The 71,679-nt window shown below is 42.3% G+C and overlaps 5 protein-coding genes across 8 annotated transcripts in view; 2 read left to right on the top strand and 3 right to left on the bottom strand.

Annotated features, from left to right (window-relative positions):
• Positions 1-35,264: 35,264 nt before the first annotated feature.
• On the top strand, positions 35,265-50,409 carry rspo3 (R-spondin 3). Its single transcript, XM_053431990.1, has 6 exons — positions 35,265-36,092; positions 40,726-40,920; positions 41,510-41,653; positions 41,821-41,967; positions 42,114-42,299; positions 49,413-50,409. The coding sequence occupies exons 1-6, from the start codon at positions 35,993-35,995 to the stop codon at positions 49,634-49,636; spliced, it is 996 nt and encodes a 331-aa protein (XP_053287965.1). The 5' UTR covers positions 35,265-35,992; the 3' UTR covers positions 49,637-50,409.
• Positions 50,410-51,966: 1,557 nt separating this feature from the next.
• On the bottom strand, positions 51,967-53,535 carry mdh2 (malate dehydrogenase 2, NAD (mitochondrial)). Its single transcript, XM_053431989.1, has one exon. It carries the CDS (start codon positions 53,394-53,396, stop codon positions 52,383-52,385), a length of 1,014 nt encoding a protein of 337 aa, XP_053287964.1. The 5' UTR covers positions 53,397-53,535; the 3' UTR covers positions 51,967-52,382.
• A 19-nt stretch (positions 53,536-53,554) lies between these two features.
• On the top strand, positions 53,555-57,764 carry LOC128449029 (E3 ubiquitin-protein ligase rnf146). The gene is made up of 3 exons (XM_053431988.1): positions 53,555-53,730; positions 54,350-54,412; positions 55,033-57,764. The coding sequence occupies exon 3, from the start codon at positions 55,045-55,047 to the stop codon at positions 56,197-56,199; it is 1,155 nt and encodes a 384-aa protein (XP_053287963.1). The 5' UTR covers positions 53,555-53,730; positions 54,350-54,412; positions 55,033-55,044; the 3' UTR covers positions 56,200-57,764.
• A 2,060-nt stretch (positions 57,765-59,824) lies between these two features.
• echdc1 (enoyl CoA hydratase domain containing 1) lies at positions 59,825-63,674 on the bottom strand. Of its 3 annotated transcripts, none has more exons than XM_053432493.1 (8): positions 63,600-63,674; positions 63,294-63,476; positions 62,787-62,858; positions 61,817-61,992; positions 61,589-61,731; positions 60,798-60,850; positions 60,566-60,646; positions 59,825-60,454 (listed from the first exon to the last, which is right to left on the bottom strand). In XM_053432493.1, the coding sequence occupies exons 3-8, from the start codon at positions 62,849-62,851 to the stop codon at positions 60,037-60,039; spliced, it is 936 nt and encodes a 311-aa protein (XP_053288468.1). In that variant the 5' UTR covers positions 62,852-62,858; positions 63,294-63,476; positions 63,600-63,674; the 3' UTR covers positions 59,825-60,036. The 3 variants fall into 3 exon arrangements, with proteins under 3 accessions (XP_053288468.1, XP_053288470.1, XP_053288469.1); XM_053432495.1 differs by having other exon boundaries at positions 63,357-63,476; XM_053432494.1 differs by having other exon boundaries at positions 63,294-63,405; positions 63,600-63,648.
• Positions 63,675-68,513: 4,839 nt separating this feature from the next.
• The window catches only part of soga3a (SOGA family member 3a), a 13,116-nt gene continuing 9,950 nt past the window's right edge, over positions 68,514-71,679 (bottom strand). Inside the window, exons 6-7 of one of the 2 annotated variants that reach the window (XM_053433532.1) lie at positions 70,889-71,679; positions 68,514-69,914 (exon numbers count right to left, since the gene is read on the bottom strand). The exon at positions 70,889-71,679 is cut by the window's right edge and continues 1,049 nt beyond it. In XM_053433532.1, coding sequence (XP_053289507.1) covers positions 69,699-69,914; positions 70,889-71,679 — 1,007 coding nt within the window. In that variant the 3' untranslated portion in view covers positions 68,514-69,698. Of the gene's footprint in view, positions 69,915-69,996; positions 70,033-70,888 lie in introns of those variants that run through there. The other variant, XM_053433533.1, reaches the window with a different exon arrangement.

Here is a 71,679-nt window from a genome sequence, read left to right as displayed (position 1 = left end):
TTTATCCCTCTGATTGATAATGTTCATGTGTTGAACTCTGCTCTGCCGTCTCTGCACATGGTGTTTTACAGTCAATGCTTATCAGCTTATTAGGACATTATTTTACAATTAAAGATGTCTTGACTGGAACTGTGTGTAGTAGTCTGTATTTATACTACATCATTCAACATTAAAGCAACATTTATCCAGCTTGAGGTCACGGTGGCAGCAGACTCAGCATATCTCACTAAGCTGCAGTACGTCCTCAAGCTTTTCTCCAAAGACTCGGTAGCACCCCCCAGCCCAGCTGAAGCACACAATCCCTCTTCTATGTTCTGATTTGTCCAGGGATCTCCTCCCACTCAGACTGGCTCTGGATACCTCCACAGCGAGGCTTATAGGAGACATCCTAATCAGAAATAACCCCGAAACACATTACACAATAAAACGTCTCTATTCAACATGAAAGAGTAATGACTCCACTGAGCCCCTTCTCATATCTCCTGGCTTTGGCCTTGAGGCTGAGGTAACTCATTTCAGTGTCTGTTGTCTTATCAAAAAAAGAGAAAAACTTCCAATCAAAAACTTGGCCATGAAACTTAGTTTAACTGATAAATCATTTGCTTTGACATCTGGCCCTGCTTCTTTTTTACCACAGCCATCTGGTAAAATGCCAAAGGAGCTGCAGTTGAGGTGCAGATTCACCTGTTGAGCTCTGATTAACTTTATCTTTCCTTTTTTTTTATGTAACTTTAAGTTTTGCATTTGTACAGTTACAGTACATGCATTTTGATTAATCGATTTTCAGAGTTTTTATAGTTGATCCCTTTTTCCGTCAGAAACAGAGCATCCCGTACATTTCACTGCCTGTTTTATGTTTAAAAAATTTAGTCCTTGGGAGGTGCAGTTTTTTACACTTTGAAGCATTTCAAACTTGTGCCACTGGTCAGGGGGATATAGGGGATATAATAAGACCACTTCAGATCCACAGCACACAAAAAAAGAAAAAAACTCCCTTGACCGTAACCATATGAGTTCAAGGTTAAAGCCCTTCCTCTCCCTTCTGAGTACAAACCTCATAAAGCTGAGCAATAATTTTAATAATTTCCTCTGGCACTAATCACTGGCTTCTGCTTTAATCTCAAAGTTATAATTTTTAAAGAAAATACTGTTTAGCTCTGTGTTTGCACAGCCGTGCTGGTGGAAAAACTAACCAAACCTACACTACGCAGCACGTCCCAGGGTCGTAAAGTTGTTTGACTGCAACCAAAGGAATACGGGGACACAAGGTTATGAAAACCTCTTGCTTCTCGTTCTGTCCAAACTTATGGCTTGTGGGCAGCTAACAGGATTAGGCCCTCAACCTTTGTTGGTCCAGATCCGAAGGTTATGAAAACATCTGGAGTTTCTACGTGATTCAAATGCATGGCATTAGTAGTTCAAACCTTCAGTTTCCACAGGTTTTCGTACATTGCAACATCCTGGGTACATTGCTGAGTCTGGACAAACTGAGGATTGAATTGGCAGAAGATTAATTTGTGTACAACACAATATTGTACTTTTTATAACATAACCCATAACTATTTGAGACCGAAATATAAATACAACTATGGAGACAGTAAAAAAATCAGACAAATTACAGGGTACTGAGATTCGCTTTTACAAACCAAACTATGTCAGACAGTTCAGTGTGGTTGCTCTGTGTAAAAATACGGCTGATTTTTATTACCTGACAATGAAAGATTTGCATGGTACTCATAACATCAAATTCACTGCTTAAAACTATCTCAAAACAACAACACATTGTTTAGGTTTCTTTTGCAGTGCAAATAAAATCAATTAAAAAGGGTTTATCTACTACAAGGGACAAACATGTGTAAACCACATCTGTGCAGCTCATGTATCGTCATTTTAGTATTAATCCAGACCGAAGTGTTTCGTATTGTAGACAATCTGCTGTGTTCAGCTGATCAACTCTGTTTCATCTAAGGCCTAAATGTTCATTATTTGGAAGTGATACCAGGCAAACAAAAAAAAGTCACTGGCAACACACAATGACACTATAGGACTCAACCCAAGAGAAAAACGCCAGGCCAAGGATTTTTCTGAATGTTTTGGCCGACCTTCCCGGCCAAGGAGCTGTTTATCTTAAATGTTAAGAAACAAAACCGTTTGTGTTTGCTTAAATCATCTTTGATTGGAGCCAGATACACCAAATTAAATGCTTGAAAAGGGTTTCTCGTTCAAGGTGAAGCAACATATTAGTTAAAGCTCCATTTTTTTGTTGCTGTGTGACTGTTTATTAATACGAATCTCTAAGAGACGTTCTGTATTTTGCTTTCCTCTCAAAGCAAACAAACTATGAAACACATCAACATCATTCACAATCACTTTGTTTGGCCAAGCCAATGGGGAAAAATATGTATTATTGGTCTAAAAATCCAAATCCAAAATGTTGGATGAACGACATGAAAGCTCCCCAGGAGTTAAATCAAAGCGTCCAGAACCACCTGGTGGCAAGCTCCAGTAAATATCATAAGTCCTGCCTCCTCCATGTTAATGGTTAAGTTATGGACCAAACTAAAAGTAGAACACATCAAAAGGTTTTTCGCAAAGTTGTGTCTATTTAGTTAGTCTCACAGGACCTTGATATCGCGGCTCCATCCCCTTAACACTACCGCACAGACTCTGACTCAAAGTGCACAAGATTGAAATGTCCATAAGAGGGAATTGGAGACTCCACTTCCATCTCTATATACAGTCTATGACCTCATAATGTAAGGTTGGAAATATATGTATTGAGCAGATATGGTGATGTAAAAAGATAATTCGTTTGATTTCTTTAAAATTATGCTGAGCAGGCTCTTATTGTTGGGACATGGGTGTCAAGAGCTTCAGTCACAAAGATGATGAGCTGGCCGATGTTTCAAGATCTGTTGAAAAGACGTCAGAACATAGGGTTAGAAATTGATGACCAGGATGCTCGTGCAATAGTACAATATGTGAGGAAGAGTGACTCTTCCTCATTTGTCTGAGGATGTCAAGCAGGATGTGATTAGACTGTGCCAGCAAGATTCGTCCAATCTGAGAGGGGTTTAATAGCTGCTGTGTATAAAAAAGGTGAAGAAGCAGCATGTGTGGTGTACACCAAAGCTGCTTTCAGACCAGCTATGAACTCCACATTGTCCCCTGACATTTTCCAGATGGGCTGTATGGAAGAACGGAAACGTCTGAGTAAGTAAATCAGTCAGATATTCTCTGGAGTTTCTCCTGCCAGCCCCCATGAAGGATTCATCTCAAGCAACTGGCCGCGTTGATGAAGTTGCTAACACTGGACAGGTTCAAAATAAATAAAAATAAAAAAAATAACAAAAGAGACAAAAAAAATGTCTCTGAATGAAGGATTTGAGAGCTTTTGGTGATGTGGGTCAGCGCCAATGTCGATGTGCTGTGAAATAAGTGATCTGACGTAAATCTTATACATTTTGTGCCTCCAGATTTCTGAGTTGTTGTGAACGTGTCTGAGTGGAGGATCTCCTGCTGCGCTCGTTTCCCATCTGATGTGCACGATGGATCACTGAATGGTTTGATGAGGATGAAAATGATGTGAATCTATCTCTGGGAGATTTTGGTGCGGTGTGTTGGACACTTCTCTCCACCCAAGAGTGAATATCCCATAAAAGAATGGTGTTTATTGTCTGCAGTAGATTCAAGCAGCACTGAAGCTGTTCTGGTGGATCTAGGTTGCCCTTCACCTTACAAAGTCACTGTATTTTAGCTTGGTCTTTAATTTGTCACTCATCTATAGTACATAAAGAGTATAAAATAATGATACAGATAAAAAGCGCACAATCATATTTGGAGATTTTACACAAACCCAAAGTTCTGTCAGCTTTCCTGGAGTCATGAAAGGCAAGGAAAGCCCCTGGATTTTCCCCCAACAAAGTTAAACAAAGACGGGGATGTATGGGGTTCTGTGAAATTATCTGTAATCCCCAACCATAAACATTTTTCGATTTAACATCAATTACACGGTAACAGAAACCACTTCTTACATTCCTATCTCTTCATACCAGAGCTTAATGAGTCTGTAAATTCATGAATGTGTTATTAGGTCTGTGAGATGGTTCGTGCCTCGCAGGGAGAGTGATGTCTGTCTAAACATTGTGCTAATGATCAACATCACACTTCCACATCATGGCAGAAATAACGATGATGGCCCATGCAATTTTCTTTGATTGATTGAATCAGTTTGACATTATGTATTTATCATGTGGAGTAATACAAACCATTTGAACTGTGCTATGCAAACCACCATTTTAAATAATATAATAGTTCAGAGCTGCTTTGCCTCAGCGTGTTCACTTTGTAGGTGGGAAGCAGACTGTAACTTCTTCCAGCTGGTTGAAGCAATTGACAAATATAAGTACATGTATTTTTATATCTTCCTTTTGATTATTTTATATATATGAGGCAGAAAAGTAGGAAGAAAGAAAACTGTTTTATATTCTGAAAACAACAGAATAAAATGAAGTCCTCTTCATTGAATCATGACCTCGTGCGACGCAGTCATCAGAGACACATAATAATTGTAATGTGGAAATGTAGTGTGACTCAGCTTTATTTTATTGTGAGGAGAAACTTGCTGCATTTTAATTGTCTCTCTCAGTCTGTGGTTCCACTGAATACAAATCTGATGTGATTTTTACACTTTAAAATGGAAAATGTTTCTGCTGCAGTGAATGAAAGCAACCTGATGTTCATCCTTTTATGAGACAATGGTTGCTTGTTTATTTACTTGTGGTTGTTCTCATGCGTCCTGGCGGTTTGGGTCTTTGTCTAGTTGGGTTACACCCCTTTGTCCTTTGTTGGAACCCGTTCTTTTCTGTGGGAGGGTAACTTTCTGGTACCATCTTGTGAAACGTTGTGAGAAAAGAGACACGTAGCATGAGTGGAGCAGCCTGAATCGAGTGACCGAGCAGCTGAGGCCTGCAAGATGTGTGCAAAAATGTCGAAAGAGAAAACGCCACATTCTCCATTTCCTTAACAAGTATATTGTATATAAACCTCCGGGGTTAGCTGTACAGTGAGCCGGGATTGCTCTGTCAAACAAACGCAAACTGATATCATGTCTGACAGGAGAAGTTTACCTTTTGAGGAAGTGATGCAGTCTGAGTAAAATATGTCCCACACAGCGAGGGCCCGCACACTGCCGCTGTTCACCGGTTCAATCTTACCACTCCAGTACTGCACCATTAGATGATTAGAAACCCAAATCGTCTGCCGCTTTCTTTAACAGTCATCGGTGAACCGGTGCTGCCTGGAGATCGTCACATCTTATCAGAGGCAAAGCGAAGTTTAGCAAATGGTTTTTAGGAAGAAACAGATGACTGACTAAGAGCATCTACAGTAAAATGTTCCAGATCATCAGGGTTGCAAAAACTTCAGCGACATGCAATGCCGAGTTTACCTATCCGGGCCGACTGCAGCTGAGGGGCATAATTCTGAAAGAGGAAGTGGTTTTCAGGCCTACGCACTGAGCGTAATGCCTTTAAATCTCTACATGTGTCAGTGATTGCGGTTTGAAAAGGAGACAGCCAATTTGGCTCTAAAGAAGGACTCAACGGTGCTGCCATGCCTAACCTCATATTTGACATGACACAGAGATGCTTAACATGCCAGGGAGGAGGAACCGACACTGCATGGGTGGCTGTGAGCATTAGTAAAATACAGAAAAAGTTGTGTGTAGGGTGACACCATTACTTTCAGTCCTTCTCCACAGTACATCTAGGAAGGCAACAATCCGGGCCCTCCTTTTTCCAGCCTGTACATCTGTCCATCCACCTATCTATCCAACACGTGATACCTGGGATAACCTCTTGACTCTCACGCCACCAGGACAGAGATTTACATCCTGTTTTTGTAGCGGCGATGAGGTGAATTATTCATCCATGTCCAACGGGTAAAAGGCAACACATGCAGCCTCTCACATACTCCTCTGTCACTGTGAGGACTTTATGGGAGATGATTTTATGGAACATGTGCTTCAGACAGTCAGTTCAGAAGTCAGGAAGCCAGTATGTGTGTGTGTCCGTGCTACCAGCCCACTCTCACCACAGCTTGTGGAATAGGTACAATATGAAATGCACTGATTCGTGTACATAGACTACAGGTTTCCATTGTGTTCAACTTGAATGAATCGTTACGTTCATTAAAGGTTCAGTGTGTAGAATTTAGTGACATCTAGTGGTGAAGTGTCTTGTTGCAGCTGAATACGCCACACTTGGCCATCTACTTCCAAACATGAAAGAGAACCTGTTGAATCCTTCGGTTGTCATACAAACTCAAAAGGTATTAAGTTTGTCCAGTCTGGGCTACTCTAGAAAAACATGGCGGCCTCCTTAGAGTAACCAGCCTCCAATTTAAATACAGTATTTAAATATAAATGGGTCATTCTAGGGTAAACAAAATTACAATTCCTACAATTAAGATGAAACAAACTAGTGAAAACATCACTAAAGTTATTTTATATTCAATTTATGCCAATAGATCCCTGTAACCTAAATCTTAAACACTGGACCTTTAATAGCAGTATAGTCATAAGGAGGTGGTTGTGGTGGATGGAGGTAGGCCAAGCTTGCAGATTGGTATCCAGAGTCCCTTCTGCAGTTAAGTTTGTGTAACAAAAACACTGGTTAAATTTAAATAAACAGATCTGAGGTCACTGTGAACCTTTTCTGTATTAAACTAGACCACAAGCGCTCACTAACCTTAACCAACTGCTGTGAGGGGATCAACATTCTCATAAATAAGTGTAAACACATAGCTATTGCTGTAGTCACTGCAAGTTTGTACTTTTAAATATAATAAGTTTGATATGATATGCGATGTGGTTTAATAAGGAATAATCCTTACTTTTGAGACTAAGTCGAAGATTAACAGTTTACTAAATTATCATTAATAGTTGGTCTAGTCAGGGCTGGATATACCAGGGTGATAGCTGCCAAAAATGCCTTGCAGCTCCAGCTGTCACCCCAGCTTTGGACAATCGATTTCAAAAATTAAAAACACTCAGTAGAGCGCATACCTCCATAAGGGTTACAAAGCTGCACCACATTTCACAAACTGATATATATCAGTCCCCTACACATGCCTGATTTTCAACAAGATCCATGAATGCAGGAGATGAGACCCCCTGGAGACTTTTAGTTCCTACGTTACCAGGAGCTGTTTGTGACTATACGAGTACATTAAATAGCAGTCAGCAGACTGTTGGGACATGTGGAGTATGCAGAGGCTCAAAAACAGGCTTCATCCTCACAATATGAGAAGCAACAGACAGACATGCCACAGTGCGATGCCAGAGGCGGCGATAGAGGAGGTTACAGAGCGGTTTCAGCCAGGACCGAGCCGTCTCTGCAGCTGGTCTCCCCTTCGCCCCAGCAGCTTTCTGCGCTGCCCGCTCCCAACCGCACACAATGACTGCTGGTGGCTGTTTTTCCAGCTAAATGTGCGAGCGAGGCTGCCAACTTCCACAAGTAAGAATTACAGTACGACCGCAGAGGGACAGCGGGGTGGTTGTGCTGAATAATGTATTGCTAGAGTAACTTGTGAGTGTGAGGGATGGATTGAACCTGACTGAAGCCAAGTTGCCTGCAGCCACCAACATCTCTGAAAGTGCTCATTCTGCAGTCAAACGTCCAGATTTCAGATCAGTCATGCAACAAAAGTGCTCAGTTTGAAAAAAGAGGAATTAATCACATGCTCCCGGCTCCAAACAAAGAGCCACATAAGTAAGCAAAGCAGTGACAGTGATTACTACATATCAGTTCCTGAGTTTGCACTTTCACCACAAATTCAAAATTTGACCTCAGAGAGCAGTATCAGCATCACTGGATAAACACTGGATGTCTTGGATCACTGGAAACACTGAATGTGCAGCTTCAAGAAGTGACACACTTAATAAACATTGATTTCAAATGGAGTTCACTTCCTGCCACTGTACTAAATTGTGGTAAGTTTAATTAATGAGATACTAAATATTAGCAAAACTATGACAAAATAGTTTGACTATACACTGATGGAATACACTAATACTTCTTCAATATCATATTTCTTCCCAAATTTATAAAAAATCTGCATTTCATTAGTTGATTAACAGTTCAAATTGTCTTGGACCTTTTGTGGATGATGCTGACAAATGTTTAGGACGCTTATACGTCATGACATTTATATATAAACGTTAACAGTATCTAATCAAATGTTAGTGGGATTTTTACAAGACTAGGGAAATGTTGTTTACGGCGGTCTGGTCTTATTCCAGTAGCACAGCATGACATTTGGTACCTTCCCACAACACACGTTCTCCAAGGGAGACTATAGTTTCCACACATACACCTGAGTAAAGGACATTATTGGTAGGAATGGCAGTGTGTCATTCTGGATTTATTAGAAACTTTGTGTAATGGTAGTGACGGTTTAGAATGTATTGCTTACATTGTCACAGCTACAAGAGCTAACATCTCCAAATTTCCTGCACATACAATTCTAGATCCGCCCCTGCTAAAAAGAAGAGACAAGAAAAGCACTTCAACTGTGTCAGACTTACTACCAGACTAATTGCTGCAAAAAAAAACACAAGTTGACCCATGAAAAACATGAGACCAGCGACAAAGGGAAACACTTTCAGTCAGCAGGAACAGTGTCTAACACATGGCAGTCGTCGTCGGAAAAAAGCAAAGAAATATGTGTTTCTTTATGCGTTTCACATTTTTTAGAGAAGTGGTTGAAAAGCAGTTATTCCTGTTGGCAGCGTTTGGAAGAGAGCTGTCCCTCTGGATTTCCTCGCGGGACAGTGGAGGCTGTAGATATGGTTACCCCGCAGAAAGCTGAGGGGACTACAGTCCAATTAGACTGAGCTGCTGCTGGCCTTGATAGCTCGCAACAGGAGAGACAGATGGAACTGATATGTGTGTGTGTGTGCGTTTGTGTAAGGGGGTTGGGGGGGGGCAGCATTCAACTCACCTCTCTTCCTGGACATTGCTACAGTTTTTCCACAATGCTAAAAGCATACATCCGTAGAAATCTAATAAAAAACATAAATTGTTCTGGAGGAATGCTGCGGTGCGATGTATGGTGAGCAGGCCACAGGAAGCAAATGAAAACCACCCACTAAACAGCCCAAGTGCGTGTGGGTGTGTGTGCGTATGTGTGTGTGTGTGTGCGTGTGTGTGTGTGTGTGTGTGTTTGTGTGTGTGTGTGTGTACACGGATAATGCCAAAGTAAAGAAGCTAAGTTTGTAGTTGAAAGCAAAACACAATAACCATCATTATCATAAACATGTTTAAATCATTTGTACTTTCAAAATGGGTTGAGTATTTTTAATAATAATGAGGAGAATTGAATGATGATTTGACACAATGACTGCATGCTTCAAGTTTGAGTAATCATTTCAAACATCAGTGCCAGTGTGAATAACCAGCACCTGGTACTGGTTGTTATGATGACCTCAGACCGTCAATAATTTCAAATAAATATCAAAATTGCAGTGAAAACTTGATCCAGTAAATAGGAAGTAAAATATGAAATGAAAGACAGTGTAAGAAGAAAGACATTGTTATTATTGTGATCATTTTTAAGATAAAATAAAACCTGTATCAAGTGCAGCTGCCTGGAATACGCTCAGTACCTGACATAAATTATATGAATGTGTAGCTTCTCGGTAGATGAGATGTTCAAGATGACTTTTATTTCCAGTTAGGGAATATTGTTCTAAAAGCACTTCCCACACACTTGAAACTTTTATGAGATAAGTGATCATTTATAATATATGCTTCATTGCGAATATATGCCACTCTATGTACAGTATATATAAATATAAAACAGGAACACACACAGACATGGTATAAAGATTGATTTGAACTAGATAGGAGGCCGTTAAAACCCCTTATCGTTCCTATAGTTGCATAATTCACTACAGATTTGAGGTTTTAGAACAATGATGTCAGTTGTTTGATTTAAACAAATTAATCTGTTACAAATACATAAAAGTGTCAAAAACTTGTTGTTTCAGATGCAGAGGAACAAATATTGTTTCAGGCTTCTAAATTTCCCATAATGCATTCTAACACAGTTACTTTTTCCCCTGTAACACTCCAGAGGACACTACCCTTCTAAACTGTTCTGGGATAAAGAGTCATCCTTCTGATGATTGTTGTTTCCTTTTCCTTTTCTGTTAAAGTGTATATATGAAAATATCTTTCAGCAGTCAGCAATTAAGAATTTACAGTATGTACTTAACATCTGAAACAAAAATTCAGCATCACATTAAAAGCTAATTCACAGTCTCAAAGGTCCAGGTGGAAAACTTTAGAAGGATGAATTAACAGAAAGGAAATTAGCTCGACGGAGGGGAACATTATTTCTCCTGTAGCCTCAGTCTGCTCAGCGATTCATCAGGAGTTTGCGCCACACAGCCCAACTCAACATCAGTTTTTCAAGCAGGGATGAGATTTGGGGCTGGATGCTGAGACTCACAAACATCCTGATGGCCTCTCCGACAAAACGTATACAGCATCAGTCAGAACTGCATCTAATGGAGGTGATGAGTGAGAAGCCCGTACCTCTTAAATGTTATTTAATCACTTGAGGCAGCAGCGGTAACCATGTGATCCAGCACTTAGACTCCCCTTCACTGTTTATCTCATCTTAATAATTGAGAAGAAGGTTGATGGATGTGTTTAATAGCTGGAGAGAACAAGACCACTTACACGGCCCATCAATCTCAGCCTTCTAGGGGGCGAAAAAAGACAAGAGACTTCTCTCTATCCCATGGATTTGGCTGCACCTTTTAGGTTGACTTTCTCTGATGCATTAAGACAAATGGAGTGTTTGTTTTTTTTGGGGGGGAGGGGGGGGGTGGTTAACATCTTGTCGCAAAGGACAAAGAGTGAGAATGAGAGGCAGGGAGAAGAAATGGTGGGAAGGGTGGCTCGAGGAATGAGATAGCGGTGTGGTGAGAAGACGAAGACCAAAAGATGTGGAATCAAGAAGGTGAGCGTTTCTCCAGAGGAGTGGATTTAAAAATAAGCATTGCATTCATACTCTGTCCTTAATGTGCTACTTTGACCTCGCTGGTATGGTCCCTGGGAGAAAGGGAAATCGGGGACAGACACAAAAGAGACAAGAGCAAAAAGGGTGATGGAGGAAGAGAGAAGACAGATTTTTCAATACTAACCACCAGGGTTACTATTTTCAGTGTTATCTCATGTCCAATCTGAAACAAGTGGTGGAACATTGCAGAGGCAAAAACCAGAGAGAACACAGAGTCCCGGCACCTGCTGTCTTTTATTTACGGCACAACGAAAACACTGTGTTTTTTTTAACAGCGCTGCATGAAAGAGGAGATGTTTTTCTTCTGTCATGGTTCAACACTCACGCGAGTCCAATCCACAGATTTTGTAGCGTGATGGAATATTTTACGGGAAAATTTGGACAACAGGTTACTCAACTGTGGAATATTAATAATTTAAACATGTATTCCAAGTTTGATTGACTTACACAGGTAGAGTGATGCAGATAATAATGCATTTTGAGAAGTGCATGAGAAAACTCAAGTAGAAACACAGCAGCAGCTTGGTGCAGCCCGGTGGATGCACTTGGTTTCATTTTGGAGCGTCACGCAAATAAGTGTTTTCAGGTTACACTTGAGCATAAACAAATGTTTTGGTTATTCACAGCATGTTGTTTAGAAATACAAGATGCTAAATTAAAACACACCGTTTTTTTTCTATTAAGGCCCGCAGGTTGTGTTGCTACTAAATTAATTCCAGGTTGTTACATCAAACGCGAAACAAATTTTTCACCATTTGAGATGACATGCAAAATGGAAGCCAAGTCGCCTGGCCTGAGTGAAATACTTGAGCTCTGTGCACCTCCGGGTGATCTCGTGGAAACGCACAAGACGGCGCTGGCTTCTCAACAGGTACAACACAGCCTTTGTATTCAACTCAGCCAGTCGTCTCTCTTTCCTCTTTTCCAGTGGAAAACCAGTGAATATTCTCTTTGCATTGGCATATTTGTTGCTGTGACCTTGGGTCGATTGCGCAAATACCTCAAATAAATCCAATGATCCTGCTACCAAACTCCTGAGAGTAACCTGACGCACAAATTAGCTTCACGTTGGGTTTGAACGCAGCATTAAGCAAAGGATGACACTCATCTAAAACTAAATGTAAATTAAAAAAAAAAAATGTCCATGAGGAAATACATATGAAAATATACTCATTAGGTCTTCACTTGTTATCCCCTCATGATGAAGGGATATTTTCCAAGCAAGTTATCTTCAGAAGAAGAAAAAAGCAGCATAAATAACCTATACACTTCTGCACTCAGAGCCCCCCCTCCCCCCCCCCACACACACACACACACATACACACACACACACTTTGCTTAGCTAAGAAATAATAGTGTGATGATTTAAATGTGACTATTGCATGTAAGTGGTGAGGTATTGACATAAATCCTAATCTAATTTCCTGCCTGTACATGCTCAGGTCAACATCCTAATGATACCTTTGGTTCTGAAGATTAGTCTAAACCAGGGAGGTTCTAGTACATTGTGAACTAATGTTACTCTTTACACGCATGAGGTGGGGGGCCTGGGGAGGGAGGTTATGGGGGTAGCAGGAGGAGAGAAAAGCCAGGACGAACACCTGCTTGCAATTTTACTGAAGAGAGAGAGAAGAAAATTCTTCATTCTGGGCTCGGATGGCTGCCTGGCATAGGAGCACGGCATCGTTTTTCAGATCAATCCGATATTAAGCCTACATAAACGCCAGCTTCTCTGGAGTGCGGGCCAAGTGTTGACATATTTGTCACATGGCCAGAGGCCCTTGTAGGTAAGTCTGCTCTTAAGGAAAGAAATGTGATAAATGTCTTTTACAACTTTCACACTTCTAGAGATCCAGCTAACTGTGTCCTATATTTTCCAGGCAAAGCATGGTGTCATGACATTTCAAAAGAAGACAAGTTGTGTGTGCCACAGTTCAGCTGCTGAGGTGTGTGATGGGGTTCATAATGGGCGAGGTGGCTTGGCTTGTTTTGGTGGCGCCCCAGAGTGTTTTAATAATCCCACTGGAACAATACATAAAGTCAAATATCTACCAGACAGGAAGCCATAGAAGATTCTCTACAGATTCTTTCTGCCCAAACACATCCAAGATGCACCAGTCAGTCCCTGTTCAAAACACAGAGTAACAAATCGTCTGCTTTTAATCTGTAACTACCAGTTTATAATGAATTTAATCATAACGTGTCACTCACTACTTCTGAATAAAGATTCATGTTGAGTTTCCCATTATTTATTGAATTGTTTCCTATCTCCATTATTCATAATCATCAAGCGCCTGATAAGTATTATCATTAGTAGTATTACACACATACACACCTTTGGTTAGAGTTTCCAGCTAACCTAACCTCAATCTCCATGTCTTTGGACTGTGGGAGGAAGCTGCAGTAACCAGAGGATGCCAACGTAGACAATTATATTATGATTATTATCATTATTATTATTATTAGAGCTCATGGTCTCATGGTGTGAATCACGTAGATAAATTCTGACAATGGCAGTTTTATGTTTTGGATCAGTCCAGATCTTTACAAGATGATTTAGAATGAGGTGAATGAATCATAGTTGACACATCCAAAGAAGAGTCACACTGAGTATTTAACCGCTGAAACTGTGAAGGCAGCCATGACATTCTCACATTCAATTACAATCTTTCCCTCTAAGTAAAACCTGAAAAACGGTTCTTCAATAATGTCCGAAGCTGCCTCCACTTGTGTGTCCGCATGAGTCTGTTTATGTGTGGATTTATTGTCATGCTCTTTGATGCAGTACTGTCCTGTGTGTGTGCATGCATCAGTTTTTTTAGAGCCTGGTGTGGATTGGAAGATTTGCGCATCCCTTACCGCAGTGATGTGTCCTCTTCAAGAGAAACAATATCAAAGAACAGCCATCTGGTTCTCTTAACTCTTCCTCCCTTGTACTTTTCTGCTCTTCATGTCTCTGCAATACAAGTCTAGGATTCTCTTAACAGATTTGTGGAAAGCAATGTTGTTTTGATGTGTGAAGGACCAAAATATGTAATTGCCTCCCAGGCAGAAATATGAATTTCCGAAAATCGATGGAATCCACTATGAGTGTGAGATAGTGAACATAATGTATAACTTCATAGTGGACATTTACAGATCGTTGAGATAGTCAAACTAAATACTAAATGCTCCCAATGTTAAGCTTCACTGGAAAAGATGAATGAGTGTGAATACACTGACGAAGGCATTGCACTCAATGACGCAGATGCTGACACCTTAGCGTCTTAATCCAAACCTCATGACCCCACAGCCCTCCCCTTTGTCCCACACCACTGGCACACAAACATTTAAATGCACATTTGCATGCGCACAAACACACCAGTATTGCTGTCAGACACAAATACACACAGAGATCTCATCTCCACCTGGAAGCGGATCCTCCATCAGCAACGTGGTGAACTATCTGCAAAGCTTTCATGGTGACTACACTTAGTGTACATTTCTGTGGAGCCGGAGCGTGACCTGCAGCAGGGCCGCTGCCTGCCAAAGCTCTGCAGTTTAGCCCATCTCCACCTGATAAGAAGAAGCTTCTAAAACAATGAATCCAATTGTGTACGCAATGGTCTGAGGGGTGACTGAGGAGCCGCACGGATATGCACAGATCCAGTCTTAAGGAACAATGAAAACAACAATTTGTCTTTCTTTGGTTTATCTAGGCCATCATTATTGAACAGTTGAAGTGTCTCTCTGAGTGGAACCAGTGTTTCAAAACCAGCGAAAGGTGTGTTTTATCACACACTCTTCTAGGATGTTATTTAAGAAGTAAAGCATATGTCAGCAATATGTCTAATTTTCTTTAACATCAGGTACATACAGTGTAAACATAATTCAGCACCCTGGACAGCGAATAGGTAATTACACTAAAAGTTAATTTATTCATATATATGTTATATATATAATACAGGCAAAGTCATTCATGTCAACACAAACAGTGGATTCGCTCTGTGAATAAAAGACATAAGCAGTGGAAGGAAAAATCCATAGATTGATGAAGGCAGCAATTTCCCAGATAAAATTATAAATGCATGTGCATGAAAACTTTTTTTATACACGTCATGAATGTTTTTTCATTTATATTTATTTATAAATCATACATTGAGCCCTTGAATAGTAAATCCTGTCATTATCATACAAGTATGTGCTTAGTTTGAAATGCACTTGTGTCCATCATTAAATTTGTTTAAATCACAGGGGCAACGGCCGAATTTCATGTTGAGTCCGACTTGCTGCACCTCGTGAAGCTTCTGCTACAATCTCTGACCTGAGTCGCTGAACACGGGTCCCCACACACCTCGCCGCAGACAGAGATCTCTGAAGGCGTTATCAGTGCGGCCACTTAACCAACACTTGAGACCACGAAAACTCTGTCTCCACCATAGTTTTCTGTGAACCCCTGCAAGGTGAAACTCCGCTGAAGTTTTCCCTCATGCGACGACAGATACCTGTATACGATCGGAGATGAAAGGATGTTTCTCTCAACATTGAACGGAAGCAAACAGGCTGAAGTGCCCGAGCATACCTCCTGCTACCCCCCTCTTTTCGCCATCCTCTTTCCACTTCTCCCTCTTCTCCTCTCCTCTCCTACGTGATCTCGTTTTCCATCAGTCATAGAGGAGTCCTCCAGATCATCAGTGAAGCGTGCACAGGCTCGATGCAGTGATGTTAGCAGTTACTCGAAAGCGGCCCGGAGCGTTGTTTCAATCATCTCAAGTTACCGGGATGCACAAGATTTCCTGAATTAGCTGAGCACCGAGTTCCCATTAAGCTCATCTTTTTTTGATCATGCTGCTCATGTGGCTTTTGAGAAAATACAATCTTTTTTTAAAGGAAAACTGCTATTCTCATCACCTGTAAGCAAAGACTCAAAATACCCGCTTGGACACCTCAGCCCCACCTAATGCAGGAGCCCCACCCAAACAGTAGGATTCACAAGAGTCTTAATCCATTGCGAAGCCATGATCCAACACTGGCTTCCCCCCAATAGAGTTTTCACATCTGATAGATTGCACATGGTGGAGGAAAGTGTTTCGCTTGTGTCGCTGTTGATCCCATCTTTGCTGTTGCTGGGTAATGAGGAACCACACCATTACAGGAGATTGTAACTGACACGAATGCACAGAATCTGAGTTTTGATTGGAATGGCTTTTTATTGCCTGTTAATTTCCCCCTAAAACTCCCAGCTGCAACAGTAAAAAGACACACTATCAGAAAAAGTCAACAACAAGTATATTGTGGGTGCAAGAGTGCAATTGACTCGCCCAACAGACTTGTTAAGCTTGTGTTAGAGTCAGGATTTGATAAAAATCATACTTCCTATTACACTGCTTGCCCCACACAAAACACACACACACACACACAAACACACAGATTCATGTTCATGTGTCTAACTGTCTTGGTTTTAATTAGTTTAATTGACAGCAGAGACTGACTCCTGATTGGTCGGGCAGTTGTATCAGTTGGACCCCGTTGCCAAGGCTCCACTCCGCAAACAGTAAAGTGCAGAACCTGGCAAATGATGTCACCAGGTCAAGATGGCAGCACCTGTACCTGGGATATTTTGGCTCCATTTTCGTGCCGTGGGAGGAAGAAGAGACGCTTCATCCATCTTTATTTACATTCTGTGGTTCAAACCTTCTTCTCCTGACAGCCTCTTCTCCTGTCAAACGCTCATTGTTCCCCCGTGAAATGAAAGACTTTCTCACAACTTTCACACTGACCTCATTCGGTGACTCACACCTTCTAAAGTCCTGCTGTCATGAGGAACCCGTGTGCGAATGATGGACAGAAGGAAAGGAAAGATGAAAGTGGGACACGTCACTCCAGAGAGCTTCTCTTTGCTCTGCAACGCACCCTGCTCATCAATGAAGGACTTTAACTTCAAACAGTCACAGTCCAACTAGAGACAGACACAGGAAAACAAAGCAGCACTCACCCACTTTAGATCCTGTTGCTCTCTGATTCATCCAACGGCTGGAAAAATGTTGCTTTTAAAAACCAACATTTTTTAAAGCTTTCTCAGGGCCCAAAAGCAGACTGTCAAACAAAACACTTCCTTTTAATACAAACACTGCTTGCACTCCCCACGGCACAGATAGCATTATTAAGCCTGCTTTAGTCAAAATCCAGAATGAATGAATGGAGATGTTGTCTGATTTTATTCCAATGCAATTATCCTCTTGGTGAGGAAATTACTGTGTTTCATCACAGAGGAGAAAAACAATTGAGACAGGATTACTTACTCTCAGACAAAACCTCCCTCCAGACAAGAGCATTTAGCCTGTCTGCTTGTTCACCAAAGTCCCTCTGATTCCTACCATTCCCTGGCCGTTCTGCTTATCTGGAATCATATTTTCCGCTGTGCCGCTTCAATTTCGGCTAATCACTAAAGCAAACCCACAGCACTGGAAAACAAGCCTTGGAACAGTTTTAGGTTGCACCCAAACACAGAGTTCAGGTGAGCATTTCCAGTGTTATCTCCCTCGGTTTGATTGTCACTTCTCGACTAGGCGAGGATCAGCCAGCATGGAGGATCACGCCTGCTGCTGTGCTGAGCATCAATGTGGAACTGATTCAGGAAGTGGGGAGACATGGTGGTGGAGTAGGCTGGCAGCGGTTTCACACTTGTGACAGAGCCCATCGGTCTTATGTCGGCCAACAGTTACCTGAATCAACCCGATACCCAATCCCAAACTAATGCTGATAATCAAAAAATATATATTTTCACACTAAAAAAGCTTTTAATCTGCACTGAAATAGAAAAAAACTATGTAACTTGTTTTCCTCCTCCTGTGTTGTCTCTCAAAGTGCATGACATTTCTGAATCACCAGTGGTACAAATGCACATGCCCACAACAGAAGGTTCAGATGTCGACTCGATTACTTAAGTCATTACTAACTTCTGTGGGAGATATAGGCACTCAGTGTAGCAGTAAGTCTTTACTTCACACAAACTAAGGGTATTGTATTGTTGTTAACCAGAGCAAATTCCTTATAGGTGTAAACCTACTTGGGAATAAATACTTTCTGATTCTGATTCTGATTTTGATTACTTGTGGTTTCACATTGTGATTCGGAAAGCCCACGAAAAAGACTTGTGTACGAAATCCCCTTCATGAGCTGCATTAATACTTGACATTGATTGGTTTGTAGATGTCAATTTTTGTTTTTTGTATTTACACACTTGCTGTCTTAACTTCCTGCAAGTGGTCTGAAAGGATCCAAAACCATCCAAAAAGTGTTTTAAAACTGCAAACCAACCAAAATCATTTCATACATTCCACCTTTTGATCAGACTAACTTTTGGTGCATATGTCCTGAACATGGTCCGAGGGAACTTTCACATCTACAACTTTGGTTTGGATTAAACTGAAAACTCAGAAGGTCCAGACCAAACAAGGTGAGTGTGAAAGCCCCCTAACAAAATTAGCATTGGGTCAGCTGGTGTAACAGACTGCTTATGCTCAACTCTATATAAACGAATACATAAACATGAAACCTTTGCCTTGCATTTGGATGGAGCTCCCATTTATGGTTTCTTTCCCACACCCTCAAGACAGAGTCAACTATTGTAATGGTTTTAGTGCAAATAAGAAGGGTTTAGTTATTCACATTAACTGATTCCTCTACAGAATATTAACTCAAATTTTTTTAGCTGTTTCCCTAACCTGTGTGTGCTTTGCAATACAATCCATTGGCAACCTACACTATAAACCAACACTGATTAAGAGAAATTCAATTATTCTATGTTTCACTTCTGAATCCTGCAACAGTCATACGAACAGTCCCACCTGATCATGAGATGTCCTGAATCAGGGATTCCCAAGCTCAGCAAGGGGCCATACCACTGATTCCATGCATGCCTACACTGCAGGACACCTCCTTTTCACATCACACCAGCAACCACACAGTCACTCTCTCCCTTTCCCTCTCTCTCTCGCTCCCTAATTCTCTCTCATTCCCTGTCTCTCTCTCTCTCTCTCTCTCTCGCGCGCTAATTTAATGTTGTGTTGTTTTTTCGTGCCTTCTAAGAGCTTGTCTAAATGGCTGACGTTGATGAATGCGTGTAAAGGATACGCTGCAGGTAGGATACGGTTACAAGCTAAGCTGGGAGGGAGGGAGGGAGGAAGGGATGAAGGGATAAGAGGGAGGAACAGAGGGAGGGATAGTTTATAGATGGGCCTGGGGGAGTGGTGGGGGTGTGCGGAGGGTCAGGATGTTTGTCTTCCAATGAGCCGTGACTCTGAGAGAAAGAGGAGGGGAGAGAGGGATGAGAGAGGAGAGGAGGGTGAGAAGACATGAAGGGAGCGAGATTAACGGAGAATGCCACAGCATCCTACACTGACGAGGCAAGGGGGGGTGAAAGGTATCACTTGAGTTTCTGTGTATCGGCCTATTATCCATTATGTAATAACTATAGAAACTCTGTTGTCCTAATTTAATTACAGTTTTCTTACTCGTCAGTACAGAAAAATGTTTTCTTTAATCAGTCGTGCATGTCTGTGTGTAGATTCGTGGTGAGCAATAGAAAAAGAGATAAAATAACAGCGGGAAATAAAGTGCATCCCTGTTTTGAAGCGTGTGTGCCGTTGCTTGGTGGGATTATGCAGGTTTGTTGTTTATTTCTTTTTCTAGTTGGCTCCTAAAGCTCATGTGTAGGTGTGCGTCTGCTAATGTGTGTGAGTGTGCGGTGTGCATGCTTCTCCTAGGGCATGTACAGGGCAAAGGGAGTGTGTCCCTGTAGGTGTGTAAACAAAGCACGGCGTGCTGAAACACACACACGCTGCCCCTTGCTGAGCTGTTTACAAGCCCTGAGAGGAGAGATTCCCTCTGCACCCCGAGGGCAGTCTCATTCCAAACCAATTAATCCTTTACCCACCGACAGAAACACTCTTTACAAACACGCACAAACACACACACTCACACACACACGCACACACACACTCACACACACACTTACAGGCTCACTTTAGAAAGGCATTGATCATGTAAATAAAATGACATAAACATAACAGCACATGGAAATCAACATCAACAACTCAGAAATATTGAGAAATAAGAGATACAAATAAGTTAGTGTATAAGTTAAAGGAAAACCTGACAAAAATCTGTCATGTGCAAATGGAGTGAAACATCACATTATAAAATCAGTAGAGCACATACCTCCACCAAGGCCCAACAGTGAAACCACATTTAAACTCACTAGATCCAGATTTTCTTAATTTTGATCTGCAGCACATTGTTTACACTCATTTCATCAAGATATATGAATTAATCTCTGAGAAATCATGGACATTCAGAAAATATCCAGACATCCCGCAATTTCAAGGAATGTGCAAAGAAACATCCTGGATCCACCACTAATATGATCTGCACTGAAATATGAATGGTTCTCTCGTGGGTCATGCCCTGGCCCTCCACAAAATTGAATAGAATGCGGTTGAGATATTTTGGATTAATCCGGCTAACTAGAAAACAAGATGTAGATGAAAACATAACTTCTTTGGCAGAGGTGATAATGAATCATATTTAAAAGTCACATTAAATCGAGACTAATCTTTACATTTGAAAATGCATCAGCTCTGCTTCTGACCCGATCTGGAGTTTTAGAGTTTCTGAAAAGTTTGGAAATGGAGCTGGTCCCATTTCATATAGAAAACTCCAGGGCTGCGTTTTAGTCTGGACGAGCAGAAATGGAGATGTTTGGAAACAATGACATCGATACTGACATAAATTGATAAAATGTCAGTATCTCAGCGAAAGATTAGAAGAAATTTCATGGGCTGCTCGTCAAGAATGGACAAGCAAATACGGGAATAGACGTTTAATCTGCAGTCTTCAACACCCCCCCCCCCCCATACACACACACACACACACACACACACACACACTAACCCCTGACCCTGTGTCACTGTTCTCACCAGTGCTGCCAACCTGCCACTCAGGAGCAGTGATGGTCTCCAGAGGGGAAGACAGTGCCTGCACAGACCCTCTCCCCTTGCACATCTCAGTCATGAACCCTTTCAAAAATATTTTGGTGCCATAAAAATAATGTTGAGCATAACCCCATTTGTACTCTGGCAGTCCTCGTTTGACTCCCCAGAGGTTATATATGTTACGTAATACTTTTTATGAGCTGCAGCAGCCAGACTGCAAGATGAACGCAACCACAGCTTGTGTCTGTGCACAGGTTTCGCCTGAGGTAAAGTAATGAACAGTTTGATGATTATCACACATCATTGCTAATGTATTTACCATTACACAAATTACAATGACTATGATTTAGTAGGACAAAACAGACAGCGTCGTCATAAATCTTGGGAGGTGCTATTTTCCCCAACTGCTCTTAAATTGATCTGGTTTCAACTTGAAACATTTGTTTGGAGGCAACAGTGATTAAAGTACAATAAATTAGGTGTATGAGGTCAATTTAGGAGCCTGTAACTGCAATGTTGAAATGAGCTTTAAAATCCTGCTAAGTCCCTGCTCTTCACATAAGATCACATTAAATCTGTAAATTCTAATTTGTGAACATCTTATCTCAAGGATGCTTTGGGGGGGATCTTTTTGAATTTGGTACACCTTCATTACATCGGGCGCAAACATTCAATTGGACACAAGAATGAAATATAAATTGGAGGTCAAAGGTCAACATCACTGCGAGCTGTGAAGAAGATATCTCCCAAACACCATGAGGAAATTTCTGTCAAATATTCACTTGGACTCGAAGATGAACTGATTCGATTTAGATGGTTAAAGGTCGAAAAGTCAAGGTCACCACTTGTTCTTTTGAATGATATATCAGTAACATCCAAAAGGGAGTTTTATTACATCTAGCACGAACATTCACATGGATTCAAGTTTGACCTTAGAATTTTTGGGGTCGAAGGTGAAGGTCACTGTGACCTTAAAAAAACCTTTCTTGCCTTGTCTACTCTTTACAACACCTCAAGAGGATCCTTTCAATTTGCCTCATATGTTCACTTAGACAAATGAATTAACTGATTCGATTTTGGGAGGTCAAAGGTCACCGTTTTTTGGCCACCTGAACATGCTATTTCATGTCTGCAATTAGGATGTGTTTTTGACGAAACAAAAATGTTGACCAGTCGTCACTTGGACTCAAAGATTAGATTTCACTCGTCAAAAGTCAAAGGTCATGGTGAGTCTAAAATTAGAAAAAAAAAGTATGGTGACTGAAACTACACTGGCCTGCAGAGGCCTACATCCACAGGGCGGTATTTCTCGTTTAATGAATAAAAACTAAAAGACTTTAATGATTTGTAAAAAAAAAAGGAAAAAGAAAAGGTGAATACACTGATGGAGATTATTCATTTGGCATCCTGAAAGGGCTTAAATACACAAGAACCATTCAGCGTGTGTCTGTGTGTGCACGTATGCATGTGTCTTCACTATGGCAGGGTTGAGTGTGTTTACTCAGTTGCTGTTGAAAACACTACAGGGATGTGTTGCTGCGCTACCACTCCAGACATATTTATGTGTATTCCTCCAAGGGTATTTACGTTCTACAAGTGGGTTCCCCTGCACACACATAGACACGTCTGCATCGCCGTGAGGTGCTGGGGGATCAAATTTATGGGCTAATATTCCTGTTAAGAGTGGTTATGATACAGTTGTACCTGACAGGACAGATGAGGAATGGAGGATGCAGGATGCTGGGACCAGTATGATGAAGACTCTGAGAAAAGCGTAAAGCTCGACCTAACCCTGCCAGTCTCAGCCGCGCTGCTCTGCTTTGCGGTGGGTTCAGCAAGGCTATGTTTTTCCGTTCTCATGCAACACCTCTCCACACACCCATAAATCTGCACTACTTAACTACCAGCAATAAAAAACAACATGTCTGATTAAATAGCTGGAAGACAACTCCATATACTGCAGACAGAGAGAGAGAGAGTATCTGTCTTTATGGCGAGGCGACTCTCAGATTTGTATCCAGTGGGGTTGGGCTCTGTGGAATCTGGTCCACAGTGGAATACTCTCAGATACGTCTGCTGTGTAATAGCAACTCGAGTCAGTTGCTGTGTGACTTGCGCTGTTGTCATCACACAAGTTGGCACATACGTTGTGGGTGTTTGATTTATTCACACACATATGTTGTTTTATCTTTCCTGTAACCTCTCTCGCTCTTCTCGCATTCCTCTTCTCTTTCTCGGCTCTCTATTTCATCTCCCCCTCTGCTTGTGTGTTTGATTAAATATTGCTAAGTTGTGGTCATGGGATTGAAAATGATTCACAATTTGTGGAGAAATGTAAACAGCATGGACATTAACACAGGGAAAATATTTGTTATGACATCTAAATATTCCTAATGGTTTACTGTTTAAATAAAATTCCAACTGTCCAATGAGCGAATATTTCACAACTAAAATAACATATTGCATCCTGAATTTCCAGAGTATTCCATGTTTTCTCAGCAGCCATATTGTGTGAAAGCTTTTGTGAAGCCACACTGAAGACGAACCATCACATGGATCATAAATTCTTCTGAGTTCAGAGCACAGATGGAGGAAATGTTTCTGTCTCCCAGAACCAAAAACACACAACACGTATCAGCAGGGAAATGAGTCTCAGTCTCATCTTGTAAAAAAATGGTTATAAACTAATAACTTTGATTTAACACCTTATAACAAACACATGAATCAACAAATGCAGACTCAGCCACAGCTGCTGGCAGCGATTTGTTCAGCAAGTTGCTTTTGTTAAATTATACTCAATGCCATTGACTATTATTCTGTTTTCAACCCATTAAGACTAGATGCTGTATGAGAGTGAATGGATGTGTTTGCTTTAAGGTCAGATGTGTTGCTGTAAAAAATTCAGACTTAAACTTCAACGTGCTTCTGGAGCAGAAACAAAGACAAACACTATCTTAAAACCTAACTCTGGCTTTAATTGTCAAGCCTTGTCTTTGCCCTAATGTTTATTGATATTTAAAAAAAATCCCCAACAATGTAGAAATATTATAATATACTCCTATACAAGAAGTTTGTTTTGTGTGTAAAGTAAAGTCGCTTTGATCTCTCTGACACTGAAGAATGTGTTGTTGACCACGTCTACTGTTCTGCAAAGGAACATTGTCAACCATCTGTCAATAATTAATCTGTTTGTGTGATTTTAACTGAGGATGTATGTATTGTTTTATTACATATGGCATATAATATTATATACATCTGGGCATTGTAATACTTATATGATGATAGGTTTATTTTATGCTGAGGGTTGTCCATATGTCTGTAACTACATTTACATATATATTTATATATATATACAAATATATTTAGTTCAGATGTTTCAGTGAAAAGTTCCACATTTGAATGATGACTCATTGATTATCAATATCATGTGATTTATATCCCAGATATAAAGATATAGATGAAAAGGCAAGAAATGCTATAAAATATTGATCACATGGTTTCCATTACTGTATGGATTGCGTTTTATATAATCTATTTCTCGCTCAGATATTAAGCATGTATATGTTTGTGTATTTGTGTGTGTGTGTGTGTGTGTGTGTGTGTGTGTATGTATGTGTGTGTGTGTGTGTGTGTATGTGCGTGTTTGTGTGACCAAAAATGACCAAATCCACCGGCCATGGGTGCCTTACCACTTTGCCTTTTCGTTTAGATTTCCCCAAAAAGTATGCGCCTGTTTAGCACAGCGTACTAAATGTAGGGTAAGTGGTATTTCCTGGTTTTGAACCATCGGAGCCAACTAATTTCGTTCTTGATCAAGGATGGGAATATCGACTGCCAAACAAATCATCCAAGTACAACAAACCTGCTCATATCGCTCGCATCCAACCAGGGTCCCTCAGCGCCCTCAAATCTGTGCTGCATTAGCCCTTCCCAACAGCCAATCCTTCGTCGCATGTCTACGTCCAGAGAAGTTCGGCCTTTGACCCCACATAAGAGTTCTTCTCAGGACAGGGCCTGTAATTTGAAAAAAATGTCCACTGATTGAAAGCACGGCGAATGCCAAGGACTCATAAACAATCAACTCATGGTCCAATCAAAGTACATTCAGGCTCATCCTGTGTGTCAGGTTCATTAGGACTCTTGTCATTTGGGGACCGTGCAGAAACAATCTCAGGCGCTGCCCCAAAGTTGAAGACACCCATTCAAAATAACGCGATCATAGCACAGGACTTTTGAACCCCCTGTTTTGAACCCCCTGTGATGATTGTAATAGCAATCACTAAGCTAATGATTCACCGTCGGGGGAGAATATACTGTTTTCATCTAAAAGTCCAACAAAATGAAACGCTCTCTCTCTCTCTGTGCCATTTGGACCTCATAGCGAGTCTCTGCTCTGTCCTCTGTCATGTCAACGCAGCAATAAAAACAGTGGGAACTACAAGAGGATGAGTTTATTTTCTGGGTAGTAAAGTTCATCTCACTTGACGACAGAGTCCAACTGGTTAGAACTGGTGAAGAAGGACACAGGCAGAATGGTTAACTACCAGTTCATCCACAAGACTGTAGATCTGGGAGTCTAAAAAAATGTTTCCATCACAGAGAAGAGAAGAGATTTTAAACTGCAGTATTTTCATTCCTCTCCTCCTTCAATTACACACACTGAGGATACTGGGGACGCAAATGCTGCAAATTAGCCCACAGCAAGCCTGCAATATATAAAGTAGAGTACTAGGGCCACTCAAAGAGGAAAAACTCTTGAGATTTAGAGTTTAAAGTTGTAATATTGCGAAAAAAATATGCACATTTATGAGATGGTCGTTAAAATATGACAAAGAAGTTGTAATTTTCAACTATGTGTCAGCAGGGGAATATTTAAAGATCAGCATCTTGAAGTTTTCTGAAATGAAGAAATATTTTATGTTTTTGTTCATCAGCCCCAGATCATCGTAGGACTTGACAAGATTGTGCAATAAACTGAAATAAAGAACCACACAGACTTAATGATAAAGTTGTTTCTATTGTGATAGAAACAAATGTATGGTAATGGTCAACTGCAGAACTTTAGTTTCTCAAAGAAGAAAAGTGAGATTGGTTTAACATTTTGGATCCAGAAGAGGCAAAACTGTTCTTCCTGTGTCTTACTTATTTATTAAAAATGTTCTTTTCTTTATTCTCTTATTATAACCTTTTTCACTTAAGGTGCGGAAATCTTTTGCCAGTTGTTGTAATGTGGGAAAAATGGTGCTCTTAGCTACACTTTGCAACATGCACCTAGTTTTACTAAATAACCACCTGATGTCACAAACGCACTCGCACAATTAGCCAACTGTTGCTTTTATATGGAGGCCATTATCACTGGCTATAAACAGCCGCTGTGGTCGGTCGCCCCTCTCCTCTGGTCGGATGCAGGATCAGTCATATTTTACTGGCCTCATGTGCTTCACATACGTTGAGCATGTGTGCTGTCCAGCTACTCTTAGCCAATCGATGTGGGGGAACATTGTGTGTTTCACATTGACTAAAGAGATGAAGCTACAATGTCTTGTGCAGATGCTACATATTAGAAATGAGACAACAAGTTTTGACTTCATATTGCTGATGTTGCCCCCCTTTTGGCAAAAAACGATTTTCCAGCTGGTCATTTTATTACAGTTTTAAAAAGGTTTTTTATTCTTATGTTCTTGCTAATACGAATGTTTTCATTTAACCGATACTGTTCACATTCATGTGCCAATAAAATCGAAGCATTTAAAATATTATAGATTTTACAGCATATCATAACATCCTGTATCCCTGGAAGTGAAACATGTCATGGTATGGCAACACTTGTTTGTTGGTTGTAAATTCACTTGGAAACTTCCCGCTGCTGGACTTATAAAACTTGTTTGACTTGGTCCATGGTCACAACACTTAGAGGCTTGGCATAAGTACATTCAGTGCTTCCTTCCTCATGCTCATATTTTAACCTCCCAGTTGTTTTTATGATTCCATCTCACTTCATTTTATTTTCTACCACCGCTGCAGATCGTTTGGATTTACTCTGTGTGCAGCACACATTTACTGTCCCTGCTGAACACTCCCACCCTGGTCATTAGCAGGAATGAGCTTTGGCTTTAATTACGAAAACACCCGCTCTTGAATCCCGCTGTTTTATGGCTTGTGGGTGTTTTTATGTGACTGGTTTTCAAACATGAAATGGATTGCTCTTTTGAGATTAATCAACACTTGTTAATTTTTAGAGCCTCCGGCCTTTTGGAGGAGGGAGTCGTTCTCTCTTCCTGGTTACTTCAACAATATGAGACCAACATTAAACAGAGCTGCGACTGATAATTGATGTTAGTTTTATCATAAACATCACGGCCTTCTCCTGTTTATGTAACAGATTTTTGCAAATGTATATTATAATCTGCAATATCTGTTATATAATCTCCCAAATCGGCTGCGACAAGATGAAAAGCAGTCATAAATCTGTGTATTCATTCAGAATGAACAGAATGAACAGAGCACTGGATGCTGTGCTCTAGGGTGGGCGGTGTTGGTTGCAACAGACATTCATGGTTCTCAGAAGATGAGTCCCATGACTTTCTCTCTAACATCGACATTAAGTTGATTTTTTTCTTTGTGTTTCGTGAAATATCCTGACAGTTTCTGGAGGGACTTCCATGTAATGTCTTTTGCAATTCACGTTCCCCTCTGGATAATCCGTGATCACTTTGATGAACGCCACATCTTTCCTCTGACTCCATTATCAGGTCAACTTTAATTTGTCGGATAAGACCAAACAAGCGCAAAACTGTTAGCATTCACATCAGCATCATTAGCATGCTAACTCAATAACTAAGAGTTTAGTAATCATTGTACCTGCACAAAGTTCAACCTTACAGAGCTGCTAGCTTGGTGCTAGTCTTTAAGGAGCCTACACCCGGCGCAGAGTGCAAGTGTTTCTGCTAGCTTCACACTGACATTGTTGTCATTTTCCCATCCAGCACCCGTGTTATTCAAACAGCACATGAACTTGTCCCCATCAACCTCTTATGGACGTGTTGCTCTTAAAACGAGGTGTGGTCATGTGGATCATTAATGTGGTGGAAGTAAGCGATTGCGCATTTGACCAATAAAAGTCAATGCTGTATTTTTTAGGGCAAATTATCAAGGTGGTTATATGGACCTACATACTCGGGTGAACAAACATTGTACACTGGGCTTGTTACACGCACAGATGTTTTGCTCAAGCACTTTTACTTTGTGCATAAGCAGATCGGTTTCCTCTGGAAGGAAGTTCCCTCTAACTACCTGGCAATGCTGCCCTTACAATAGCGATCCAAGTGCACCTGGCTTTCAGAGGAAATGGTAGATGGCACTGCGATATTATTTTTGCATGTTTTGCCCAAACCCACTCATGATTAATAAAGGGACAAAGTATGACCTTGTTGACCATGCACCTGGCTCAGCAACTTCATTTTCCAGCATAAAACTAGCAAAAGTGGATGTGGACACGCTCTGAATGTGCTCCATGTGCTTTTGACCAGGCACTTAGACTGTAAAACAGCGTCTGTGGTCTTGTTGAAAACCCCAAGTTTTGTTTGTATTAATTGGTAGGTGTCTTTTTAAGTGTTCTTGGCTCAATATAGCTGCTTTCAAACATGCACTGGACTCTTTGTAGTTAGCGCAACTGGCCTCCTAGTAATGTCCGTAGAAATCCAGCAGAAGTCAATATGAGAACACAGCACGAGCAAGTGGGGGGTCAAGTCTGAAAACGGCTTATAAAACACGTAGTTTCTGTCTATCCAATTTTAGGCCAATACTTTTCGTTCATTCTGTAAATGTTCGTCCTTTGCAAGAAGATCGTTAAATCACCTCAAAATATTCTGGAAATAGAAAGAACTAAATTGTCAGACGTGTTCCAAGTGCTCCAGTGTGATATAATGTGGTGCATTTGAGAAAAAGCGAGGCATCACGCACTCCAATGTCTTCATGTTTGGAACATCTGAGAAGCTCTTTGTTGACTGTTAAAACCACTCAACAGTTCCTGAAATCAATAACCCCACATTAGCCACTGGTATCCAGCAGAACAGATGTGGCCAACAATGAACTTCGCTGGAAGAGGAGAAAGAGTCCTAATTTTTTTCACTGGACGGAAAAACGTCTGCATTAATTTGCTTCATCAAAAGACAAATTCTCTTTTCAGTGTGGTTCACCCGGGTTGTTCTGCCTGGGCGAGAAGCGAAGGACCGAATTGTACTTTCACACATGTTTTAATTCAGAGTCTTTCCATTAGGACCCCTTAGAGTGAGAGGAAATTGTTCACTAGAAAAATAAAGCTCAGGCCATCTGCCTTCTTTCAACTTTCTATACTGAGTAATTTCAAAGTTTCTCGAGGACTGTTCCCGGGACCATGTGTGTTCTGCAAAAAGTCAACAATAATGATTAACGGTATTTGCATGATAAACTAAATTCTTCCTGAGGGATGCACCTTTGCAAACTTTCCTGATGATTACAGTGTTCTGCCTCTCGAACACACACCCACACCTAACCCCACACAGGCTCCCTTTGAGTGGGGGATGCCCGACACGGTTCCCTGCAGCTCTGAATGATCACAGGACAAAAGTCCAGGGCAAAGTGGGCCGCCTGCAATAAAGAAAGGGCACAGAGGGTTTTATCAGGGAGAAAAAGAAAAGACTCCCCATGCAGATTAATAAAATAACCCTGAGGTTCTTCTATACACACCCTGAGCTGCACTCCCCCCCCACACTCACACACACACACATAGGGAATACCTGAGGTAGGCCTCACCTGTTGCCCGGCAACAACTGATGGCACAAAAATATGTTTTGCCCCAATGATTAAAATGTCCTAGGTAGCAGAGTTTGATCCCCAGTGTGCCGTCATTGTCTCTCCACGGCTTCATAAGAAAGTAGCGAGAGAGGGGGAAGAATATAAAAACTTTCTCACTCCTGTCAAGAGGTGGCTGGCTTTACTCACTGACTTTTCCTCTAATCTCAAATCAGGGCTCTCTTTTCCTTTCCCCCTCCTGTCATACCAGGCCCTCTGACAATTCACTGGGCAGTCACGTTTTTTCAAAGAGAAACCAAAAGAGGCGGAAATACATCAATTGAGGTCAGAGCAAGGGTCAGACGCAGAAAGTGGTGGCCTTTCCTAACAGTCCTGCGCTCAGTTTATTTAAAGTGTTGCTGTCGGGGGGGGGAGAGGGAAGTGGAGACGCCACTTCGGAAGGAATGTGTAGTTAATGCCACGCTCATGGCCAAATTAGTCAGGCCTGTTTAGGGGATTCCTCCTGGGGTCACTTCCATGGTAAAAGACACGTATACCCGAGCACATTCACACGCACTTGAAGCACGCACAACACATGCATTCAGATTAACATTATGCTATAGTATAACGTGTATGAGAAGAGTCTGAGGCCAAGGTAGGTTAAAGGGGAAGTCTTGTATTTTTCAACCTGCGCGTGCTATATTTAGAAATATGGGTGTTTAAATGAATGCTACTTTTGGAATCGGTATAGTATATAGCCTCCGCAACATGGTGGCTGTGGCTACAATGTGATTTATGGGGCAACAGCGACAGTCCACGAAATGTCAACTGTTCTTTTGTTCACCAATAAAAGGCTCAGTCTGTTTATGGGTCTTTGCTAAGAGCTATCCTCATTAGAACTTTGCATCAACTTGCATCCAGTGAGGACAGGCTACACAAAACCTATAACCTCCACCATGACCAGTAACCTTAACTATCTTACCTCCTAACCTTAACTGGCACCTCAGAAATTATGTTTTGCCTCAATAGGGTCCGGGCTTTGGTCCCCATGAGGTCTACTGGTCTGCACAAGGTCAGTGTTTGAACTGGAAAGTCACAAAAACGAGCAGAGACACACACATGAGCACACACATACTACAGTTCTATTTTGACCTTGGCTATACAAACTTCTGACCTGATTTCCCTCTGTGTGTACAGCTGACGGCTCTTGCTCAGAGTGATTATTTGTCCTTGACTACCTTCTCAATCCCTCTTGCTATGAAATGATCCCCCCCAATCACCGCAGCGCACTCACACATACACGAAGCCAGGCACACACATTTAAGACAACTTTGCCCTACCTTCCGACACAAGCACCTGTCTTGGCCTTGTTTATATCAGTCTAATCCCCCCCTGTCTGGGAGGATAATAGAATTCCAAGAATCAATAATTATTTATCAGAACTTTTACGCTGTGTATTTATGTATGTGTTCAGGTCTATTTTCTTAACTCTGCTGCCCCGTGTCACGATCTCTCTCTGCTTGCTTCATGCTGAGAGAATGCACAGGATTGCCACCGGGATATCTGCAGCTTTAATAGATGCAATGTCAGAAAAACTTCATATAAGGCCACGGACTGAGCCACTATGTTTTCACAGACCCCGGTGAGGCATGTGCTATCAATTGCTGTCCACATGGAGCCCGGCCTAATTCGTAAGCTGATGACAGGACAGTGGATCAACATTGTCACTGTCATTGGGGAATTTTATGAGTCATGGGCTGGGGTATGAATATTTGGACTTCATAGGCATGAGCCTTGTGGCATAGGGGTATGTTTGCTTCTCTGATGCAGCGGAGGATTATGAGCAGGATTTTTATGATGAGGTCGAGGTAAATGGATTTGTTCAATGTCATGTCAGTACAAAGCTGGGCATCAACTGAACGATATTCCTGGCCTATGCAGGGGAATGATAAGTGTGATTGGCTTCTGATTAGCTTTGAATTGCAGTATCTACTCTGAGAGTCCCATTATGGCTGCTCTAAACAACATGTTCAGCAATGAAGGAAATGAGCATGTGTGTTGCTTGTAGCGACAAACATTTAGAGGTTCAGTATTTTGCCCAAGGACACTTCTGAATGCAAGCTGGGGATCGAACCACCGACCTTGTGGCCAGTGGCAGACACTCTCTTTCTCCTGATCTACAGCGACCTTTCATAAACAACACTCTCATTTTAGCCCCTCTATCTTTAAATGTTTTGGGTTACAATACCACTCTCATCAGCATCCTTGAGGTAGAGCAGCTAAAACACTGTGATCACAAGTGGTCAAGGTTAAGAAAAGATCCTAGTTTCACACACAACATGTTTATTTCCTTTAACTTAAACTACGATCTCTCTCTAACCTTCATCAAAGTGCTTTTGCTCCCTAAACCCAACCTAACGACCTACATACTGAAAATGGCTAGTTTAAAAGTGAAAAGAGTCTTCCTTTAAATCCCAAAAGGAGCTCCCTTTGGTTATTATAGTTTAAAGACACACTCGTACCTTGTGCCATAATCACACTAACCATCAGACATACCGGTACAAATCCCATGGGCCACCAAATTAGTCGGACCAAGTTCTTACCAGACTTCTTGGTTTCTTTGCCAACCCTCTTTATGTGCCTATCATTTGCCTGATGTGTGCGAGTGTTCATGCGTGTATGCTCCAGGAATGGAATTGCTGGCCACTCCCAACAAAGTTTCCGCCCTTACCTCACATTGAACTACTGCGAAGTTTGTATTAATCTAACCTGAGCAAAAGGCAGCTGAGTACATGTTGCCAAACGTCCATGCAGAGAGCAATAATCGTTTAGCTTTAAATCTGTTTATGTATATAGTAGCTTGGTTGTCTTTGGTTATATGAAGCAGGAGGCAATGACAAGCCATGAGAGGTCGAGGAACATGACGAGGCCGGGGAACAGCTCGGCTGCAGCACAAGGTTATAATCCACTCACAGTTACAACTTCTTCAACTTCTCATGTCGGACTGGGGGCAACTGGGCGCAACAATGACTCACTACTGTTGAGGTAAAAAATGGAATCATAAGATGGGAAAGGCCAGGGTCAGCTGGTTAAAATGCTTACCTCATCAGATATTTCTCCAACACAATATATCTTATTTCTGAATGTTTTAAGCAAAAACACTTTTAAAAAAGACATAAAGATGCCATTCTGTATTGCTGCATTGTGAAAATGTGTACATGCCTATTTGGGGTATTTTGGGAAGATTTTAAATGCAATGTAAGTATGTAACATGCATTTTGTTTATGCAACCACTTGTTAAAAGATTGAATAAACTAGTGTTTGTAGTTGTGGAAAAAAGTAATCAATGGGGAAGGATGTACAATGTCTGCAATGGAGTGTTTCAGTGTTACAGGTTTCCATCGTTTTCTTGTTTCTTTGCTAAAGAAGCCATGAAGTGAATTTAAAATCTTTAGCCAATGTTAAAATACTCCACTCTTAAAACTGTCCAAAACACATAACAAAACACATAAAGAATTTATGATGGCACACATTTATTATGGCCCCTGAAAATAAGGCCTGAATGAGATTAAGGCTAAAATCTGACTTGTGGTTTTAGGGAGAAAAAATATAAAGTGTGCATCCACCCTTGGTCGGGAGGGTTTATGCACCTGCCTGACTTCATTTACAGGTGTCGACTGAATCTCTCATTGGACGGTCACAGGGACTGACCAAGTGACCTTAACCTTCCGCACCCCAGTGCCACGCGCACACACACATGCTGGGACAGACTGGGACACAAAGACAAGCATTATTCGTCTACATCCCTTACACCAAACCGCTGGGAGAGGGAGGGAGAAAGTTCATAATTTTTCATCAAAACTTTTTTGCAGTTTCTCCTTTTTTTTGCGGTATAATAGAGTGTTCACTTCTATATCTATTCAAATCAGAGGCACATACAGAATGTGTCACTAAACATCCTGGGTAAAGTTTGGATTCATCGGTCAGCCTGGATGAAGGTGAAAGGGTTTAAAACAATGCATCAGTCTGTGTTATGTCACTGACTGGGTCGTGAGTTAGTACAGGACAAACAGGGAAGTGTTGCCATGAGGAGAGAACCCACACTGTGTGTGCGTTGCTTTCGCCAGCGCTGTGACGGATGTTTCAGACCAGAAGCCATAGAGAGGAGAAGCACAGGGCTCGTGCAAACTCTCCCCCCTAAACATCAACACAGCAGTTAAACAAATGAGGCCTCGACTTTGCTTTACAGCGCTCTGCTCTGATCTCCAGGGGCCGCAGTTCACGAAGCCAGGGATAAGTCTCTACGTTTGAGAGTATTTACCACCAGAGTCCTAAACCTGCAGGCGGTTCAACGACTGATGATGGTAATGTATTATAATAAATATGATTTAAATATTCCTTGTACAATTTAAAAGTTTTAAAGATTGTTTTTCATTTGTAATGGCTATATGTTGCCCTTGGTCTGTCCTCTATTCATAAATTAAATCACATGTGAAGTCAAAAGGAAAAGGTTCTTTATATTTATTATAACTTACTGATGCCCATAACTCTCTGTCATGACGACGTGCGTCAAGCTTTTATGGAACTAACTCCCTCTAGAGGTAAGAAGATGAGATGCTGATGCTTCAGCAGATGCCAATGTGGACTCGCTCTCTCTCCGCACCAAATCCTCCCCTTCAGTAGGAAATACGTTCTTGCAGAATAAAAGCATTTGCATTATGAATAATGACGATTGATTGATCAGACACCCATTCACCTATCATCTCATCTACCTTATCACATACCACATGACACGATTACTGAACGTCTGTAAAGCTTTAGGTGTATTTTTGCAGATCAAGCTCAGATGTAATAATGAAAAGTATATATGCAGGCAACTTGCTTGACTGAATATATATTTGGAGAGAAAACTCATAGTACAATAGAGTCAATAGCCTATGTATTAAATATAGGCGTGTGTGAATTTCTGTATGGATAAAAAAAAAGACTGAATGTGAGGGTCTCACTCAACCATTGAAAGAAATGAGGTAGAGGAGAAATCATCTAATGGGAAACTTTGGTTATCATGGGGCTAACATGTGAAAAAACAACTTTTATATATTCTAACATTAATGTTCACATCGGGGGGAATCACATCAGTAGTTCTTACATTATAATGCGCATGTAAAGTTACATGGAAGCCCGAATCCAGAATCAAAGAAGAAAAGAATACAACACACAATGAGAGCCCCACTCAAATATCTCTCTCTCTCTCTCTCTCTCTCTCTCTCTCTCTCTCTCTCTCTCTCTCTCTCTCTCTCTCTCTCTCTCTCTCTCTCTCTCTCTCTGACGAGGGGGGCTTGCCCTCAAAATAAACTTTAGAGCTCATATACGAGAGAGAGAGAGAGAGAGAGAGAGAGAGAGAGAGAGAGAGTGAGAGAGAGAGAGAGAGAGCAGAGGGGTGAAGTCAGCGGCGCTCAAACTGCGGAGGTCTCGTTTGCCTGCGAGCCAGACAGGAGGTGTGTGACTGACAGCTAAAAGAACTACGAAACATTTAAATTCGAAATTGATTTTTCTTTTCTGTGTTGGTTCCGTGGTGGCTTTTCCTTTTCTTATTCCTCAACTTTTCTTCGGCTGATGCTGAGATGAAGCAGATTGCCTCCGCGCGCCTTGCGCATTAAGGTGTCCACGCACCGTCCCGGCGCACGGCGCATCCACAGTGAACCACGGAGAGAGGGGGATACATTTGGAGTTCTACAAATGGATGTATATCTCAAACTTGTTGAGAGTCCCAATCAGTTGTAGCCATTAATTATTTTTCCATTTCCTTCTGACTATTTTCTGATGTTTTTTTGTGATCTCCTCCTGCGCGCAACGGGTGAAAATCGAGCTTTCTGATGCGCATGCTGTTTTCTGGAGGGGATGCTCTTTATCACATCACGGATAACGGATCTCTGACTCGGTCGGGCTCTCTTGGCACATATGAAGACTCCCTCCAAAATGATCCAGAGTCATCGGCCCAGGCATCATTGGGCCACTATATACCATCACATGTCACCACATAGCTGGGGGTCGTGCTCTGTCTAGGAAATATCAAGCCTGCCTCGGAATCTTATCCAATAAAGTGTTTCGGTGAACATTGACATTGGCTTTACGAGTCTCACCTCTGGGCTACTATGCAATTACAACTGATCTCCTTTGTTTTGATCATCTTGCACTGCATGGATTACACTGGTTGTCAGCAGCACAGCAGCTCCAGGCACCGGCAACACAAGCGTGAGTACTGTGGGATAAAGCAGGTGTCTGCTGTCTTTATCTTCATTTTCCCTTCTTTAAACTTTTTCATTCAGTTTATTCGTATCGGTTGTAATTCGGACAAAACTAATTATCTAATATCCAGCGTGTTCTAAACTTCTAAATTATAACGAGAGGCACATCGTTTGGTGGAGTCTCCAAATAACTCTGCACAGGCGCGACTGGGGACACCTCTCACCAATGTTCCGTAAAACTAAAGAAATTGCAGTTAATGTTAAAAAAAATACTCTAAATATTACATGGCAATATTTAATATAAATATAAAACTAAACTAACCCAGCAGGTTATACGAGTCACCATATAGTGATTCACTGAGAGACATTCACACCAACCTCCACTTTCTCGACCCTGCTTTTCTACGTGATCTATACATCTAAATGAAGTAAAAGTATTTTGTACATAGCCTTTACTATATAATCATAACGGGTTTTATTCAGTCTCACTCACTAACTTTTTTTTATTACAAGGTGTGAAGTTATTCTTGGCCAGTTCCAGCGCGCACCGGCCTCATAACTTTGGCACATCCACCGCACCTTCAGTAATATCCCCATCATTACTCCTCTATTAGTCCAAATAGGTGTCCTCTTAAGCCTAATTGGATGCATTGGTTGTTGAGCCGTGTCACCTGAAGCCTCCGCCACATGCAGCCCCTGCCCTCTGCGCCTCAGTCTCCTGGTTCCCGTCGCTCTCTAGCGGTCAGAGCAGCAGACTTCAGGCACGCACACATGTGCTGCCCGGGTAGATCTGGCTCGATCACTGCTCGGATTTTGCAGCCTCGGTTCCCATATTTGGTGCTGCGGCTTCCAAGGCTGGGGCTTTATGTCTTAGCACTGCAACATTTTGGAATTTAAAGGGGGCAAAGTTTAACCGTTATAATTTGAAAGCATGCCCCATCTCCACAAATCTTTACAATGTGGGTGAACGTGGATTTGGCAGTTTAATCTGAACACCAGAGCTGCTCCTCACAGAAAAAACAATGTGCATGTATTTCATCAATCTCCCTCTGCTCCAACATTATGTCTCAGGTCTTGATCTATGTCCAGCTCTTTTTTTTTTTTAAACGACACTATAAAATAAGTATCAATAATGTGTATTTTTCTCCTCTTCCCATGCACACTTTATCACCGGGGGCCTCCAGATGTGCCCTGGTACTGAGTCTATTAGAGACGAGCAGTGATAGCTGGAATATTTTATGTATCACTTGCTGCCTGCGTGGCTGAAGGCCGTCAGTGATCTACAATGATAGACCTTCAGAGTGATGCTGTTAACCCTGCCACCTGGGCCTGAAACCTCTCTTTACGCTTGTGCCTCTTGACGTCTGATCGCTCGGGGTCTGAAGTCTGACCCTTTTCTCGTCTTTTTTCCCCTCATGACCACCAAAGTGGACTTTAAAAAAAAAAACAGAGCACTGCAGCATCTGGGGTTAACAGTGTGTTTATTGTGCACTTTTAAAGGGGTCTGGGGTTACCTTTGCTCTTGGCATTGCTGCTCAGTGGATCCGGGTTTTGCTGTTAAGGATGGTGGAACATAATTATACTGCAGCAGACTGACACATAAACACGTCAGACAAGAATCCTGCTCATAAAACAGAAGGAAATGTATCTATAATATGTGGATTATTGTGACTTAAATGTGTTTGTGCTGCACCAGTGTTATATATAGATGTTGTAGAATCTGCTTTATACCCTAGTCTGCATCGAGGCACACAGATTCTCATTTCCCCTACTATTAAAGAGCCTCTCAACATAATGTGAGGGGGGAAACAAGGGTCTTCTCAGTTTGTTTTCCTAATTTACTATAGATTGTGCTTATTGAGAAATTTCCAATCTGCTTTTACTTAGAATGAATTTACTCCTGTTCAGGACTCAAAAAGATAATATTCTAACTAAAGCGTATATATATATGCACACACTGAGTCACGGTGGGATCCAGCTCCACAGATGAAGTGGCGGCACTAAAGCTTAATTCATTGCCGTTTAAGGAAGTTGAAGGTTTGGTTCACATCCTACTGGGAGGAGGAGTGATCTGCCATGTCGACCGACTCAGTTCCCATTAATTGACAAGTGCTTCTAAAAAATCCAAACTTCCTCTGAAGGTTAAGGTTAGGGTTAGATATCTAACACTTCCCGAGACGTCAGGGAGGATGGAGGGATTAGTTGGGGAAGGGGTAAATGATTACAGACTTCAGAGGGAACGGGGGGGGGGGCGGGAGTCAATGACCATTCGGTTAACAGGCCAAAATTACCATGCGGAGACAGAACCCGAGCTCTGAGCTTCCTGTCTGTTATGATACATCCAAAAAGTGGATGCTAACAATGGCAATGATGTACACACTCTATAATGAAGATGGATGGATTTAACTCTTGATTGAATATAGAAGATGTCTATTGTTAAGGCAGGGAAATCAAACGTGTCACATGATGGAACCCTAATGAAGAAGGCATTTAACACTTACTCACTTTTACGTTTAGTTGCCTGATTCTATTTTATCCATCTCTGTGTGTGTGTGTGTGTGTGTGTGTTGATGTGTTTGTGTGTGTGTGTGTTTGTGTTGTAAGTGCTGGCATGTGATTGTGTTTATTCTTATGTGACTTTGTTGGTATGTTATGCAAGACACCACTGTCCAACTGAGGTTTTGTCGGTGCAAGTGCGAGGGCAAGGCCAAATTCCTGCGCCGCAAGACTTATGTGAATCAGGGCAGCTTGGCAGAAACACATGTGGGCAAATGGACAGCAGTTGTAAAGATTGTCGAGATATTTTAAACAAAGTACCCATGATCTATGGTAAACTGGCAGCTAAACTCCGAACTTGGAGAAAAAGAAAAAAGGGGGCCGGCCAAACCCGCTGGCATAAAAATCCAAGGCTGGTGAGGAAAACCAATTCCTCAGGCACTTACGGGGGTGGCTCCTGATTTGTCGACCATATGCAGCTACTGAAAGTTACAAACAGTGTCTCAATGTCAATAGTCACTGCCTGCACTTTAACTACAGCATGGCAGTTCTATCAGAGGAGTAAATTAAACACATTCCCTGATAAAGACAGTGAAAGAGTAAACGTAACATCAGGACCAAGAGCTAAAAACGTCCTCTCCGAACAACGGAGTGTGGAAACTGTCATGTGTCTCCGGCTGTTTTGAGTACATATACACATCCAACCCTCTTTGTTAATGTTTTGTCCAACAGTGCAATCAGATACTAAAATGACCTGATATACGAGCTTTTCCATGGGAGTGATTGCGTGAGATTATACTGAATTTATTTCTTCCTCTTTAATGCAATTGGGTCTTAAAATCGTTCAGTCCTGAGCTTAATAACCTTCGGAAAACATGAGCCTAAACCCACATTATCATGTTGAAATACATTTACATTGAAAATAAGTTACAGCTGTAACAACCAGGGTCTTCATCCTGTAGAGAGACAATCATCTGAATCATCTCACAAAGTTCTGAAGAGTCGAGGATGAGAAACCAACTGTGACATATATCATCAGAATCTAAACTCTAAAGTACTTATGTACATAAACCAAGTTTTAAACATGGTATAAACGACTGTCATTAGCACTGAGCTCTCAGTCACTGTGCTGGGATAGTAAGTGATCAGTCCAATACTGTAATAAAATACTAATAAATGTAAATGAATAACCCGTTATGATACAGGCACCTTCCCTTTTTATCCTTTGCCCTCATGACTGGAAAATATGACGAGACAAATAGTTGACTGAAGTATGAAATAAACCTTTTTTTCAATGTGAGCAATCTTCTTGTTAGTGATTTATTTGCGGTGCCTCATTGCAATCAAACTGCAGCAAAGTCAAATTTCACACCCTCATAGATATCAGTTCCTTAAATATGCCTGTTTTTCCAGCCTAAAGTTGTTTTATGTAAGGCTTCATAGGAACATAGGAACTATTATAGTTTTCATTAAGCCATTAACAAAACTATAATATTATATTTTATGAATATGAAAGAATCCAGGGTTGACCAAAGATTTGAAGTCAGGATTTGGTTGGTGGTTGGTTTTTGGAACTTTATTTTGAAAGTGCATGGGTGTGTTTTTCAAGCTGCGAGTACACACACATTCGTTTTAGAGGCTCAATACAAGGCTGGTGTGAATTAGATCCAAAGCTAGAGTAACTTGGTTCAACCCAATAAGACTTGAACTTATTGTGTAGGATGTAAATTGGTCTAATGGGTCTACATTTGTTTTTTTTCTTGGCTGACTTAGATGACACTGAATACATATTTCCTTTCTTAAATCTTTTAAGTGCTTAATGATTTATGTTTGATAGAGAAGCTTCCAGGAGTTTACTGAGTTCAGCCTTGGCACAAACAGAAAGATGAATTCCTGCTCTGAGCTTTTTAATAAGTGGGAGGCTGGTATTACAAGCATAAACTACAAGCACTTCCAAAGTGGTTAGCATTGAACTGGGGAATTGTGGGTTGGCAAAATATAGTGATCGCTCCAATATTATGTATTATCTAAACAAGTTATGCATTTAAACTATTTCTACTTTCATAGTTAAAATGCCTCAAAAAGTCATCTTTGCCTCGACATTTAGTTTTCATGTATTCATTAATTCCTGCTCCTGTCCACAGAGATCTCTGGTGTGAGCTCAGGGTGCCAGCAGGGTGGGTGTCTGACCTGCTCTGACTACAATGGCTGCCTGTCCTGCAGGCCGCGCTTCTTCATGCACCTTGAGAGGATTGGGATGAAGCAGATCGGGGTGTGCATGACTTCCTGTCCTCCGGGCTTTTACGGCACACGCTCCCCAGAGAGAAACACCTGCACAAGTAAGCTTGAGTTGCATGTACACCTATGTTTTAAATGAGCAGGAGTCTGGAGGGCTGGTATTAGCAGCCAGACTAAAGTGTAATCACTTGTCCTCAGAATGGATGAGCAATAAATTCATAGTAGTCCTCTCTCATAACAAGGACACACCGAAAAGTATCTAAAAGTTGTCTTGAGGTAAACGTGTTCTCTTAACACCGTGTTTTAAAAACACAAGATGAGCATGAGCTTGGCTTCTGGACACTGACAAATTATATGTACACTTCTTTTCCAGCAACAGTTTAAACGCTGCTTGTGAAATATGGCATTATGTATACACATGTTTGTCCTCAAATAACGGGAAAACCTGAGAGTAGTTAGCTTGTTCGGTGTGATTCTTTTCAATGACATTAAATCAAATCAAGAGTTGCTTTACATAATACTCATTAATCACCAGCCTGCCTGCAGGACTCTTCCTGCAGTGACCGATATTCCTGAATGTATTCCCAGTCAGACATTCTCACACCCTGTATAATTAACATGCAGGACACATGCACGGTAACTTGCTGGGTTAAAATAAACCCTGGTGGTGGCTCTGTGTTTCTCTGTCAGAGTGCAGGTTGGAGTGCGACTCTTGCTTCAACAAGAACTTCTGCACACGCTGCCGAGCAGGATTCTACCTTCACCTGGGCAAGTGCCAGGAGAACTGCCCCGAGGGGCTGGTCCGCAGTGACACGCAGAGGGAGTGTGTTCCCAGTGAGTGCCCCGAGTTCATATTTAAAACATGGGGTTTGCCTTTAAACTCTCTATACAGAATATTTCTACCCCTTGGATTGAAGCATTTCTTGGTGCACGACAAATGTTGTTGTGTCGAATATGACTGCTATATTCACAGATACATAACTGTGCTTTTGTTTTTGCAGAGTGCCCTGCTGAGTGTGAGTCATGTGTGAACAGCGACACATGTACACAGTGCCGGCCAGGCCTGTACCAGCTCAGTGGGAGGTGCCACCATGTCTGTCCAGAGGACTACGAGCCCAATGGCAAGCTCATGGAGTGCACGCCACAAGGTTAGTCAAGAATATGTAGCCATTAAAGATGCCTATCCTGTTGGTGGGAGCCTGTGGTTAGCTTTTGTATCTGCAGGTGCCAAAAAGAGCAACCTAATTTCAAACTTCCCACCCTCACTTCTCTGTCTCTACTTCCTCCCGGGCAGTGCACTGCGAAGTGGGTGAGTGGAGCGAGTGGAGCCCCTGCTCTAAGTCCGGCAGAACCTGTGGCTTCAAGCGGGGCGAGGAGACCCGCACACGGCACGTCCTCCAGTACCCATCACCCTTGGGTAAACCCTGCCCTGAGATCTCGGAAATCAAAGAGTGTCTGGTCAAGAGGAGGAAGTGTCCAGGTAAATAAAACATTAGCGCCACTGTGGCAGAGTTGTAATGCTTCTGTGCTTCAGTATGTGTCATACCCTGAGTCAAAATCCTTCTTATCCAACACCAAAAGCTAAAATGTAAAAAAAACACAACAGAATCTTCTAAATGGGAACATACCATCCACTCTCTGTTGCTTACACTAGTTGCTGCTGACCCATCATGCTCACTGCCAACTTTGTATTTGTGACACATGCCACAATCTACTCTCTATGAATTCCAGACCTTGCCGCTTCAGCTTGTACAATCAGAGCTGGTCGTTCTTCCGCTCAGGACTATGTCTGTTTACTCAGAGGATTGTCATTGTGGTGAGAGTGAGGACAGTGGGGGGAACACACATGTGGGATGTTGCAATGGGTCTGTTGTGTGTTCTCCCATGAGACCTCTTCGGATTTTTAAACAGTAAAACCGCTTTCTCTGCTCCTAGTAAACAGAGAATAGCGTGATCATTTCTAATGAATAAACTGAAAACTGCTTTAGGACGTCTCTTTATAGAAGCCAGTGTTGCGGAGCCTTTATGATCACTTTGTGTTATGTGTGCAGTGCATGTGTGTGGTTACTGAGATGGTTGGCGGGTACGGCTGGTTGTTTTTAGCCTGGGTTCTGTAGTGTTAAATGACAGATCGCAGACAGGGTAGGAGGCTGAGATCCAGCCCCCTGGGGCCTCACACTTACAGAACAAACACTGTGTGTGTGTGTGTGTGTGTGTGTGTGTGTGTGTGTGTGTGTGTGTGTGTGTGTGTGTGTGTGTGTGTGTGTGTGTGTGTGTGTGTGTGTGTGTGTGTGTGTGTGTGTCTGTGTGTGTGTGTGTGATGCAGCAGAAACAGCCAGCTCAACATCAACATCCTCCCCCTGGGAGGCACGCGGCGACCAGGGGATCAGTATTGGTTTATCCCCACAGCTGCCAACACACACACTAACTTGCACACTCACTCACACTCACACACACACACACACACACACACACACACACACACACACACACACACACACACACACACACACACACACACATGCACACATGCAAACCAACACATGCAACAAATCCACACAGATACACTCGCTCCATTTCAAAGTTATACAAATGCACAATTTCACACTTGCACACTCACTTGCACACACAAAATTAAGCACACACACGGGCTGACTCGGACACACACACACACACATACATACACGCACACTCTTTCTTTCACTTAAATAACTACACAACTGTTGGTGTTGGTGGTAATTTGTGAAACGAGTCAACTGGGTTGACCTGATTTGTAACGCAGACTGTGAAATGTGCCCTCTGGTAAGCTGGCTATCCCCTTCTCTCTCACTTTCTATCTGTATCTTTTACTGATCCATTCCTTATACGCACACACACATACACACAAACACACACAGACACACACACACACACACACACACACACACACTTCCTACCACACCAAAGAAAACACAGACCCCATATAAGCTCCCTGTTGGCGCTCCCAGTCAGTCAGTTGGGCCGAGGGTGAGACTTTAGCGCAGAGTCGACGGCTCTGTTGATCTAGCCAGAATGTGGTGAAGAGAGGGGGGCTACACAGATATGGAAAGAAAGAGAGAAAGAAAAAGAGATGAAGAAAAAAAGAATGAAAAAGAAAGAGAGAGATAAAGAAAGAAAGAAAGAGAGAGATAAATAGGGAAAGAAAGTAACAAAGGTTGGGTGCAGTCTTATACTCTACAGACCTCACGTTTTGACTTTGCCCCCCCCTCCCACATGTGATAACCAAGTTGCCCCCCACTCCAACAGCATCCGTGGTGAATGAGAGCTAATTATCTGCCTCGGTGCATCCTCTCCTTACTGTTTACGTTACGCACACGCTACGAGGTCAGTGGTCCGACCTCAGAGAGCCCCCGGTAATCCTCCAGCAGCCTTCAGACACTGATACATCCTCCTGCTCCTCTTCTTTTTCCTCCTCCTTTGCACTTTCTCCCTCTGGCTTCTTCTCCCCCTCTGTGCAGCCTCTCCCTCTCCCCATCCTTCTCCTTGCTACATCGCTTCACTCCTCCACACGAGCACTACAGAGTCTCTGCTCATTCGTCTCCTGTTTCTGCTCCGCTCATTCAGATATACATGGATCTTTTTCCAGCTCGGAATTGTTTTAAAATCCCTCATCTTTAACCCAAACTACCTCCAAAATTCTGTAAAATCCTTTTTTTTCTCTTTCTCCTTCTTTCTCCATCTTAAACAAGCCTTTTTCTACCTTTGAGTATACATGGAGACGTTTTTTGGGGTCCCTCTTCCACACATGTTTTGATTTGACTTTTCAGAATTACACCATAAAGTCTTGGGTCTGGCAAAAAGGGTCAGTGCGAAGAGGTTTAAAGGCAACTTTCAAGTACAAATCATTAAGTGCATCCCATATGTTAGTAATTCATTTTATGTGCATGCATAAAAAAATCTAAAAATCAATTTCAGACAGCTATATATGTTTTGTTTTTTCTCAGTAAGTACCTCCATATGATGTTCAGTGTGCACCAGCCCCTTCTCCTTTAAGAAGAACTCATATTTTGGGCTTTTTTCTTTCTTGCAGACAGTTTAATAAGATGACTGGTTCCACTGTCATGTCTGAACACTAAACCTAATGCCACATTGGATGATGACCTAAGCGTAGCATTAACACTAACATGTCAGCAAGTTAAGATACTCACCAGCTCCTTTTAACCTCACTTGTTAACATATCTTTATAACTCATCTCATTCTACGCAGGAATGTAAATGAGGCATTGCACCAAAATGTCTGACTGGCTGGCTTTTTATCTTCTTTTTTTACAGTCAACTTTATTGAAGGGGATTTCACCAATTACGGTTTTAAAAAAGTGTCTCACAAACAAATGACTTACCCTGCCTTTAAGAGGAGACTCAAGCCTTCAGCTCTTACAGGCTCCGGTTATGCAGAACATTGGTTTTAATGTTCTAGCTCCGATTTCTACAATGTTTTGCTGTTTATCAAGTGCTCTTAAAGTAAAGCTTAAAATCGCAACCCTCACTCTGAAGCAAAAAATCTGTCTTTGAAATGAAAAGAAATGATAATTTTACATTTATCAGTAACGACTGATGTGAATCATTTCATTTTGGACAAAAAATTTTGGAAATATCGCCCAGGCCTAGTTTTGAATTACAGGTATCATGTCAGAAAAATGGTAAAACTGTTGGACACGTGCTCACATATTAAGGCTTAGAGTCAGAAAAAAAATAAAAAAAAACTTGGCTCTGTACCTCTGTTATCAATGGCCAGAGATAGTGAGTGTTTACACACACATCCTCATCCACCTCCATCACTCTCATGTTAACACTGGCTAATTTGTCCTTTGATCGACCTGCTGTTCACCTCTCTATCTCTGCATGTGCCCTCTGCAAACCTTAGCCCCCTCTAACTCCTCCACACACACATAAACACACACACACACACACACATGCACAGTTGATTGCACATAGAGAAATGCCTACAGTTAGCAAGCTATAGCACCAACCAGTGATTGATGGGGGATTGTTACATACACAACCCCACTCTTGACATCCTGGCGGCCATGCAGCAAGCATTCCACTTGTGGGACAGCCCATAGCCTTTAATCCCGGCCTGGCTCCCGCCAAAAGCTCCCCGGACGACAGAACGCCTGTCATGGAGGATGTGCCACTATAAAACATCCAGTGAGGCACTAACCACACACACACACACACACACACACACATACACACACACACACCTCCACTTACACTCAGTGCCCCTTTGCTCCCTAATTTGATCCCTCTCTGTTTCCTCCTCTTACCGTGTTCATTTTACACTCTCTCTCTCTCTCTCCTCTGCCAGTCTCTTTGTCTCGCCGTTTCTTTCACTGACTGCATGTTAGTGTCCCATTCAGTAAAGCCCCTCTGTGTGTGTGTGTGTGTGTGTGTGTGTGTGTGTGTGTACAGTTTACTGAGTCCTGCCCTTTGTGAATGTGCTGTAACACATTTCTAGAAGTTACATTATTACAGCAGGCGACAATGCTGCGGGAGTCCCCTATAGTGGCTCTGTTTACAGTTTGTAGGCAGGGTTTATGGGGAATAACACAAGATGAAAAGGATAACCGATTTCTGCATACATTCCTGCTCATTAACTACAGATTATAGGAAATGCTTTTAACTTGTACTGAGGATAAATACTAACTGGCGCATTGAATGGGGCACAGAGTGTTTGCATAACTTGACAAAAGTTACAGTTCCTGCTTTCTCATTTATTTGTACTGAATTGTTCATAATAAATCTTTCACCGCGTCTTTGTAAAAATAACAATACCTCAAATGGAGCATGTAATACAAGCATGCGATGGAAAAAGATGGATGTACATCATATAATCAGAGTGACAGGTTAAAAAGGGACCTTAGAGATTTATAACTGCTCTCTCACATTATATCATCGTTATTGTGTCCCATTTATTATGAGCTATTGCTTGACAACACATTTGAAAAAACAACCTCTAACTCCGTGTTGATAGTAGTAGAGCCAGGCTAGCTTAAGCTAAGGGCCTCCCGGCTTTATCCTATTTATCCTGGATACGATTGCAGCATTGTTGTACATTTGGAGCCATAGTCTACAAAGTAGTGGTCAGGCTATGGAGCTGTAGAAGCGAGGTTTCGTCGATACAGTTGTTCGACCAATCACGAGTCAGTCTCTGCTCTCAATCATGACTTTTTACCTGGTGAATCATCATCATCATCATCAAATAACTAGTTAGAACTAAATTAGTTAAAAAATCTACACTTGAATATAAAGTTAGATAGGAACAACCTTAAATTACAGAAAATATCATTAACAGTAACTTATTTAACATCGAATTTTTTGGTTTGGTTCATGTCCCCTCTACTAGCATGGAGGAGGTGGCGTTTATGACCTATACTTCAAACAGCCACCAGGTGGCGACTAACAGACTTTGGCTATACTAATCGGGAGCCGTCATCTCGTCTATCTCTGTATACAGTCTATGGTGCAAACTAGACAAATGTAGGGTCCTGTAATGAGTATTTACTGAATTATTCCAGTACATTACATATGTGTAAATGACACAGTGAGTTCTAGAAAGACAGATTCACGAAACACTCACAACAGAATTACCAGCTGGAACATTGTAAGAAAAATGTATTCAGCTTTTGCATCCTGGTCTCTGCCAAAACAGGAATAAATGATGATTTCCTCACTGTTGTTTAGAGAATACGGTTCCATTTTTTTCATTAGGAAAAAAGAGAAAACCTTTCTCGAACTTTTACCTACAAACGAAGCCTTCACACCATGACTATAAGCTCCAGTTCATAATGTAAGGGCAGGATTTTCAAGTTCTGTTCCCAAAGCCAACTACTCCATCACTTCATGGTCTCAAAGTCTTGATGACATTATTCAACGCACAGTTTAAAAAGATGCCCATCAGAAACTGTTCCAACAAACCAATTGCAGGTTGGTTAGATAAACACTCTGCTAATCATCTCAACACTGGCATGGATTAGGTTTCTCCTCTGGCTCGACAAAGCACGGGGGCTACAGTATGACTAATCCACTGAACTTGTAAATAGTTATGGTGTCAGGATAGTGAAAACAATGAGAGCGAAGTGGACTTCCTGTGTTTATAGAGGACGCGGGGCAGACCCTGAATGAGTCAGTGCACCAGATTACTCCGTCAATCCATTCATCCATCCATGAGCCCATGCTGCCTTCACTATCGTTTCAGTTCTTTTTTTCTTTTTTTTTTACAATTATCACGTGAACACTGTTTGTGCACATGTTACCATGCACATTTATATCCACCTCCCGTCCTCTCTACCTTTTATTATTCCCAAAGATGATGAAAACTTGGGCAGTTAGAGCTTAATATTGCTAGCTCAGAATGTGTGGATCACACTTGGTCCCTGGTCCAAACAGGCTGGACTTGATTAATGAACACAGAGAGGGAGATGATGAGATTATAGGGGGCCGAACATGAAGCCGACAGGAGAGAGGGAGACAGAGACAGAGCGAGAGGGAGAGAGATATCTCGTTCTCTCTCTCCCTGTGTCTGTGCCTACTGCCTACTGCCTACTTCAGCAGTTTCACAATCCCCGACTGGCCAGCCAAGCAGCCGAGCAGGCCGTGCTCCACTCACACATGAACAGCAGCAGTACAACAACAGGAAAGGGCCTCCTCTGCTTTCACTTGCAGGTCCTGTCTCCAGCCTCCCTGGGGGGGGGGGGTCTCGTTATTATCGTTAATAGCTGTAGCTCGAGATAAAACTTCAGCATTCCAAAACTCTTGGTTTTGTTTATGAGATGGTGTAGCAAGAACAGATAAAGCAGGGGGTTTATTTAAAGGTTTGCTATTTTGGACAAAGGTCTGCTCATCACAGGGAGAGGGCTGCAACAGCTGACAGTCTGACAATGTGGCACTTGTATGCGACGACAGACTGACATCTAGTGGTGAACTCAGAGCATTGCAATAATCAATGTCACCCTTCAGGGGAGTACTGCAGCATGTAATCTGGTGTTTTTGACATATACACATTTTCTGTTGTTACATTCTTTATAAGTAAGATGTTTCTTATTTTTCCACATTCTTTTCTGAAATTATTTATTAACAGTATTGAGACGGGGACAAACTAAAGGTTATGCTAGATGGATTTTTCTGATTAATTCATACAACCTCCCTTTCACAGCTGTCATATCAAATGATAAGAGTGGAAAATTATTAAGAGCTTAATCTGCCTCCCTATTTTACTACTGGTAGTTGGTAACTTAATATGTGTGGAAGACCTTAGAACAGACCAGGGATATTCTCCATCGTGTCCTATGTTTAAAAAAAGATACTTAATTATAGCTTCTTCTGAATCAAAGCCTAAACTGCATTCAGTTTTCTTATTATTGTATAATGGGGGAGGCAGGGGGTCATGATTACATTTCTGTCATTGGGTTTGGTGATATTTCTATTTTCTTTCATATTCGTTTTCATGTTATTTATGTGTGTCATGTGAGCAGTGCTACACAAATATATGAAGATATGATGATGATGATGATGATGATGATGATGATGAATTATGCCATTTTCCCATCTTCCAGGAGCACGGAAGAAGAACGAGCGAAGAGAGCGGAGAAATCGCAACAATCGCAAAGATAAGGAGAACCAGGAGGGGCGACGAGAGAGGAAGAGGGACAGGGAGCGAGAGAAGGAGAGACACCCAGGTGAACGTGAAGACTCTGATAACAGGAACAAAACAGAGCACCGGCACCGCAGAGGCCACGACACGGCACCGGTCTCCCCCGAAGAAGGCCTTGTACAGTAGTGCTCTAATGCCTCCCCACCTTCCTCCTGTTCCCCTCCCCATTCTTCATCCTGGCAAAAAGTCCCCCTCCCTCACCCACCGTTTGCCCACATCGCCCCCTCTCTGCAGGGGTGTTGCTGCTACCTGTATGATTTGAAAATACTGTTCGTGCACAAACGAGCTGGGGCACTTTCAGCCACAAGGCTTGGGCCACTCTGGACTTTAGAAAAAAGGTATTTTTGTTTTTTTACCATGTAGCCTCTGCTCCTTCACTTCCACCACTGCGAGGGACTCTCTAATGGAAAGTGCAGGAGACACTGCTGCTGGGACTGAGAAGCGTCTGCGATGGTGTGGAGGACTGGCAGACAGACGGACAGAGACAGAGACGTTACACTATGTGCTTGTTGATATGGTTATTTAATGGGGCCCTGGTACAACTTTGCGCGTCTTGGTTTTTGAATGTAGATTTTGCAACATTATGTAGAACAATTGTTTATTATTGTTGTTCCTGTTCATTAGATCTCTATTTTATTTGGTGCATTGAATTGGTTTGCTCTTGCCATCTTGTGATATCTTTATAATCACTGCAAACAACAGATGAGTAAAACAACTGAAAACCATTAACATGTGTTCTGTATGTTTTGGACAAAAGCTAGTTTTATCCAGATAAGTGATGAATCTAATCTACCACTGGTTTTTCTTTTTGTGTATATGGAGTCTGAGCTCTCAGTAAAACTCCTTGACTTGGAACCAAAAAGCACCTGTATGTCAAATAAAACTATAATGGGTTTGTACCTGTGTATGGTATCGATTTTCTCATCCGACAGACATATTCTCCAGTCCACATGAATATGCTTGACGCCATCTTGCAGTAAAACTGAGTTCAAGCAGCACCTACTTGTTGTTGATTAGAAGGAAACCATGCCCCGGGTTGCCAGGTCCACAGAATTGGGCAACTTTTGAAGTATTGCCACTGGTTGACATGTTTGTCTTTGTATAATTGGACCCAGTTTATTATAATAAATCAAATATAGCTCTGTGAGGGTGGTTACCAGTTGACTGATGCACAAACTAAACTGTTAGTTTTGTTTTCTCTTACCTTTTTCTCTTCCTCAATCCTCCCTAGGTGACATGATATCTATTTCTGCAAGTATTGGCTTATCTTAGTTCTGCTGATACCACATATCATGTTATTACCCAACCACTGACAAGTTTACCATCTTAGCTTATCTGTGTATTAGTGGGGGAAGCGGTGTTATTAAAAGGTTGTGAACCAACATAATTATGTGCATCAGCTGAAATAAAATAGATTAAAATGCAAAAAGTAGATACTTATTTAAACATGTATGTATTATATTTATCATTTGAACATAGTGAAGCAACGTGACAAGTTTTTTACTAAGGTATTGCACTAACTACAGCCAATTGATATGATATATAAACACTACATTCATGTTATCCAGACAGGGTGGAGGAAGAGAAAAGGAAGAGAAAACAATCTAACGGCTTAGTTTGTGCATCTGTCAATCGGTCCTTACATTTACAGAGCTACGTTTTATTCATGATACTGTTTATAGTTATACAAGGACATTTTAGGACCTAGGTTGAGGAACTGTTTAGGGTAAACTGTTTTGTTTTGTGCTTGTTATGCCGTCTTTGTAGATACAACACAATGATTATAATGCAGTATGGTGGTAAAACGAGAAACATCTATATATATATATATAGAGAGAGGGAGTTCTGGTATTGGGCTGTTTTTGTCACAAACTATATGCAACCCTGACCACCGCCTCATTTGGAGTAGGAAGTTAAATACCGTAGAAATATTAGTCACTGAAGTCTCAACGAATATTTTTGCCAACTTAAAAAGAAAAAAAAAAGTTAAGATGTAGTTTTGTCTATGACAGGAACCAAAGGCCAATCCCTTTCTTCACTCACACACTTACAATGTGTTCATCAGCACGCATATGTCTTATTGTGAATCATTAACAATGCTGTTGTGAAAAAGTCGAAGTGACCTGTTCTTATTATCAGATCAAATCCCCACCTTTTTTTGCAAGGACAATACAATCTCTCCCTTAATTTTAACTGTTGAAACCTCCCAGCAAGACATATTTTCAAATATAATTTATTTTAGTGTATGCTTAATGTCTTTAAAGTTTTTGAACACGCAAATTATTTCAGTGCTTTGAACGTTTGTCAATGAACCAGTTTCAACACAAGGCAGGAAGGATTATAACGTTAATCTGGATTAACCTGTTCAGTTCCATAAAGTGTTTGGTAAAAACATTTGGTTTCAGACATACGAAAATATTTTTGTGTAACAAAATAATAAAGAAATAAAGGATAAATTCTTCTTTAAAGCGAAACCGTTTTATTGGAGTACATATTTTTGCTCAGTAACATCTACTCACGTCAGCAGGCATGGTGACAGTATTTCCTCCTATAGTTCATTCAGCAGAGATATCCCCACTGTTTTAGACTGTACATGAAAAAATAGTGAATTTTGTTGAATATAGATAAGCCACAGTACAGTATGTACACAAACCTCAGTTGCTAAATCAAAGTCATGTTTCAAAAGGTAAGGGACATAGTACAATGGATGCGGACCAAGGTGACGATCCTACTGCTAAAACACAAACAAAAAGAGGAAACACTGTGACAGATCATGAGATTTACCCAGATGCCTTTTTAAGTTAAGACAGAAATTATGGATCACAGCTGCTGTTTGTTTTCAACAAAACTTGACTAACTAAATGCCCCCTGTTCACTTCATGTTAGCCACAAATTCCTCGCCCTTCTTGATTGAACCCTTCAGCTCGCCCATGGCGTCGGCGACCAGCTTCTCCTCGAAGGCGGTCAGCTTGCCCAGCCCAAGGTTCTTCTCAATGCCGTTCTTCCCCAGGAGGAGAGGCGTGGAGAAGTACTTGCACTCTGTCTCCTCGGATCGGACATAGGCGCACTCCACAACTCCTTCCTTTCCATTCATGGCATCCAGGACGGAGAAGGTGAAGCGGGCACCTGCATAGGCCATGGACAGGGTGGCAGATCCAGCTCCAGCCTTGGCCTTCACCACTTCTGTGCCGGCGTCCTGGATCCTGGCTGTCAGGGCAGCCAGCTGATCAGCAGGGAACTCCACCTTGGGTGTGCACTGGGAGATCAGGGGGATGATGGTCACTCCTGCGTGACCTCCAATGACTGGTACATTGACACGGGCTGGGTCAAGGCCTTTAAGCTCTGCCACGAAGGCGTTGGCTCTGACAATGTCAAGGGTGGTGACACCAAACACTTTGTTGGGGTTGTAGACTCCATATTTCTTCATGATCTCTGATGTAATGGGGATGGTGGAGTTGACGGGGTTGGCGATAATGCACACTATGGCCTCGGGGCAGTTGCGGGCGCAGGCGTCGGCCAAGGTGGCTACGATGGTGGCGTTGGTGTTGAAAAGGTCATCGCGGGTCATGCCGGGTTTCCTCGGCACACCGGCGGGGATCACCACGACGTCGCAGCCCTGCAGGGCGGCATCCAGCTGGTCGGGACCCATGTGGCCGGTAACTTGGGCCCGGGTCTCGATGTGGCTGAGGTCGGCGGCCACCCCGGGTGTATGGGCGATATCGAACAGGGAGAGCTGACTCACCAGGGGGCTGTTCTTGAGCAGCAGGGACAGCGGCTGGCCTATTCCGCCGGACGCTCCTAGCACCGCCACCTTGGCGTTGTTCTGAGACGAGGTGGACAAGCTCCGGGCCAAGCCGGCGGCGGGCCTCACTGCGCGGGAGAACATGTTGTTTCTGTTGCTGCTTCACGGACTTCGGAGAAAAATGGGAATCGGTGCTGTGAGCCGCTCTCCTCTGTGACACCAACGTCCTCTAGCCACGAGCGAACAGGAAGACGCGTGAACTGTCATGCGTAGAACATAAAGGTCGTACGAGTTTTACGTCACGCCTGCGTCAGCGCGCAGCGTCACGTCGTCACCGTTTTTTTTCTGCCGCAGCTCCTTTCTCGCAGAGGAAAACAAAAGCCAGCTAACAGTGGAAGTGGTAGAATTAGCATTGGAGATTAGCCCCTTGTCTCACGGAGTGCGGCTGTCGAGTAGCGCAGCTCGGTGAAACCTCACGGTACGTGTCCGCATTTTGTGATGTTTTCCCCTCGCTGCCATCCTCAAATACGACAGCGCCGTCATTTGAACTCCGTCTATTTGCTGGAGTGAGCGCTACCCCTAGCCTAGCTAGCGTCAGCTACAACAGGTCTCATTGTTGTGGTGGAGAATCCCCCCTCTGTGCTCTGTGACTGGGGCTTGTATTTGTAACGCCAACGACAAACGGCTTGTTTTGTGTTTTTAAGCAGCTAGCTAACCTTAGCCACACAAGTAACTGTCACCCGTAGTGTGAGGATCTGCTCGTTAGCTGTTGACTTCACCTCAGCACCGTTAGCGGCGTCCATCACTAGCCCTGTCATTAGGCCTGATGTGTTAGCCCCTACTTACAGTTAGCTGTGGTCAGTAAACAGAGCAGCCCTTTGTTCCACACACTTGAATACCACCTTGTGTCTCAGTTGCTGCTAACATGAAGCTAATCCGTTTTAACATCGGGCTTAGAGTGCTAACTGTCACATGATGAGAACGGGTTGTTCGTCATTAATGTTTACATAAGGGATAAGTTGATGTGTGCTTTCACAAATGTTCTTTAATCACGGACAGACTGTAAACAACTGTATTTTCCTCTTGTCTTTTGACAGTGTCGAGTTTGGAGGTTCACCAGTAGCTCTCCTAATGATACATCAGCACTAAGGCGACTTTCAGTAAGTATCAAGTAGCATCATCTTTGTTTGTCTCAAATGTGAGTTAAATGTGATCATAACATCAGCTGGAAGAATACTTTAATTTCAACAACAAAATAAAGATATGATTATAGCCTTAGTATCGAGTTAATTTCAACACAAAGTACAAAGTGATGCACAACCAGTATATAAATGGTTAAACACAAAGTACTACACAAAGAACAAATGGGGAAAAAAAAACAGGAATATGTAGCCTGGGAAAAAAATGTGCGTAGCAGAGACTTAAAAGAAGCTATAGTGTCAGGCAGCCTTATTTTATCAAGCAATTCATTCAGGGACTGTAAACTATGATCTGCGCAGTCCAGAATAAGAATCTGGCATAAAATGTAAGATCCTAGGATCTGATGAGGGAGGTATAATGTGTTACTATAAGCCAGGATCTTACCTGTTCAAGTATAACAATGAAATGTAAACTTGATAAGTGTCGAGTTAAGACGGAGCTTCTTTAGAGGTCATAACAAAACTACCACCACGATAATAATAATCTTGAAAAGTATTTCATGAATAATGCTCATTGGAATATAATAATTGTTCAAGCATGCCAACAATAATCATAATGTAACATTGTGCCCTTTCCTCAGTACTTGCTAAGGATGGCTAGCTGTGGGGAGGTAGACCACTCTGTGAGCTCGCTTCCATCCAGTAAGAAAGGCAGCAACAGTGGTGGTGGAAGCGGTAACAGCGCAGATTCCTCTTGCTCTGGCTCCAGCACTTCATCCCCAGCCCTGCCTGTACCGGAGTGTGCCATCTGTCTGCAGAGCTGCGTCCACCCTGTCCAGCTGCCATGCCATCATGTCTTCTGTTTCCTGTGTGTGAAGGGAGCATCCTGGCAGAGCAAACGCTGCGCTCTCTGCAGACAGGAAGTACCTGATGACTTCCTGGAGCGGCCTACACTGCTCTCTCCTGAGGAGCTGAAAGCATCGGCGGGAGGTCGAGGTGGCACAGCCAGCGATCACGCCTGGTATTATGAGGGCCGTAACGGTTGGTGGCAGTATGACGAGCGAACCAGCCGCGAGCTGGAGGACGCTTTCTCCAAGGGCAAGAAAACAGCTGAAATGCTCATTGCTGGTTTTTTGTATGTAGCTGACTTGGAGAACATGGTGCAGTACAGGCGCAACGAGCATGGTCGTAGACGGAAGATGAAGAGGGACGTTTTGGATATCCCCAAAAAGGGTGTGGCTGGACTGCGTTTTGACACTGAAGGTGTTACAGGAGCCCTTGGGGCAGCAGGTCGAGAAAACTCTGCTGATGGGGCTGATACCACAGTAGCAGGTGCACAACAGCCAGTTACAGGTATCTCCTCTACTTTAACTGCCCCTCCAGCCCCAGCCAGACCTCCTACCTCCCTTGGAGGTCAGCCTGGCACCAGCACTAGCCCTTCTGTTGAGGATGCCCTCTCCCAGCTGCAAATCAGTCCCAGGCCTACATCCTCTCACGAGCGGCCTGCACCTGGGGAAGGAGAGGAGGAAGATGAGGAGGAGGAGGCCTCACCCTCCAGGTCCTCTGATCCTCTCACATCTGTGGACGAGTCTGGCTCCGGAGACTGGAGCGATGATGAGGAAGAGGAGGATGAAGAAGAGGAAGGGGGAGATGGAGAGCGTGCAGAGCCCCGGGAGGAGAGGCCGCAGAGGCAAAGACTGAATCCAGAGGACAGAGCCCCTCCGGGCGCAGAGTCTTCCTCTCTCTCGTCCAGTAGCAATGGCAGGTCCAGAATGCCTGATGGCCAGTGTACAGTGACTGAGGTGTGAAGTCTTCACTGTAACTTTTCCATTCCACTAATTTATTCCTGGCTTTATGTCATCCTTCACTCAGTCACAGATTGGATGTGGGTAGGAAATGTACTCTTTCAAAAACAAACAAGATCATGGTTTTAAGTAAACAACTCAATATTCGCAGGCAAATATTTTGGCTCACAATAATCTGAATCAATCTGTATGAGTTGTTTGTAAATCTCATCTCATGTTTACCCAGCCAGTAGAAGCCATGTTGGGTTTCACTTTCAAACACTGATCATTGGACTGAGACATGAGCTACAGCTTGGTAAACATGCAGATGAATACAGCATGTTGTTTTGAACTGCGGTGTTCAACTGCCATCAGGTTGCTCACTTTAAACCATCTGGATGTAGGCATATCAGGTGTGTTCATCTTACATCGCAGACAAGTGGAAATATAAAGATGAAAGTAATGCAACAACCTAGATAATGTTGTGTTTAAATATATGATCTGTCACCCAGAAGGCCTGTGAGAGTCCCACCCTGATCTGTGACGTGCAGTGAAAGAAGGTATAAATGGGGGATGTTACTCATGGAAATGGAGCTGTGTAATTTTACATTGTCGTGAACGGCTGCATTCTTAATCATAAACACTTTTAACTCTCTCCGCTAACATAGCACACAGAGGCAGGCTGGTTGGAGCTCAAGGTCATCTGACTAGTCTCCGAAAGAAGTTAATCCTTAATGAATCGTTCCCAACCTCTGCCTCAATAACTTCCTTACTTCAGATTGAACTGATTATGAGGTTTGTTTCCTCTAAGTTCTCAACTATTAACAAAGTTTGTCATTTCAGAGCAGATTGTGGTTTGGTGGTTAAAGGTGAAGAAAGGAAACAGAAGTACAGTGCATAATGATGCTCTTAAGCTACGTTTTTACAACATAGTAATGTATCTCAGAGGTAATGTATGGCTGGCTGCACCTGGTTCTTCCTTAATGTCAATTCATCGGCAGCTTTGTGAAAGTCTAAAATCTGTAGAGATGATGCCCCCTGTTTTAACTGAATGTGCATAATAGATGTACATATCAAATTAATTATAACTTACCCCAGCTTTAAATAATTGACATTTCAATGTGAAGTATCAGTGTTTTTCTTTAAGAAGCTCTGGACCTCATTAGTATTCTCATGGTCCCTGACTAAAAGTCTTCTCAATTGGTGTCTCTAAAGTTTTGTGATTTGTGCATGTTTGGAGAGAGAGTTATTTAAACACTACTGGTCCGCAGGATGTTGAAAATTCATATTTTTGGGGTTCAGTTCAATTGAGTAAATGTTTTTGAAAAAAAATTCGTTACGGTTGTAAATTCTTTTACGTATGACATCTGAGGCAATTAGGAGAACAAAAACATGCTGTGGCTCTTTGCCGTCTGGCAGAAATTTCCGGTTATGTTATTTTTATATTTCTTACATGCTTACATCATCAGCTATTAGACTTTTCACCCTGAGAAATAAAGTTTGTGTAACAGTTCTTTGCGTGGCAACTTGTTTTTTGTTACCTGGTTTGTAATTTAAGAATAAATTGTATCATTTCATCATCCTTAAAAGATATGGCTGTGCCTTTTGTCTCTGTGTTTTTGTTCTGTGTTACAGGCTGCAAGTCAGTTTAGTTTGATCTAAGAATATATGTTTTAGGTGCTACATAGGCAGGACTGTCGAAGGTAATATTTTTTTTTTTTTTTTTTTAAACAATGAAAGAGTTACATGAGCAATTGCCACCCCTAAGTCCAAAGATATCTCCCACAGCATCCCAGTATCCCCCTCTACTTGAGTCACCCATTCTAACAGCACATCCATGAATGGCTAGAATTGCTGTCACTCTCTACGTTACATGTAGGTGTTACAGTTAAGTCAAATTATGCATTCCTAAATCACATTGTGTCCTGACGTCTTGCTACTGGTGAAATACGCCAAAGAGTTAGAGATGGTGTCTCTGTCTGGTACATCTGAGTTAGATATGAAAGTCCCTGAGCGTAGACACTACAATGGACTCTTAGTTGGTCCTTTATCTATAACCTGACCTTTGGTACTGCTTAGAGAGAGAAGGGAGTATGTGGAATTTAGACTGGCACTATTATCCTGCACAGATATAATGTAATATACAATATACATAATATATAAAGTGGCATGTACAGTACAGTATTGTGTGAGGATGGTAAAAAAAATCCTCAACACTAAGTATATCATATATAATTACATCAAATACAAAAGCACATGACACATGGACAAGAAGATCTTGTGTTTTCCCTAAGAGCGGAAAAACACGATGAATATAACGTGACAAGGAAGAAGCCCTCACAGCCTCATCTCTGTTCGTTGGAGACTTTATGAGTGTTTATATCATAATGGTGCCAGTTCTTGCCTCTCCCTCCCTCACCTTGTACGGGTTTAGTATTCAGACCACAGCAGCCATTAGCTCTCCAGCTGGACGTCTTGCCAGGAAACATGACCTCTGGAGGGGGAACAGGATGTAAAGGCCTGCCGCTCTATACAGAGATGTCCTGTTCGTGTCACCTCTGTCTGGACATGTTAGTGCTTCTGCAGTGCCTCATTTGCTGTAATGGAAAATAATCCACACATTATTGCTACACCTTGCAAAGAATAAAGTTTTATTTTTGCCCTATGTTTAGGTATTTGTCAAAGAATAGATGAGATCCACCATGTAGACAATCGTCTGAGTAATGCTCTGACCTACAACTAAAGTAAACATAAGTGCAGCAGTTTTACTCTTCATCCTGCAGAACGAAGCTGCTGCCTCATGCTTGTTATGCCTCGTCAGTATCTGCAGTATTTATCTGCTGCCGCTGCTCTCCGTCTGCTTCAGTCCGGCTCAGCCTGGCATGATCTAATCATTGCCAGGATCATATTTCTCAGTGGGGCTGGAGGTGAGGCAGCTCAACTGATGGGGACAGAGAGGATTTAGAGGATGGGGAATGTCCTTCACTGTAGGTCCTTCTTTTCATGCATCACAACGCTCTACATTAGATTACAGCCATGGGAGGAGTCGGCATATTGTTGTTAGACATAAGTTCATTTAGGGGTCAAATCTAAACCAAATAAGTCCTTATATAGCATCAGTCTATGCAGAATCAAAGAAACAAGATTTTATTCGTATCTTAAATTATTTGAAACCTACAGTATTGTAGACAGTTAGAAACACACAGCATACAGTGGTTATATATATACCACTTTATCTATCCTTGCTCTTTGTAGATGTGCGAGGGACACTGATGTCCGAGTCAACATTTTCACTGGGACAATAAAGTCTATCTTATCTTATTTTGATGAAACATGCATATATAAATTATGTATATACCTGTCAAACCTGATTCTTTTTCTTTGCTCTTCATATTATGTTTATGTGGAAAGAGGTTTCAGGGTGTTGTTTAAATGCTCTACACACGTAAATACAACACATTTAGTTTACAGCGTCCATTGTTTTTCCACGTTTATAACATATGAACACACTGAAGTCGAAACAACAACTTCACGACCCAGGAAATTTGACCTTCTGAGGAGCACAGTAACTGATCAAATACACTCGCGTCTCAGCTCCTGCCCTGTCATTTGTCATAATAAGCAGTCCCATCGACAACAGAGGCAGTAATGAAGGTAATTTAAATTTTATTTTATTTCCCTTTTTCAACTGGCCAACGAAGACAAATCATTATTATCTGTTTCTACCTTCACACTCAGCTCAGTCATGTCAATGCAGTCTCTCTCCAGAGAGGCAGGTCCAGTTCTTTATCTTTACAATGTCTCTGTTAGATCTGCTCTTCTGAGATTCTGTAAATATACAGAGGGAACACTTTGGCCAATTCATTTGTGTTTGGATTTGCTGGCCAGCGCCTGCAGGTTCGCCGGGCCCCCCCACACTGTCCCAAATACGTCCTTCTCAGCCCTCAGAGCCTCGGACAGAGGGAGCTCTCTCCCCGACAGCACCACCTTCTTCACAGCCTGAATCACAGCAGCAGGTCCTTTTACATAACTACTGAGCCACCTCTCGGTCTGCTGGAGAGGAGTCCCTGCCCCCTCCTCGGCCCGGGGGTCCTCCAGGACTCCATCTGCCAGTCCGATCTGCAGTCCAAGTGCTGGGTCCACTTTCAGGGCACCACCAAGCAGCTTTAGGGCATTCTGGCTTCCAACAATGTGGACCAGTCGCGCGGCGCCGCCCCAGCCCGGGACCAGTCCCATGTGTTTATGGACAAACTGGATGACGCTTCCAGATGCCATTAACCTTGAGTGATTAAAGATAAATTAATTTGAATCATTTGCATTCTTTGTATGGAAAGTTAAGATTTAAACACATTTTAAAGTGTTTTTTATTCACTTGTGTGGAGATCATTACCTGAAATCACAGGCAGTGGTGAACTCTGCGCCTCCTCCCAGCGCTCTCCCCTCCACCAGAGCAGCAGACATCAGAGGCAGCCTGCACTGAGAAAACTGTTCCGTCACCAGGCTGAGCAGCAGATCACATAACAGACATACTCCACACTGGAAGCTGCTGCTTTTGTTAATTAATTGATGAATTAATTAATTAATTAGACCAGTACACAACAGAAGAAAACAAGAGCCTTTACCTGAGCAGCCTTGTAAGAGCATTCTGCATGAACATACACATCTTCATCCCATCCTACGAGACAGAAGATAAGATAAGAACGGGCCCATGCACCCCCCCCTGCATGTTGGGGGAGCAGGTTGGATGCAGGTTGACACAGCTGTGTGCTGAAGCTACCAGCGAACACTGCACAGATGAGTAAGAGCCGGCATCAACCATGCATCTTGTTGCCATGTATAACATGTAGACAAGAGCAGGAACATTTCAAGTAAATGGCATGACCCGGACATAAGGCCTACTTCTTGTTGCCATTAGGTAGCGCTATGACTGAATACGGTTATGTACTGTAGATGACTTCAGGCAGGGACTCATCAAACATGAGATAATATGAGATAAGAATGGATAAGATGGACCATTGTTGATCCTTCGAAAATAAATTCACAATACAAACTGAGAGAGAAGAGAAGAGAAGAGAAGAGAAGAGAAGAGAAGAGAAGAGAAGAGAAGAGAAGAGAAGAGAAGAGATACAATGTACCTTTATTGATCCCAAGGTAGGGAAATTCTATTTAACACAGAAGCACAAAAAAGTAGGAGCACAACCCAACCCTAACCCCATTTTAGATATTTTACACTTTTTAAGATAGAGCTCAAACCCTGAAATGAGATCAAAACAGAGGCACCATAACAATACACAATGCAATATAGACTGTGTTCATCATCAAATTAAGATACTGTCTAATAAGATAAGACTAACTGTGGCATATAAATACGCAGGAGGGGAGATGCTGTGATGTGTGTCTATCACTTTCCTACCTGTGGGTTAGATATGGCCCTGACGGCACTGAGGTCTGATCCAGAGCAGAAAGTTCCAGCAGCACCCTGGACAATGAGGCCTTTCCCTTCTGTCCAGTTCTCCAGCTGGCTCACATGTTCCTCCAACTCCACCATCATACTGCCTGAGAGGAGGAAGCCAGAGCTCTGTGTAAGCTAGGCAACAAACCGGGGATGCACTGTAATTTACCAGACTCACAAACTTCTCACCAGACAGGGCGTTCATGCGGGTCGGGTGGTTGATGGTCAGCACGGCTACACCAGAGTCCTGCTTGAGCAGATCGATGGAGCCGCCAGGAAAAGCCTGGAGCTTCTCCCTGACCTCCTGCTGGTCATAGCCGTGGATGTTGGAGTAAACCCAGCCACTGCTCTGCCTCTGCAATAACCTTAAAGGAATAACCGTGTATACGTCATATGAATGTTGTGTCTGTCATCATGGAAAGCATGTTAAAAAATCTGCTTCAAAAGTAGTAGAAGCAGTGTGTAAGTGACTGAGAGTTGAATCAGGCCCAGCAAGTTGAAAAGTATTGCTGAATGGTAGAACTTTTAAAAATACTTTAAATAAGCAACATTTCTCTACAATACTCAACGAGGAAACATTACACATCAAGAAGTTTGGTGTATTTGTTACAACAGCTGAGTGAGGGGGACGATGCAGTCAGAGCCCTGGTCAACACATAGATTTTATTTTATTCTTAACATAATATCAACTTAATGGCTTGGACACTGAGCCCAACTAAAATAATCACCACGTGTGGCTGCAGAGGGCGCTGCTTCTCAATAAAAATGTTTGAACGTTATTATTTATAGGATTAGACGTTTACTTCTGTGCATAATTGTGGTGTAAAGAAATGGTGGATGCATTAACTTCCCAATCAGACTTGTTGGCATGTTCCCAAAGTTATTGCTGACAATCACAAACAGGAGGATGCTGCTTTCAATTAACTCCATTACCTCTGAAGTAAACACATGAGCCTGAAGCTGGTGTGATAAAATCCATTTGCATTAACACATTACGATGAGTTAATCCTGATTCCAACCGAACTTTATTAATGAAACAGAATCAAACTAGTAATTCATTCTATCACCATGGTGTCAGCACTGCACGATGAGAACACGTTGTTCATTCAACTCTGTGCACTTGGTGATCCTGTTTTTATTACTTCATTAACTTATTTACCTGCCCCAGGCTGCACAGCTACTGCTGCTTCTCAGAAGTTGTTGCCTCAGAGCCCAGAGAGTCATCCTGCTGCTGCGTGGGGAGCATGTGGAAAAACATGAGAGAAATGACCTCAGACATATCACTTCATAAAAAAAGGGCGGTGGGGAAAAGAAGTTTGAAAACAAGGAGCAAGGTTACGAATCACATGACCTTCATGAGGCCGGGGACAGATATACTCCTAGTAGGAAAGGGATCTGACGATATCAGTTACAGTTATTAAGAACAGCAGAGTGGGTGTTTGGGGCTTAAACTCATGATGAACAAATAAACAAGAAGCTTGACAGCTAATGAAGGGGAACCTTTAGAGAGGCCACAGTAAAAAAATAAAGTGGATGAGAGCAGCGTTGACTGCCACATTAGAGAAAACATCAATTCATCAGTCTGATATGTTGGTCTCTAATCGTGGGACATATTTAACAGTGTACTGGTAATTAAGGCGCAGCATGAGTTACCATGGTGATTTACCTCCTGAACAAGTGACCCAGTGACGTGAAGGCAGAGAAGTAAACCGGAAGTTCTCTCGCTTACCACAGAACCTCCTTCACAGTTCAGGCCCAGTCTGATATTTACTGTAACACTACACATCGAACATCATGTCTCCAGGTGTTTGAAGCGTCAACGTTTTGAATAATTCCAGTTGTTCTGGACCTGAAATTTCGTAAACAGACTTTTACTGAACACGAAGGAGCTTCATAAAACAGGAAATATCACTAAAGTAACGATTACAAAACATTTGATCAACAACACACCGGAACTTATGCCGGAACTAACCTTCATAAGAAAGGAGATCACGGGAGACCTGTGTGTTACAAGGTAATGCGTCCCCCTGGAAACTAGAGCTCTTTGGAGACAAGGCAGGATGTTGCTTTTCAACTTCTCCACAAGAGGGCGCCACACAGCAGTTCTCTCATTTGACCCACAGCCTATGATTTCACCTCACCAAAGTGTCCAGTAACCAGTGGTGTGCAAGTTCACACCTCTCATGAACTAGTTCAAAGTTCAGTTCAATCACGTAAACATGAATAGTTCACGTTCACAGTTCACCATTTAAATTCTGAACTAGTTCATAGTTCAGTTAATTTCATTGTTTTAAGGTGGAAAGTGAGAATGAAAGACTTAACTTGTTAAAGAAAACCTTATCCATCACTACCCCTTGCCTTTACTCAGGCCAGGGATTTCAAATTGGCGCCCCCCCCCCAACATACACACGCAAACTGTCATGCATCCCCAATAACTTTTGGACTGTAAGCAGATGCAGACACAGGCAGACAAATGTGTAAGCTATAAAAAACAATAAAAATATATAATAAAATATAAAAAAAGAGTCCTGTACTGATAGCATATCATGTCATGTCGACAAAAATAAACATAAATGATGTCCACAATCGGGGTGATTCTTAACTCTATATTGTTCTTTCTTCTCCTCCTCTACTTTGCGGTGCTTTCTGAATTGTGCACCTGATAATTTAATCTTTTTTTGATTCATCTTTGACTCTAACCGCAGTCTATCACTGCAGCGTGTACATCAGGGACACACCTGAGGTGGAAGCACAAATTCTGTGCGAGCCGCCGCCTGACTGTTCACACAGGGAGCCATCCAGGAGGAGGTTTTAGATGCTGGCTTGCCTGATTATTATTATTATTATTATTATTATTATTATTATTATTATTATTATTATTATTATTATTATTATTATTTACCATCACACACATCCTAAGCTTATATTTGAGGAATCGTAGAGTCCTCAAGAGGGGCAGAACCTAGTGTGAAATTCTTTGTCTGTAAGAGAAATGGAATGTTTGGTGAGAGAGATTTCGAGATGAAGGCGCTAAGACGGTAAGACAAACAGACATAAACGAACCGGAGTGAGAGGGTGATATAAAGACCTGGAGACGTGCAGGAACAGGAGGGAAAATGTGTCAAATATAGACGGAGTCAGAGACACTTCCTGTGCTGTGGTCTGATCTACAGCTACTGGCAGCATAAATCCTTCCCTTGTATCCACACAGCCTCTCCACCGCAATTCAGAGCCCTGAACAAACCAAGGCACCAAATTACTCCGCTGTTTCACTTGGGTTCCAGAGGATTCCAGAGCTACACTGAATTCAAAGTTTGATTTGTGTAAGTGATTGTGCACATAAAGTCTAATTGTAATCGCAACCACCACAGATGTCTGTTTCATCTACTTTGGAAGCAAATTACATTCTGTCCCATTCCCTTTAAAGTGCAATCATTTCCTAAGGTTAGTTATTTATGACACCAATCAAGTGCATCTTCCCCTAAATAGATGCTTTAGTGGAACCAAACTCCTTCACAGATATCCCACAAAGATAAAAGGTCACCAACGAGGATACAGTATACACTGCATCCAAGACTGTGGAGTCAACTCTGCTTTGACGCCCACACCTCTCTGGTCTATTTTAAAGTGGGGAAGGAATTCAAAAAGGTCGGTGGGACTCTTCCCGGGCGAGCATTCCAGACACACTGGCTCTCCTCCCTGCCCCGTACAGTACATTCAGTGAGGTCAGCCAGCCCACAACCTGTCTTTAAATATCATTCTGTGAAGTGCAGCACCTGGAGGAGGCGGTGGCTCAGTGGTATTTGCCTGCATAGTCCCCACCCAGTGCGTAATGGGTAATGGTCACTGTGGTGTAGGTGTGTGATGGACCAGGAACTTGTCCGGAATGTTTCTCCTTTTCTTTTGAAACACTGTGACTCTGTCTGTCCAGATTCATTCATCCTCTGCTCAGCTCTCTAAGTCATTTCGATTCAAGTCGGCCATGTTGTTTTATAATCCGGATATCAGGGATGCAGCCGCAGACTCCAGCTGATAATGGAAGTCTGTCTCCAATTACAAGCTGGATAATGGCAGAGAGAGCGAGAGCAAGAGACAGAGAGAGAGAGAGAGAGAGAGAGAGAGAGAGAGAGCGAGAGAGAGAGAGCGAGAGAGAGAGAGAGAGAGAGAGAGAGAGAGAGAGATCCACATTTAACAGACATTTGTCTATATGCACGCACAAATGCCTTTGCATGTACAGTGTGTGTGTGTGTGTGTGTGTGTGTTTGTGTGTTTCTTTGTGTAGTTGTGTATGCGCCGCTTGTGGCCTCTAAAGTGATGCATCAGCGCACCAATCAATATGCAGCTGTCTAGGGCTCCACAGGAAGTCAGGGAATTCACTGCAGTCAGCATGGCTCTGGACCAACTCACAGAGATAAGAAAACAAATGCACGCACACATGCACAGACACACATGCACAGACACACATAATCACACACACACACACATATACACACACACATACACTTAACCTCAGCCAGAAATTATGTTTTTGATTATCAGGACCCAACGAGGTCAGTGTTTCTGTGGGAAAAGGTAAGACACACACAGACACACAAACACACACCAACACACAATCACGCACACACACACACACACACACACACACACAGAGTGCCGGTAAGGGTTTATTTCAAGGCAGGTTGGCAGGTGCCAGAGTCTCTCAGGGGCCTCCATGTTTCCTGTGAGGTGTATTGGATAGAAGACAGTGGAGCTGGAGGACAGAGAGACATGAGACACTGGAGGGACAATTACCACAGCAGCTACTGTAGCAACTCAAAATGCATCCATATATTGTGGCCTAATGTGTGTCTACTTGAAAGCATCTTTAAACAGCAATGGTCACTTCAATCCCTATTGGATAAAAACAGAAGTTCTGCAAAGATAAACCTAATAACCAGACATAAGCCGAGTCAAGCCACCATGAAGTCTGGCTTCACCGTGTTTGTATAAAAAACAAGCAAGGCCACAAATAGACAGAAAGCCACTAGCCAAAATGAACTGTAGCCTTGACACCAGTCACAAGGGCACCACTACTAATTAGAATTCCTCGCGAGGGAAAGTTGTTTTGAAGGTTGTTTACTCAAGACTCAAGAGAGGCTGGAGACTAAGAGACGACCTATGTTGGTCCAGACACAAAAGACACAACAAGTCGAATCAGATCAAACTGTGTTCAAGGCCACTGGGTGTCAGGTCTCTGTGTGGATGTGGAATTTATTTTATCAACAGTGGGAAGAAAATTGTTTATGTGGCACATTACTAACATGACATAATACAAGTTTACATTCATAGGAAAACTGTTATTTTGACAAATTTGAAATCTTTCTTTATACCATTTTAACAATAATCATTCCGATAATCACTAATATTAACTTCACAAATAAGGTAAGGCCTGTTTACACTCTGAAAAAAAAAACGGTTTGACTAAATAGAAAACTGACCTTAATTGCTAATACACATATAGATTTGGTTCAATTAAAACTTAAAGTTATCAAGTTACATTAATAAGCTACACTAACTTTATATTAAAATAAGTAAATTAATTTGTGTGTGTTACCAATTGAGGTCATTTTAGTCTTTTGGCGGTTTGTGACAATTATTGGCAAAGAACAGACAGGACATTGAAAAGCTGCTGTGTCTCCACTTGTTGACATTTTATTTGTTAAGTCACTGCAGCAACTACGTGCTTGAAGGATGAAACACAGATCGTTCCATCAGTTCTTTCCAGCATCATTGTTTTTTAAGCTGCTCTGGAATTAAATCAGTCGCTACCGGTTAACTGAGGATTCAGGCATCTGGGGAACCTCCAGACCTGAACTCAGGCCAGGACAGAGACACTCCTGTCCAACCTCCTGGCCCAAGGGTATGTATGGCTGATAGCATGCAGAGGACTGTGTGTATGTTTATTTAAGTGAATAGGAACGTAAGTGTGTATGTGGACATACAAAACTGATTTATTTACCAGGCAATGCTGTAAAACATACACCGTAGACAGTGGCATGAAGTAAAATTATTACGACATATCGTATTTCGATGAAAAAATGCATAAAACATTCATAGAGGGAAACATGGATACTCTACACAAACATATAAAAGCCTAGACACACACTCAAAGCACCACATGATGGATGAAGTGGTTCCCGTGTTGCTGTCATGTAGCTCTGCACTCATCACTCAAGAGGAAGGAGATCAAGGTGTCAGCCGGGGAGAATGAAGGAGCCAGACAGTCGCTCGTCTCTGGGGCTTCATCTCTGAGAGTGGAACGTTTGCCGAAGAGTCCTTTTCACCCAGAAATATTTATGTGCACTGTCTGATTAATGCTCAGATCTCATTAAATTATTGTTGAAGAGGTCTGGATACCGCACAGTAGCAACTTCGGCTTAGACTTGTAGCTTGTGTACTATATTTTTTAGAGCTTATGTGAAATAGAAGAAAAATAAGATTAAATAGGATTAAAGGGTTTGCCTACAGGGCTACATAACTCGTGAAACAATACTTTATAATAACTTGTGCTGTGTTAATGCTCTGGAGATACTTTCCTTATCATAAGGGAGTCCTCCTCAAACAGTTACTTTTACATTTTTTGTGTTTTTTTTTGTGTTTTTGTTTATAAAAAGTCTATGGTGCTGAGTGACGTTACAAAATTTGGTGTTCACCCTACCTGCTTTATCTGCAGTAAAGATTTTATAGTCAATGTTTTTCATTAAATGATCGCTTGACTATACACAATATAGAAGTATAATTACTTGACAAACAAGAAGCTGCACAGTCACAAACCTCAGATACTGTGCAGTGCGTTTAATACGAATGTAGATAATTAGTATGTGGTGTAAAAAAACAAGAGAAATGGTTACGTTCTTATGTTTATTACACAAAAGAACAGCAAAGGCATCACCATCATCATGATATGATTCACCACTTTGACCCAAAAACTACACTACCCAGCCGAGTGTCCTGATATGTGACCATTCAGAATTAGTAAAAGTAGAAAAAAAGGCTCTTCAGTACCTTTTTATATGCATCATCACTTATAGACAAAAGCAGGCTCTCATGAAGTGGACATACATTTAGATTGGAAATCATCAGCATTGGCTTGACAACCATCATAATGTCATCACAAATAAAAATGCACTAACATTTTCAAATCAGGGAAAATGTATATATCAAGAAACCAGCCTTTGGTACAAAGTTATAAAAAAGGAACTCAACTTTGAATCTATCTGTTGATATCAAGTAAATGTTTTTGCCTAATCGTGAAAAATGTAAAGCGAGTCATGAGCGTAAAGAAAATAAGTTTGAGTCACAGGTAAGGTACAGTCCAGTCATGTGGGTAATATTCAAGAAGGCAGAAAACCGGAACAGCTTTCTTCAATGAAGCCGGGGGACGTCTTCTCCACTGTCTTCATCTCTGAATCCAATATGACGGCTGCATATTGTGTGTGTAACACATGCTATGCAAAAAGCACACAACACATGTTGGACACAAAGTACAAAACAGAGTACATATTTATTCTGGATTTCATTTGGCTGAAAGATCATTTGAATGTGAGCTAGCATCACTTTTAAAGGCGTAAATACTACACACAGAGCAGGAGGAGTACTGACGGGTCTGTTGTTGGTAAAGCAAGGCTGATGCTAGGCTACACTGATCAAGGCTATAATCCAGACCTGAGCATAGGACGTCCTTTCACACGGTTGACATGAGAGAATGAATGATGCGTTGGACGAGACTGTTCCTTAGGAAAGTGATGTTTTGATCATCCTCTGGGGATTTGCTTAATGTCTGGCAGGTTAATACTGTTGATGACCTCAAGCTGCTTCAGATCCTTGACTTGGCGTCCTTGGTCTGTTACTACGGCGTCCACTGGAGGCCACATACATTCTAAAGGTGAGTGAACTCAAAGCTAAAGCACTTCTGAGTCTTTAGGCGCGGAGAAGCAGACTGTGTTTGGTATGTACAGCAGTGATGATGGAGAGAGAAAGCTCAGCGGTTGTCACTGAAGGCGTCTGGCGTGTTCACACAGTGAGGCGGAGATCAAATGATGACAGTCTCTATGTGAAAGGCGTGTGAGTACGAGAAGGAGGAAGTGTGTTTCTGATGGGGCCAGGACGGCGGCGACGGAGAGGTGGAGGAGGAAGAAGTGGGGGAGCGGCTGGCCCATCGGGAGGGGAGGCGTCGGTTGGCAGGGCGGGCGGGCCGCGAGAAATTCTTCTGGACGGAGGAAGAGGACACGGACGACCCTTCATCCTTCTGCGGAGAAAGAAATGAATTAACATTTAGGATTATCACACCATCCTGTCAACAAGCACACTCACACATACAGATACTTTACATCATGTCACGTGTTCCATCTGTAGTCTTCTTGACCCTACAGGGAAAACAACAGGCATATTTCAAACAGGAACTCTAATAAATCCATCACGCTCATGTGAAAGGTCACGCAGGTAGATCCCATCGCGTCAAGAGGAAAGCATCTCCACCGGAATTCTTTCTACATTCCTGCATCACTTTATCAGCAGAATCTTATTTTTAGAGCGATTGAGGCTGAAGCAAAGTGACTCGAATTACATTCCTTCCAAGAGGTCAAATGAAATTGGCCTGATAATTGCTCCCACAATTTCTTTAACATTTGCATGACTTTAAAGCAGTGTAATCACTCCAGCTCTCTTATTGACATGCTCCGCCGAGGGCATTCAGTCAGCTGGCTTCTTTCAGATATTCCTGCAGTTACAACACAAAAGCCAGAAACCATTTCCACTACGAAAGACTGAAAGATAAAAAACAAGTTGGTGAGGGTGGGAGACCTCCTGCCAAGTTTCAACTTTATATGCCACATCACCGGTCCCTTTTTCATAGACGCGTAAAAGGCATGGCCCAGATGCCCAGATTATAATGGAGTCTTGGCCTGCTTCTGTCACTCAGAACACACCAGAAATAAACAATAATCCCTGCGGAGCTGTCCTCTGTTCACAGCAATTGCCTGGTATTTTTCAGAGAGGACTGGAACAGAGAGGAATGTGCAAGTTCAGCCAGGTCCACTGGTCTAAATGACGTTGGAAATATGAAGTTTGACTTCGTAATATTTTAGACACAACAAAATGTAAACTGACATCTCATTTCAGGAGAGAGTATCTAGGTTTTAACACTCAGCACCCTCTCTGTAGGAAGGTGGATACTTCTAAGTGAAATGTGAATACAAACTGTACATCTCAGACTCTACCCACCTGCACTATAAGCTGTATCTCTTTCACACCCATGGCAGTGTGGCAGCTGAGCTGAGAATGTGTAGTGTGTGTCTGTGAGCTGTGTGAAGTCAGTGTGTGTCTCAGAGTAGGGGGGAAGGCCAGAGGGTCCATGTCCAGCATGTCTAGTTCAGTGACATTCTCCTCCTGCCCATCACTGAGGTTAGGAGAAGAAGCCATCTCGTTCTGCTGGCTCTGGCTTTGTTTGGCCCGAGCTGCACTCTCGTAATTCTTCAGAATCCTTTCCACTGCCCCGTAGTTGGACCTGGATCCCTCTGGCCGTGGATACGCTGCCAGAGTGAGGGGCTTCCAGGGATGGTCGTTCATCATTCGTGGCCCTTGCCTGGATGAGTCGGACTGGGAAGGAGGTACAGACGCATGCCTTGGCTGTTCCTGCTGCCCGGGCTGTGTCATCTGTCTTTGTTTGTTCTCCACAGGCGTCTGCTGGAGGGACACGCCCACTCTGGCTGGCTGAGGCTTTGCTCCATTCTTAGAGCTGGAAGCCTCCACATTCTGGCCTGTCTCAGAGAAGGGAGCCTCTGTGGCTGCTCTTTGTTGTGCTTTCCTGGAAGGACTGCTCGCTGTTTGTACTTTGTGCTTGACCTCGGGATGGTGTGCAGGACTGTGAGAGGTTATTGTGGTGGCATGCCTGAGTCCAACCTGAGGCTGATCATGTGAAAGATCAGAGGCTGTTCCTTGCTTCATTCTGGCCTCTTGACCTTCTAGACCATATCTCATCTGCCATGACGGGAACTCAAGGTTCTGAATTGAGG

This window comes from Pleuronectes platessa, chromosome 10 (genome assembly GCF_947347685.1).
Source record: "Pleuronectes platessa chromosome 10, fPlePla1.1, whole genome shotgun sequence".
NCBI lineage: Eukaryota > Metazoa > Chordata > Actinopteri > Pleuronectiformes > Pleuronectidae > Pleuronectes > Pleuronectes platessa.
Note: the sequence above shows the minus strand (reverse complement) of the source record. Positions and strands in the feature narration are given on the sequence as shown.

Bases quoted from the DNA above. Each gene is read 5' to 3' on its own strand.
- LOC128449029 (XM_053431988.1), top strand. From the start codon at position 55,045: ATGGCTAGCTGTGGGGAGGTAGACCACTCTGTGAGCTCGCTTCCATCC.
- mdh2 (XM_053431989.1), bottom strand. From the start codon at position 53,396: ATGTTCTCCCGCGCAGTGAGGCCCGCCGCCGGCTTGGCCCGGAGCTTG.
- rspo3 (XM_053431990.1), top strand. From the start codon at position 35,993: ATGCAATTACAACTGATCTCCTTTGTTTTGATCATCTTGCACTGCATG. The intron at 36,093-40,725 runs GTGAGTACTGTG...TCCTGTCCACAG, and splicing joins CAGGCACCGGCAACACAAGC to AGATCTCTGGTGTGAGCTCA. The intron at 42,300-49,412 runs GTAAATAAAACA...CCCATCTTCCAG, and splicing joins CAAGAGGAGGAAGTGTCCAG to GAGCACGGAAGAAGAACGAG.
- echdc1 (XM_053432493.1), bottom strand. From the start codon at position 62,851: ATGACTCTCTGGGCTCTGAGGCAACAACTTCTGAGAAGCAGCAGTAGC. The intron at 60,851-61,588 runs GTAGGAAAGTGA...TCTGTCTCGTAG, and splicing joins GGGCCATATCTAACCCACAG to GATGGGATGAAGATGTGTAT. The intron at 60,647-60,797 runs GTAAAGGCTCTT...TTCTCAGTGCAG, and splicing joins GCTCTTACAAGGCTGCTCAG to GCTGCCTCTGATGTCTGCTG.